Source organism: Bufo gargarizans, chromosome 2 (genome assembly GCF_014858855.1).
Source record: "Bufo gargarizans isolate SCDJY-AF-19 chromosome 2, ASM1485885v1, whole genome shotgun sequence".
NCBI classification, from domain to species: Eukaryota; Metazoa; Chordata; class Amphibia; order Anura; family Bufonidae; genus Bufo; species Bufo gargarizans.
This window is the reverse complement of record NC_058081.1, coordinates 66,271,078-66,343,166: the sequence shown is the minus strand read 5'-3', so window position 1 is coordinate 66,343,166 and position 72,089 is coordinate 66,271,078. Positions and strand designations below refer to the sequence as shown.

At 47.4% G+C, this 72,089-nt stretch overlaps 1 protein-coding gene across 4 annotated transcripts; it reads left to right on the top strand.

The window, feature by feature from the left end:
* The first annotated feature begins 23,391 nt into the window (after positions 1-23,391).
* LOC122927346 (cAMP-dependent protein kinase catalytic subunit alpha) lies at positions 23,392-67,806 on the top strand. 4 transcript variants are annotated; one of them, XM_044279103.1, is made up of 11 exons: positions 23,392-23,547; positions 34,296-34,403; positions 49,851-49,912; positions 50,550-50,678; positions 53,314-53,412; positions 54,392-54,474; positions 54,571-54,697; positions 54,791-54,886; positions 58,940-59,062; positions 60,864-61,028; positions 65,442-67,806. In XM_044279103.1, the coding sequence occupies exons 2-11, from the start codon at positions 34,358-34,360 to the stop codon at positions 65,565-65,567; spliced, it is 1,056 nt and encodes a 351-aa protein (XP_044135038.1). In that variant the 5' UTR covers positions 23,392-23,547; positions 34,296-34,357; the 3' UTR covers positions 65,568-67,806. The 4 variants fall into 4 exon arrangements, with proteins under 4 accessions (XP_044135038.1, XP_044135039.1, XP_044135037.1 ...); XM_044279104.1 differs by having other exon boundaries at positions 23,407-23,566; XM_044279102.1 differs by lacking the exons at positions 23,392-23,547; positions 34,296-34,403 and adding an exon at positions 46,213-46,799.
* Positions 67,807-72,089: the final 4,283 nt, after the last annotated feature.

The following is a 72,089-nucleotide window of genomic DNA, read 5'->3' as shown; positions in this document are numbered from 1 at the left end:
ATCTAAGTTGTTTTATGTACGTTAAGCCACATTAGGCTCCCCAATAAACAAGCTTAATGTCACTCATTTGCCTTGTGGGTAGCCAAAATCCATGAAACTTCCAGGATAGGTTTGGGAAGCTGTAAACTTAGGTTGTGCAAAGTTTTAAGGCAGTTGATTGAGGTTTAGGCCACATTATGGTACATTAAGCTCTTCTTACATTAAGCTAAATGTTTTCAAAAAGGAATAAAATAGTTTAATGTGAATAACTTTTGGCATGTTTTATCAAATGACCCCAAATCTTCAGAATATGTTGGCATAGAGATATTTTAGCAGGATGAGAAGTTTGGGGGAAATTGGTTAACATCTGAGTTGTTTTTTTGTATGTTAAGCCACATCAAGCTCCCCAAAAACAAGGGGTATTCCCATCTTAGACAATGGAGGCATAGCGCTAGGATATGCCCCCATTGTCTGATAGGTGCTGGTCCCACCACTGAGACCTGCACCTATATCGAGAACGGAGCGGAGAGCGCTGTGGCTGGAGGACCCCAGATTACCCGAGGTCCATCCACCACCAAGCGCTAATCCCCGCCTCTCCCATAGAAGTGAATGGGAGCGTGCCGCGCATGCGCAGGTCCATGCTCCCATTCATATCTATGGGGCAGACTGCAATAGCTGAGCCAGCGCTCGGCTATTTTCGGCGGCCACATAGAAATGAATGGAGAGCTGCTGCGCATGCGCAGTGCACTCTCCTTCACTTTTGGGGCTCCGTTCTCGATATAGGTGCAGGTCCCAGCGGTGGGATCCGCACCTATAAGACAATGGGGGCATATCCTAGCGATATGCCCCATTGTCCGAGATGAGAAAACCCCTTTAATGTCACTCATTTGCCTTTTGGTTAACTGAAATCCATGAAACTTCCAGGATAGGTTTAGGAAGCTGGGATCTTAGGTTATGCAACGTTTCAAGGCAATTGATTGCTGAACCCGGACATACCCATAATTTCACCCAGGCAGCCCCCCTGACTTGAGCATCGAGGCAGTTTATGCTCATCTATGGCAACCAATCACAGCTCAGCTTTCATTTTGCAGGAGCAGAATATGAAATGAAAGCTGTGTTGTGATTGGTTGCGATAGGTGACAAAGACAGTTTTCCTATTAGACAGTTTTGTAAATCTCCCTACCATTATTGAGGTCGGGACGTCACCTGTTTGAGGCAGAATCATTTTCGTGGACATGATGGGCCAGTAGACCAGCATTCAATGCTAGAGGAATGCTATATACAAGCCAACATATCCTGGGGGTACAACAAAAATCCACCACATAAAAACCAGTGGCAGATCAGTAGGCTAACCTGCCAAACGCTGCCAAAAACATGCACAAAAATGCTAGCTATTCTAGCCCTTACCAATTGACTTCAATGGAGAAGGCAGCTAAAATCTGCTTCAAAGAAGTAACATCCATTTGTGAAGCGGATTGCAAATCAGTGGCGGGGGGGGGGGGGACGCCACCATGTGCACATTGACATCAAAAGGCAGCAGTTGTCGTTTTAATCGCAGATTGCGCCACGGAAAACATCCATTTTCCATAACAGAATCTGCCACCCTTAAGCCTTGCCCCACCTGGACCACCCAAGTTATCCCCATAGACATCACACTTTCTGGTACATTTGCACATTGGCCAGGATTGGAGATAACTCTGATCCCTGTGATTTAAAGGGTAACTGTCATATTTTTTTATTTTATTTGCTAGTTTATTAGAGCTAGGCATGTATACCTGAGTTAGTCTGTCAATGATTGTCAAAAGATCTGTAATTACCTTATAATAACAGCTTTCATTAATGTCTCCTGTCCCTTTCCACTGCTCCCTTAAAAGACCATTGCTAGGGCTTGTCTGTCTTCCTTTTAGTATAAACAGAAGACAGAGGGGCGGTCCTTCACACTGCATGCCTGTCTTAGGCTTCAGAGTGAGGAGGCGTGTCTGTTAGTAATCCAATCTAATTGGCTGGCAGGAAGCTGCTGGCTACAGCAAGTGTGCATGGAAAGTGAGGGAAAGCAGTTTTGGCCTCAGAGAAGGGGCAGAGGAGCCATCTTGAGAAGGTCCTCATATTGTAAATGTTTAAACAGTCGTAACTAAGGGAAAAACTCAAGAAAAACAGTGGTATGTGAAGAAACTAAAGATTGCTTTATGCATAATGCTGCTGCAGCAGTAACAGATGCTAAACTAGATTTTTTTATGAAAATATGACGGTTACCCTTTAAGCCGCCTGATGCCAATGTTGACCGAATGAAACTAAACAAAACGTGAAAGAAAAGAGTGTTTTAACCTCCTCCCGTCACACTCACGCCGAAAGGCGTCAGTGCGGCAGCACTCTCAGGTCTCGATGACTCCTGAGACCCGAGATTTCGCGTGAACGCGCATGCACGCGCGTTCACAGCGGCGCGCAGCTGACAAGTTGAACTACAGCCTGCTAGCGATGATCATTTGCTGGCAGGCTGTAGATGTTAAAAAAAATTGCATTAGAAAGGTATATTAGACTGCTGTTTTGATAACAGCGTCTGATATACCTGCTACCTGGTCCTCTGGTGGTCCCTTTTGCTTGGATCGACCACCAGAGGACACAGGCAGCTCTGTAAGTAGCACCAAGCACCACACTACACCCCCCCTGTCACTTATTAACCCCTGATCACCCCATATAGACTCCCTGATCACCCCCTGTCATTCATCACCCCCCTGTAAGGCTCCATTCAGACGTCCGTATGTGTTTTGCGGATCCGCAAAACATGGACACCGGCAATGAGCTTTCCGCATTTTGTGGATCCGCACATTGCCAGAACTATATAGAAAATGCCTTTTCTTATCCGCAATTGCAGACAAGAATAGGACATGTTCTATATTTTTGCAGAACGGAAGTGCAGATCCGCAATTCCGGATCCGAGCGGGACAAAGTCTGTCCCCATAGAAATGAATGGGTCCGCAACTCCGTTCAGCAAAATGCAGAACAGAATTGCGGACGTGTGAATGGGGCCTAAGGGTCCCTTATCACCACCAGTTAGTTAGCTACTTGTTAGGTAGTTTAGCGCCCAGCCCACCGCAGTCACTGATTAGTCGCTGATTAGCGTCATCGCTGTCGCTAATCAGCACTAGTACTATATAGTATCTGTAAGTGATTAAGACTGATCGCATTCAGATCTATATAAGTACATTAGGGTCACCTTAGGCTCTACAAAATGCAGTGTTCGCCCGATCAGGCCTGATCTTGTGCGCACACTTGCGTTCAGTCCGCCCCACCGCAGTGACAGAATTATTATTTTTTCTGATCACTGCAAAAACACCGTAAAATCGCTGCGCCGCTATAAAGATCACTTTTGAGGGGCATGGCGAGTTCATAGAAGATTTTTTTTTTTGCCACAAGTTAGCGGAAATTATTATTTTTTGTTTGTTTTTTTTCTTCTTACAAAGTCTCATAAAATAAAATATTACATGAACTCACCATACCCCTCACGGAATCCAAATGCGTAAAAATGCCCTGTGAAATCCTAAAGGTATTACCTCTTGAAGCTCATCAAGAGAATGCCAAGAGTGTGCAAAGCAGTAATCAAAGCAAAAGGTGGCTACTTTGAAGAACCTAGAATATGACATATTTTCAGTTGTTTCACACTTTTTTGTTATGTATATAATTCCACATGTGCTAATTCATAGTTTTGATGCCTTCAGTGTGAATCTACAATTTTCATAGTCATGAAAATAAAGAAAACTCTTTGAATGAGAAGGTGTGTCCAAACTTTTGGTCTGTACTGTACATTTCCTTTTTTCGATCATGCTTTGTCTATTGGGTATATATGTATAAATAATTTTCTTGACTGCAGGCCTATTATGGTTCATGGCTTGTACATCACAATTTGTATATGTTCTTGTTTGAAAAAATGATATAGAGCACTGAATCATGTTTAGATACTAATTGGGTTGCCCTCATTGGCTTGCTGATTGATAGGTATTTTCGGATTTATATGCCCGGTTCGTATGTTTGAACTAATAACATCCGCCCCTACCTCTGCATTCCATTGGATGGTATAGACGCGGCTTGGCGCCTTGGCGTGACATCGATGCCGAGGTGCGCTTCCGCTTTTTGGAACGCATCACGGCGTGACTTCCGTTTTGGGTGCCATCTTGCGCATGCGCACTTGCTTCACCAACACGCCGGTCTCCACCGGCGCCCGCATCTGCGATTGGACCATGCACCGGGGAGTTCCTAGGTAACATCCATTGGCGCCTCTCCTTGGTTCCCTCCCCATTATTACCTTACAGGTTTGACCACAGCCGTATTCAATTATAGAGCAATTATGATGATTATAAGAATTTTGAAACAGTAATGCAGATCCACATGGACCTCTGAGGAAGCTAGTCTGTGTACTAGCGATACGCGTGAGGGTGTTTCGCTCTCCTCACTTAAGGGTTCCAGATTTTTGATGTGCTACCACTGTGTTTTGCGATAAGTATATTATCTAGGACTTTGCAGATATTTCATTGGTATCCTGCTCCAGGATTGTCTATTTCATGGCCATGCTGGATGTAATTTTGCACATGTCTGCACCCTATTGTGGGGTCTGCTCCATGTATTAATGTTTTAATCAATATGCTTCAATAAATGATGTTTTACTTCTGGAGGTGCGGCTTAGTTCTGGTATTTCTTTGTTTAGTTCAGTTCCTAATGTGTAAGGTCTATTCATGCCTTAACCAGTTGCTCTGGTTTGTTAAACTAGCGTAATAGTCTGTAGTATTACTCACTATCGAAGCGGCGGACGTCAGTGTGACATCACTCACTCCGTCATGCTCCTCCCACTTCTATAATAAGGCTGGCGGAGCAGGAGCGTGAATGAGTGAGTGACGTTACTCTGCCTGCCCGCTGCTTTGATAGTAATACTACAGACTATTACGCTAGTTTAACAAACCAGAGCAACTGGTTAAGGCATGAATAGAGTTTACACATTACATATTAAGACTGCTGTGAGCGGGGCCCGCTGTAATGGGGTCACTATACACACAGGGAGATGAGAAGACACAGAGGGGACCAGCATAAGATGCTATACAGTGGAGGAAATAATTATTTGACCCCTCACTGATTTTGTAAGTTTGTCCAATGACAAAGAAATGAAAAGTCTCAGAACAGTATCATTTCAATGGTAGGTTTATTGTAACAGTGGCAGATAGCACATCAAAAGGAAAATCGAAAAAATAACTTTAAATAAAAGATAGCAACTGATTTGCATTTCATTGAGTGAAATAAGTATTTGAACCCTCTAACAAAAAAAGACTTAATACTTGGTGGAAAAACCCTTGTTTGCAAGCACAGAGGTCAAACGTTTCTTGTAATTGATGACCAAGTTTGCGCACATTTTAGGAGGAATGTTGGTCCACTCCTCTTTGCAGATCATCTCTAAATCCCTAAGGTTTCGAGGCTGTCTCTGTGCAACTCTGAGCTTGAGCTCCCTCCATAGGTTTTCGATTGGATTAAGGTCCGGAGACTGACTAGGCCACTCCATGACCTTAATGTGCTTCTTCTTGAGCCACTCCTTTGTTGCCTTTGCTGTATGTTTTGGGTCATTGTCGTGCTGGAACACCCATCCACGACCCATTTTCAGTTTCCTGGCAGAGGGAAGGAGGTTGTCGCTCAGGATTTCACGATACATGGCTCCGTCCATTTTCCCGTTTATGCGAATAAGTTGTCCTGTGCCCTTAGCAGAAAAACACCCCCAAAGCAAAATGTTTCCACCCCCATGCTTGACGGTGGGGACGGTGTTTTGGGGGTCATAGGCAGCATTTTTCTTCCTCCAAACACAGCGAGTTGAGTTAATGCCAAAGAGCTCTATTTTGGTCTCATCAGACCACAGCACCTTCTCCCAGTCACTCTCTGAATCATTCAGGTGTTCATTGGCAAACTTCAGACGGGCCTGCACATGTGCCTTCCTGAGCAGGGGGACCTTGCGAGCCCTGCAGGATTTTAATCCATTGCGGTGTAATGTGTTTCCAATGGTTTTCTTGGTGACTGTGGTCCCTGCTAATTTGAGGTCATTAACTAACTCCTCCCGTGTAGTTCTAGGATGCTTTTTCACCTTTCTCAGAACCATTGACACCCCACGAGGTGAGATCTTGCGTGGAGCCCCAGAGCGAGGTCGATTGATGGTCATTTTGTGCTCCTTCCATTTTCGAACAATCGCACCAACAGTTGTCACCTTCTCTCCCAGCTTCTTGCTAATGGTTTTGTAGCCCATTCCAGCCTTGTGCAGGTCTACAATTTTGTCTCTGACATCCTTGGACAGCTCTTTGGTCTTTCCCATGTTGGAGAGTTTGGAGTCTGCTTGATTGATTGATTCTGTGGACAGGTGTCTTTTATACAGGTGACTAGTTAAGACAGGTGTCCTTAATGAGGGTGACTAATTGAGTAGAAGTGTCTAACCACTCTGTGGGAGACAGAACTCTTAATGGTTGGTAGGGGTTCAAATACTTATTTCACTCAATGAAATGCAAATCAGTTGCTATCTTTTATTTAAAGTTATTTTTTCGATTTTCCTTTTGATGTGCTATCTGCCACTGTTACAATAAACCTACCATTGAAATGATACTGTTCTGAGACTTTTCATTTCTTTGTCATTGGACAAACTTACAAAATCAGTGAGGGGTCAAATAATTATTTCCGCCACTGTATATGTGTCATCCACAGATCCCCCCATAACAGTGTCATCCACAGATATCCCTTAGAAGTGTCTCATCCACAGATATCCCTTAGCAGTGTCTCATCCACAGATATCCCTTAGCAGTGTCTCATCCACAGATATCCCTTAGCAGTGTCTCATCCACAGATATCCCTTGGCAGTGTATCATCCACAGATGCCCCCATAACAGTGTGTCATCCATAGATCCCCCATAACAGTGTGTCATCCACAGATCCCCCATAACAAGCCTAAAGGTGTCCTCTATTTTTTTTTTTTTATGTTTTCCTCTCTCTTGTGTATACTTAATGGCTTATTTATCTATTTATTTTCTTGTCCTTCCATATTCCATCCTTCTTGTTACAGTCCGTCTCTCCCCTATTAATATCCCAACCTCCCTTTGTATATGAAAAAAATGTTGCACTTAACCTCTTACGGACACAGGGCTTACATGTACGCCTTGTGTATTTCCGATCACCGCCACGCGGTGACAATGCCGAGGGGGGTCCTGTGACCCCGCCGTACCGGCGATCACTGCAAACCGCAGGTCAATTGAGACCTGCGGTTTGCAGCGTTTCTGGGTCATTCGGGTCTCCGGTGACCCGGAATAGGAGGGTGATCGGTGGTGTAATATACACCACCAATCATCCTCCGTAGATCCTGTGAGGTGGCGGTAACGCCACCTCTTAGGATCGCCTATGATTGGCTTCTGCGTGAGCGAGGAGCCCCGTGTCAGCCCCTCTGCCTCCCACGCGATCCGCCACCATCCCTGGCCCCTGAGCCACCATAAAGTGCCACATAAATGGCACATAAACATTTACGGAGAGCTTTAGCTAGCAGGGAGAGTGGGAAAAAAAAGTAGTTTTTTTTTGTGTGCAGCACCCGGATCTGAGGGTGTCTGGGGTCCACAGCACCCTCAGCTGTGCGACCCCCGACCCCCCAGGGGTGCTGCAGCTTGCCCCCCCACACACACATTTTTTGGGGCGCAAGCACTTTTTTTTTTTGTAGCCATAAAAGAGCGTCCGGCCACTGTTAGCGCATCGCCCACCCCACTGTTGATCAGCTTGGTACCGCCATTTTTTTAAATTTAGTTTTATATTTTTTTTTTCTGTTAGGTTAGGGTAGGGTAGGGTATACATAAAAACACACCATCCCCCACACACACAGACACACACACACACACACACACACACACACACTCCCCTTTAGCGTTAGAAGATGGCCCGCCGGAGGTTCTCGGCCGAGGAGGCATAAGCCCAGCTGCTCTCCGACTCCAAGAGCCCCAGTGAGGACGAGGATGACCCCACTTTCCTGTTGTCATCCTCATTCTCCTCATCATCTAATGATGATGATGAGCCCCCAAGGCGGCGGAGATGCTGCCAGGCAGAGCCAGGAGCCACCCATGCCAGGGAACCTGTAGCCCACACTAGTATGAGCAGCCCTGGGGCTCGTACCAGTTTTCCGGCCCACCAGCCAAGTCCACCTGAGCCCCCTACCGGTGAACTTGCCTGGAGTACCCAAGAGGATTTTGAGCCTGTGATTCCTGACTTTGTTGGCCAACCAGGAATCCAGATTTTAGGAAACTAGACCTTGTTATGTACCTTGAGGGGTCTAGTTTCCTAAATGGTGTGCCATGTGGGGGTTTCTTGCTGTTCTGGCACCATGGGGGCTTCCTAAATGTGACATGCCCCCCAAAATACATTTCAGCAGAATTCTCTGTCCAAAATCCCAATGGTGCTCCTTCTCTTCTGAGCCGTGTAGTTCATCCGCAGATCACTCTACATCCACATATGAGGTATTTTCTGACTCGGGAGAAATTAGGCTACAAATTTTGTGGTGCTTTTTCTCCTTTTAACACTTGTAAAAATAAAATAAAAGGGTCTACAAGAACATGTTAGTGTAAAAAAAGGAGATTTTGAATTTTCTCCTCCACTTTGCAGCTATTCCTGTGAAACACTTAAAGGGTTAACAAACTTTCTGAATGTTATTTTGAATACTTTGAGGGCTGCAGTTTTCATAATGAGGTAATTTATGGGGGATTTCTAACATAAAGACCCTAAAATTTACTTCAAAAGGGAACTGGTCAGATTTTGAAAATTTCATGAAAAATTGGAAAATTGCTGCTCAACTTTGAAGCCCTCTAACGTCTTCAAAAAGTTAAAACATGTCAACTTTATGATGCCAACATAAAGTAGACATATTGAATATGCGGATCAATATAGAATTTATTTGGCATGTCCATTTTTCTTAGAAGCAGAGAGTTTAAAAGTTACAAAAATGCGAAAAAATTTAATGAAATTTTGGAATTTTTTACAAAGAAATGAGGTAAGTATCGGTGAAAATTTACCACTAACATAAAGTAGAATATGTCACGAAAAAACTATCTCGGAATCAGTATGATAGGTAAAAGCATCCCAGAGTTATTAATGCATAAAGTGACACTGGTCAGATTTGCAAAACATGGCCTGGTCCTTAAGGTGAAAATGAGCCCGGTCCTTTAGGGGTGAAAGTATAGGTGATCTGATAATGATGGTACTTTTCCGTTCACGCATGAACAACCTTAGGATCTTCGTGCTTTGATTTGCTCCGCTTTATTATGCTGACCTACACAGTCAGGTTTTGTCTAGTAGACCGAACATATTTGCACTGTTTTTGATATGCCAAAGATTACTCTCCACACATTCTTGTGATTGACATGTTTTATTTGGACGATAAGACATTTGTACTTGGCTTTTATATGGCCACTTGAATAAAGAATTTATTTAAAAAAATAAAGATCCCCCATAACAGTGTCATCCACAGATCCCTGATAACAGTGCGTCATCCACAGATCCCCCATAACAGTGCGTCATCCACAGAGCCCCCATAACAGTGCGTCATCCACAGATCCCCCATAACAGTGCGTCATCCACAGATCCCCATAACAGTGCGTCATCCACAGATCCCCCATAACAGTGCGTCATCCACAGAGCCCCCATAACAGTGCGTCATCCACAGATCCCCCATAACAGTGCGTCATCCACAGATCCCCATAACAGTGTGTCATCCACAGATCCCCCATAACAGTGCGTCATCCACAGATCCCCATAACAGTGTGTCATCCACAGATCCCCCATAACAGTGCGTCATCCACAGAGCCCCCATAACAGTGCGTCATCCACAGATCCCCCATAACAGTGCGTCATCCACAGATCCCCATAACAGTGCTTCATCCACAGATCCCCCATAACAGTGCGTCATCCACAGATCCCCCATAACACTGTCATCCACAGATCCCCCATAACAGTGCGTCATCCACAGATCCCCCATAACACTGTCATCCACAGATCCCCCATAACAGTGCGTCATCCACAGATCCCCTCCATAACAGTGCGTCATCCACAGATCCCTGATAACAGTGCGTCATCCACAGATCCCCCATAACAGTGCGTCATCCACAGATCCCCCATAACAGTGCGTCATCCACAGATCCCCCATAACACTGTCATCCACAGATCCCCCATAACAGTGCGTCATCCACAGATCCCCCATAACACTGTCATCCACAGATCCCCCATAACAGTGCGTCATCCACAGATCCCCTTCATAACAGTGCGTCATCCACAGATCCCCCATAACAGTGCGTCATCCACAGATCCCCCATAACACTGTCATCCACAGATCCCCCATAACACTGTCATCCACAGATCCCCCATAACAGTGCGTCATCCACAGATCCCCTCCATAACATTGTCATCCACAGATTCCCCATAATAGTGTCATCCACAGATCCCCCATAACAGTATGTCATCCACAGATCCCCCATAACAATGCGTCATCCACAGATCCCCTCCATAACATTGTCATCCACAGATCCCCCATAACAGCGTGTCACCCACAGATCCCCCATAACAGTGTGTCATCCACAGATCCCCCATAACAGTGCGTCATCCACAGATCCCCTCCATAACATTGTCATCCACAGATTCCCCATAATAGTCTCATCCACAGATCCCCCATAACAGTATGTCATCCACAGATCCCCCATAACAGTGCCTCATCCACAGATCCCCTCCATAACATTGTCATCCACAGATCCCCCATAACAGTATGTCATCCACAGATCCCCCATAACAGTGCCTCATCCACAGATCCCCTCCATAACATTGTCACCCACAGATCCCCCATAACAGTGCGTCATCCACAGATCCCCTCCATAACATTGTCACCCACAGATCCCCCATAACAGTGCGTCATCCACAGATCCCCTCCATAACTTTGTTATCCACAGATTCCCCATAATAGTGTCATCCACAGACCACCATTAGTTCAAAACCCACCAAAAGCACACCTTTTGGTTCAGAATATATTTTTTCTTATTTTCCTCCTCAAAAACCTAGGTGCGTCTTATAAAGAGAAAAATATGGTAATTCACAGCCGATGGTGAAAAGTGAAAATTGCAATTTTTGCACAGATATGACCCAATATGTGTTGCCCCTTATGCCAGGCTTCCTGGTTGTATAAACACCCTACATATGGCCCTAATCTTTTGCCTGGGCATACAACAGGGCTTAGGAGTAAAAGAGCTCCATGTGGATTTGGGCTGACAACTATAGAGGTTCTGGGGTAAAATAATAAATAAAACCCCAGAGAGGTCACCCCGTTTTCGAAATTCTGCTCGTCAAGGTATTAAGGGATGGAATGCGCATTTTGACATTACAGGTATTTTGCAGAAATGAATGCGTATCGGACCATGCAAAGTGAAAACGGCAAATTTTCCACATATATGACATTTCAACTTTATCCTGCTGGTCATATTACAGAGATACCAATTTTATATAGTATTTTTTTACTTTTAGCTACTCTCACACTAAGCATGTTTTTGTGTCTTTCTGAAAGCACTATTTATTTTTATTTTGTCTGGCAATGGTCCTCAGTAGGGGCTAGTTTTTTTGCAGGATGAATTGACGTTTTCATTGGTACCATTTTGGAGTACATAGTACTTTTTGATCGCTCGATATTACGCTTTTTGTGGGGCAAGATGACCAAAAAATGACTGTTCTAGCGCAGTTTTTATTTTTTTCATAGTGGTCTTCTGATGGGGTAAATAATGTGATATTTTTATTGATGTCACTGTTATGTGTAACCCCTGCGGTGAGAGCAGTGAGTAAGGCTGTTACATATGTACTGTATATACAGTATATATAGCTACTGAGAATTACACCCAGTATATAGGACAGCAGTAGTGTTGAGCAATTCCTCTTCACAGGATAAGAGCAGATACAGACACACATACATACATAGAGGCATATACATACATACATACATACATAGAGGCATATAGACACATACATACATAGAGGCATATACATACATACATACATACATACATAGACACACATACATACATACACACATACATACATAGAGGCATATACATACATACATACATACATACATACATAGAGGCATATACATACATACATACATACATAGACACACATACATACATACATACATACTGTACATACATACATAGAGGCATATAGACACATACATACATACATAGACACACATACATACATACATACATACATACATACATAGAGGCATATACATACATACATACATACATACATAGACACACATACATACATACATACATACATAGAGGCATATACACACATACATACATAGACACACACATACATACATAGAGGCATACACATACATACATACATACATACATAGACACACACATACATACATACATAGAGGCATACACACACATACATACATAGAAGCACACACACATATATACATAGAGGCATACACACACATACATACATACATAGAAACATACATACATACATAGAGGCATACATACATACATAGAAGCACACATACATATATAGACACACACATACATACATAGAGGCATATACACACACATACATACATAGAGGCATACACACACATACATACATAGAAACATACATACATACATAGAGGCATACATACATACATAGAAGCACACATACATACATAGACACACACATACATACATACATACATAGAGGCATATACACACATACATACATAGAGGCACACACACATACATACATAGAAGCACACACACATACATACATAGAGGCATACACACACACATAGACACACACATACATACATAGAGGCATACACACACATACATACATACATACATACATAGAGGCATATACACACATACATACATAGAGGTACACACACATACATACATACATAGAGGCATATACACACATACATACATAGAGGCATACACACACATACATAGAAGCACACACACATACATACATAGAGGCATACACACACATACATACATACATACATACATAGAAGCACACACACATACATACATAGAGGCATACACACATACATACATACATACATACATAGAAGCACACATACATACATAGACACATACATACATAAGGGCATACACACACATACATACATAGATGTACACACACATACATACATAGAAGCACACACACATACATACATAGAAGCACACACACATACATACATAGAAGCACATATACACACAAGCATACATACATACATACATACATAGAGGCATATACACACATACATGGATAGAAGCACACATACATACATACATACATACATAGAAGCACACATACATACATACATACATAGAGGCATAGACACATAGAAGCACACACACATACATACATAGAGGCACACATACATACATACATAGAAGCACACACACATACATACATACATACATACATAGAGGCATAGACACATAGAAGCACACACACATACATACATAGAGGCACACATACATACATACATAGAAGCACACACACATACATACATACATACATACATAGAGGCATACACATACATACATAGAGGCACACATACATACATAGAGGCACACATACATACATAGAGGCACACACACATACATAGAGGCACACACACATACATAGAGGCACACACACATACATAGAGGCACACACACATACATACATAGAGGCACAGACACATACACACATACATAGAGGCACACACACATACATAGAGGCACACATACATACATACATAGAGGCATACACACACATACATACATACATAGAGGCATATACACACATACATACATAGAGGTACACACACATACATACATACATAGAGGCATATACACACATACATACATAGAGGCATACACACACATACATAGAAGCACACACACATACATACATACATAGAGGCATACACACACATACATACATACATACATACATAGAAGCACACACACATACATACATAGAGGCATACACACACATACATACATAGAAGCACACATACATACATAGACACATACATACATAAGGGCATACACACACATACATAGATGTACACATACATACATAGAAGCACACACACATACATACATAGAAGCACATATACACACAAGCATACATACATACATACATAGAGGCATATACACACATACATGGATAGAAGCACACATACATACATACATACATACATACATACATAGAAGCACACACACATACATACATACATACATACATAGAGGCATAGACACATAGAAGCACCCACACATACATACATAGAGGCACACATACATACATACATAGAAGCACACACACATACATACATACATACATAGAGGCATACACATACATACATAGAGGCACACATACATACATAGAGGCACACACACATACATAGAGGCACACACACATACATACATAGAGGCACAGACACATACACACATACATAGAGGCGCACACATACATACATAGAGGCACACACCACACATACATACATACATACATACATAGAGGCATACACACAAACATACATAGAGGCACACACACATACATACATACATAGAGGCACACACACATACATACATACATACATAGAGACACACATACATACATAGAGGCACACATACATACATAGAGGCACACACACATACTTACATAGAGACACACACACATACATACATACAGGCACACACACATACATACATAGAGGCACACATACATACATACATACATACATAGAGGCACACACACACATACATACATACATAGAGGCATACATACATAGAGGCATACATACATAGAGGCACACATACATACATACATACATACATACAGGCACACACACATACATACATAGAGGCACACACATACATACATACATAGAGGCACACACACATACATACATAGAGGCACACACATACATACATACATACATACATAGAGGCACACACACATACATACATAGAGGCACACACACATACATACATAGAGGCACACACACATACATACATAGAGACACACACATACAGTACAGACCAAAAGTTTGGACACACCTTCTCATTCAAAGAGTTTTCTTTATTTTCATGACTATGAAAATTGTAGATTCACACTGAAGGCATCAAAACTATGAATTAACACATGTGGAATTATATACATAACAAACAAGTGTGAAACAACTGAAAATATGTCATATTCTAGGTTCTTCAAAGTAGCCACCTTCTGCTTTAATTACTGCTTTGCACACTCTTGGCATTCTCTTAATGAGCTTCAAGAGGTAGTCACCTGAAATGGTCTTCCAACAGTCTTGAAGGAGTTCCCAAAGATGCTTAGCACTTGTTGGCCCTTTTGCCTTCACTCTGCGGTCCAGCTCACCCCAAACCATCTCGATTGGGTTCAGGTCCGGTGACTGTGGAGGCCAGGTCATCTGGTGGCGCACCCCATCACTCTCCTTCATGGTCAAATATCCCTTACACAGCCTGGAGGGGTGTTTGGGGTCATTGTCCTGTTGAAAAATAAATGATGGTTCAACTAAACGCAAACCGGATGGAATAGCATGCCGCTGCAAGATGCTGTGGTAGCCATGCTGGTTCAGTATGCCTTCAATTTTGAATAAATCCCCAACAGTGTCACCAGCAAAGCACCCCCACACCATCACACCTCCTCCTCCATGCTTCACGGTGGGAACCAGGCATGTAGAGTCCATCCGTTCACCTTTTCTGCGTCGCACAAAGACACGGTGGTTGGAACCAAAGATCTCAAATTTGGACTCATCAGACCCAAGCACAGATTTCCACTGGTCTAATGTCCATTCCTTGTGTTCTTTAGAACCTTCATGAAGGCCTGATTCACACAGTCTCCTCTTAACAGTTGTTCTAGAGATGTGTCTGCTGCTAGAACTCTGTGTGGCATTGACCTGGTCTCTAATCTGAGCTGCTGTTAACCTGCAATTTCTGAGGCTGGTGACTCGGATGAACTTATCCTCAGCAGCAGAGGTGGCTCTTGGTCTTCCTTTCCTGGGGCGGTCCGCATGTGAGCCAGTTTCTTTGTAGCGCTTGATGGTTTTTGTGACTGCACTTGGGGACACTTTCAAAGTTTTCCCAATTTTTCAGACTGACTGACCTTCATTTCTTAAAGTAATGATGGCCACTTGTTTTTCTTTACTTAGCTGCTTTTTTCTTGCCATAATATAAATTGTAACAGTCTATTCAGTAGGACTATCAGCTGTGTATCCACCTGACTTCTCCACAACGCAACTGATGGTCCCAACCCCATTTATAAGGCAAGAAATCCCACTTATTAAACCTGACAGGGCACACCTGTGAAGTGAAAACCATTTCAGGTGACTACCTCTTGACGCTCATCAAGAGAATGCCAAGAGTGTGCAAAGCAGTAATCAAAGCAAAAGGTGGCTACTTTGAAGAACCTAGAATATGACATATTTTCAGTTGTTTCACACTTTTTTGTTATGTATATAATTCCACATGTGTTAATTCATAGTTTTGATGCCTTCAGTGTGAATCTACAATTTTCATAGTCGTGAAAATAAAGAAAACTCTTTGAATGAGAAGGTGTGTCCAAACTTTTGGTCTGTACTGTATATACATACATAGAGGCACACACACATACATAGAGGCACACACACACATATACATACATAGAGGCACACACACACATACATACACAGTACATACATAGAGGTGCACACACACATACATACATAGAGGCACACACACATACATACATACATAGAGGCACGCACACATACATACATAGAGGCACACACACACATATACATACATAGAGGCACACACACACATACATACATACATAGAGGCACACACACATACATACATAGAGGCACGCACACATACATACATAGAGGCACACACACACATACATACATAGAGGCACACACACACATTTGTACGCTTACAGACTGGTGTGGCTGCTTCTCCATGCTCTCCTCCCTTGAGTCTTTTAGGTCTCTCAGACATACCTGTGTGCAGGAGTGCAGGGCTGAAGGCTAATTCCCTGCAGTCCTAGCAGAGCACCGCCTGAGGCCACCACCTTACATTGCCTCATCAGTGGTGCGCCTCTGGGTTTGGTAGGCACAGCAAGAACCCTGTGAGTCCCAGTGAACTGAGCTGAGAGAAGAGGAACAAGGGTGCATTCACCCCTTTCTGCCCACCATACCCTCCACATATGTTACTGGAGATGCCACTTTTCAATTGAAGACTATGAAGAATGCAGCGGCCAGGAATCAGCAAACAGGAGTTCAGAAGATACCCCATTGCTCTGTAATATCGAACTCCAGCAGACAGCTCCATGTCTTTTATTCAGCCTGGATGAGAAATGGGCAGGAAACACATCTCCATTGCATGCACATATGTGCAGAGGCGGTTGAAAAATGAATTAAGGTTTTGTGATCCTGGTAGAGTATCCACGGTAGGTAGAGCATAAAGGGGCACAGGAGCATGCAGGCCGTAACTTCACCATTTGTTGCTTTGGTTCTCCTCTTTGGCCATTCTGGTATTTTTTGGAGCTGATTTTGAGGCGGAAATGCAGTGGACTACTGGTGACATGGGCCATAGGATCCCTTTAAGATGTGATACATGTAATTTTTTGTGACACCAGTTGCATTTCAGTAACAAGGGACTGGGTCCCCCTAAGTAGATGGTAATGGTGAAACCCAGTGTAGGGATGCCAGAGTGGTGCAAGGGTTGCCTAAAATGTCTGTTTAGGTGTTGTGGCCTGCACGTGTCACGGTGCTCCTACCTGGATATCCTGGAAACGGCGTTGTAGTCTGAAGCAGTGCAAATAGGGTTGTGGATGAAGTGGGTGAAATGAATTTAGTCCAGACTTGTATTGAAGTAGTTAACAGCTTTACTTGGCATAAACTCTCATCAGGGAACAATCTTCCAACTTTATCTTGGTTACCAGCAAGCTTTGGCATGAAGTTCTGGCAGGCAAACACTCTCAGCTCTGCTACATCTGTACTTCTTCAGCTCTGCTATGTTGGCTGGATTAAATATGAACTTTTCCTTTTGCTGCTTTCTGCTGCAACTTCTCTCTAGCTTTATCTTGATCTGTATCTTGTCCAGGGAACTTTTCCTCCTGGCTTCTGAGGCCTGTAGAATGGGCCTCTATGCCCAGCAGAGCAGACAGTGCTCTGCTGGCTGGAACACAGCCTTCCCCTTACAGGGAGTAAGCTAGACTGACTTTTGCAGGGCTCGTCCAGCAGGGACGAGGACCTGCTGCTTCCCCATACAGGGGCTACTCTGAACTAACTCTAACTTGCTGGACTCCTCCATCTCTAGATGGATAGGAGGCTCCATTCTAGGAAAACTAGCTCTGCCATAATTGCCGCCATCTGCTGGTAAACCAGGTACATTGCACTTTAACCATTACAAAATCATAACTGCAGTTACACATTGAGTAGGACCTAGGAATAAATATACATGACGATACAGGGTGCACCATTAAAGATAGTGATGGGGGCAGAAAGAGTGGTAATGCCCCCTAGTGGGGCGTTACAGAAATGATCAGAAAAAATCAGCGGCAAAAAAACTCTGTGTCAACTGGTCCTTAGGCCTCGGTCACACTTCAGTGTTTAGTCAGTGATTTCCATCAGTGATTTGTGAGCCAAAACCAGGTGCAACTCTAAACACAGAACAGGAGCAGATCTTTCCCTTCTACCTCATGTCTGTAGAGGCTCCACTTCTGGTTTTGGCTCACAAATCACTGATGGAAATCACTGACCAAACACTGAAGTGTGAACGAGGCCTTAGAGTTAGATGCTACAGAAACGTCTCTGTGTGTCAGATACTCATGAGATGTAGGCAGCTCCGTCCCACCATCCATTGACTACATTTTCCCTGTGTGCAGCAACGGGGAGAAGCTGTCAATTAGCGGTGGGAGAACAGGAGGGCCTGCAGCTCTGGCATTGCACTTGCACAAAAAGTACCTAGTAATCAGAGGTAACAGGCACTGCTGAAACCACTGGGGTAGATATATTGTTACTTTCTTAAACACAGGCAGCTTAAAGGGATTTTCCGAGAGATTTTTCATTACGGGAATGACCTATCCTCTAGATAGGTCATCAGTATTTGATCGGTGGGGGTCGTACCCCCAGGACGCCTGCTGATCAGCTGTTTGAGAAAGCACCAGCGCTCACGGTAGCGCCACAGCCTTCTCTCAGCTCACCAAGCACTGCGCTCCATAGGCAGTAGCCCGCTGCAGCCAATTACTGGCAGTACGATAGTGGCGGTCTATCTGTGAGGTGGGCATTGCTCTTTTATGTTTGGACAGCACCCTCACCTTTAATAATTTGTAGATGCTGTTCAGAAGCTCTCTCAATACCTCTTTGCAGCAGCTGAGATGTGTATGAAGAGGTTCTGCAGCAGCTGAGGTGTGTATTAGAAGGCTCTGCAGCAGCTGAGGTGTGTATCAGGAGGTTCTGCAGCAGCTGAGGTGTGTATCAGGAGGTTCTGCAGCAGCTGAGGCGTGTAGGAGGTTCTGCAGCAGCTGAGGCGTGTATTAGGTCTGCAGCAGCTGAGGTGTGTATTAGGAGGTTCTGCAGCAGCTGAGGTGTGTATTACGAGGTTCTGCAGCAGCTGAGGTGTGTATGAAGAGAGGTTCTGCAGCAGCTGAGGTGTGTATTAGAAGGTTCTGCAGCAGCTGAGGTGTGTATTATGAGGTTCTGCAGCAGCTGAGGTGTGCATCATGAGGTTCTGCAGCAGCTGAGGTGTTTATTATGATGTTCTGCAGCAGCTGAGGTGTGTATTAGGAGGTTCTTTGGCAGCTGAGGTGTGTATCATGAGGTTCTGCAGCAGCTGAGATGTGTATCATGAGGTTCTGCAGCAGCTGAGGTGTGTATCATGAGGTTCTGCAGCAGCTGAGATGTGTATCATGAGGTTCTGCAGCAGCTGAGATGTGTATCATGAGGTTCTGTGGCACCTGAGGTGTGTATTACAATGTTTTGCAGCAGCTGAGGTGTGTATTATGATGTTCTGCAGCAGCTGAGGTGTGTATTAGGAGGTTCTGCAGCAGCTGAGGTGTGTATCAGGAGGTTCTGCAGCAGCTGAGGTGTGTATTAGGAGGTTCTGCAGCAGCTGAGGTGTGTATCATGAGGTTCTGCAGCAGCTGAGATGTGTATCATGAGGTTCTGCAGCAGCTGAGGTGTGTATCATGAGGTTATGCAGCAGCTGAGATGTGTATCATGAGGTTCTTTGGCAGCTGGGGTGTGTATTACAATGTTCTGCAGCAGCTGAGGTGTGTATTATGAGGTTCTGCAGCAGCTGAGGTGTTTATTATGAGGTTCTGCAGCAGCTGAGGTGTGTATTAGGAGGTTTTGCAGCAGCTGAGGTGTGTATCATGAGGTTCTGCAGCAGCTGAGGTGTGTATCATGAGGTTCTGCAGCAGCTGAGATGTGTATCATAAGGTTCTGCAGCAGCTGAGGTGTGTATCATGAGGTTCTGCAGCAGCTGAGGTGTGTATCATGAGGTTCTGCAGCAGCTGAGATGTGTATCATGAGGTTCTGCAGCAGCTGAGGTGTGTATCATGAGGTTCTGTGGCACCTGAGGTGTGTATCATGAGGTTCTGCAGCAGCTGGGGTGTGTATTACAATGTTTTGCAGCAGCTGAGGTGTTTATTATGATGTTTTGCAGCAGCTGAGGTGTGTATTAGGAGGTTCTGCAGTAGCTGAGGTGTGTATAAGGAGGTTCTGCAGCAGCTGAGGTATGTATCATGAGGTTCTGCAGCAGCTGAGGTGTGTATCATGAGGTTCTGCGGCAGCTGAGGTGTGTATCATGAGGTTCTGCCGCAGCTGAGGTGTTTATTGAGGTTCTGCAGCAGCTGAAGTGTGTATCATGAGGTTCTGCAGCAGCTGAGATGTGTATCATGAGGTTCTGCGGCAGCTGAGGTGTGTATCATGAGGTTCTGCAGCAGCTGAGGTGTGTATCGTGAGGTTCTGCAGCAGCTGAGATGTGTATCATGAGGTTCTGCAGCAGCTGAGGTGTGTATCATGAGGTTCTGCAGCAGCTGAGATGTGTATCATGAGGTTCTGCAGCAGCTGAGGTGTGTATCATGAGGTTTTGCAGCAGCTGAGGTGTGTATCATGAGGTTCTGCGGCACCTGAGGTGTGTATCATGAGGTTCTGCAGCAGCTGAGGTGTGTATCATGAGGTTTTGCAGCAGCTGAGGTGTGTATCATGAGGTTCTGCAGCAGCTGAGATGTGTATCATGAGGTTCTGCAGCAGCTGAGGTGTGTATTATGATGTTCTGCAGCAGCTGAGGTGTGTATCATGAGGTTCTGCAGCAGCTGAGGTGTGTATCATGAGGTTCTGCAGCAGCTGAGGTGTTTATTATGAGGTTCTGCAGCAGCTGAGGTGTTTATTATGAGGTTCTGCAGCAGCTGAGGTGTGTATTAGGAGGTTCTGCAGCAGCTGAGATGTGTATCATGAGGTTCTGCAGCAGCTGAGGTGTTTGAGGTTCTGCAGCAGCTGAGGTGTTTATTATGATGTTCTGCAGCAGCTGAGGTGTTTATTGAGGTTCTGCAGCAGCTCTGGTGTATATCATTAGGTTCTGCAGCAGCTGAGGTGTGTATCATGAGGTTCTGCAGCAGCTGAGGTGTGTATCATGAGGTTCTGCAGCAGCTGAGGTGTGTATTAAGAGGTTCTGCAGCAGCTGAGGTGTGTATTAGGAGGTTCTGCAGCAGCTGAGGTGTGTATCATGAGGTTCTGCAGCAGCTGAGGTGTTTGAGGTTCTGCAGCAGCTGAGGTGTGCATCATGAGGTTCTGCAGCAGCTGAGGTATGTATCATGAGGTTCTGCAGCAGCTGAGGTGTTTATTGAGGTTCTGCAGCAGCTGAGGTGTGTATCATGAGGTTCTGCGGCAGCTGAGGTGTGTATTATGAGGTTCTGCAGCAGCTGAGGTGTTTATTATGAGGTTCTGCAGCAGCTGAGGTGTTTATTATGAGGTTCTGCGGCACCTGAGGTGTGTATCATGAGGTTCTGCAGCAGCTGAGGTGTGTATTACAATGTTCTGCAGCAGCTGAGATGTGTATCATGAGGTTCTGCAGCAGCTGAGGTGTGTATCATGAGGTTCTGCAGCAGCTGAGGTGTGTGTCATGAGGTTCTGCAGCAGCTGAGGTGTGTATCATGAGGTTCTGCAGCAGCTGAGGTGTTTATTGAGGTTCTGCAGCAGCTGAGGTGTGTATCATGAGGTTCTGCGGCAGCTGAGGTGTGTATTATGAGGTTCTGCAGCAGCTGAGGTGTTTATTATGAGGTTCTGCGGCACCTGAGGTGTGTATCATGAGGTTCTGCAGCAGCTGAGGTGTGTATTACAATGTTCTGCAGCAGCTGAGATGTGTATCATGAGGTTCTGCAGCAGCTGAGGTGTGTATCATGAGGTTCTGCAGCAGCTGAGGTGTGTATCATGAGGTTCTGCAGCAGCTGAGGTGTAAAGTAACAGGTTTTCCCAGACCTTCCTCAGCCCGGTCGCTGCTCTCAGTGCCCGGTGCCCTCCGCACACTGCACATATAGCTCTGCGCTCCTGCAGTGTAGTCCAGTGAACGGCACCGCCGCTGCCATATGTACCATACGGTACGGAACTAGGTCGCTCCGCTCAGTGCTGTTGTGGAACTACAAGTCCCAGCGTCCACACCTGATGCCTCTTTTGTGACGCATATTGTGTGTGACACCACAACCATACGTGACCAACATTTATCACAAGGGGGTCGGTGATGATCCCAAAAAACGGAACACTCTCACGTTGTTATGATCCTGCCATTATTACATCACAATACAAACGTGTCATCGCTTCGGCACTCCTGCTTCTGTGAAACTACAACTCCCAGCATGCACACTTGCTCAGCTGTTCTTGTAACTCCTATAGAAGTGAACGAAGCATTGTGGGAAATGTCGTTTCAGAACAATGGGAACGCCTGAGGCAGCTGATCCCTGAGTTACAGGGTTAAACAAGAATGTCTCCTTTAAAAGGCGGGGAATAACCGTGCTATAAATAGACCGCTGACGTCCGCCACAGCTAAGCCCAATCAATGACACATCCGAATACCCCGCCCTCTCCCCTGTCACTCTCTCGCGCTCTCAGCCATTGACGATTTACGGGAGGCGGAGCTTTATGATTCCCACGCCCTCTCATTGGTTTCTACGCGGCGTGACGTCACGTTCGCCGTCTCCTGGGTGACAAGGGAGGAGGAGGAGGGACAGTGGGCCGGAAAGAGGTGTCAACAGTGGAGGGAAAGAAGTCCTTGCTGGTTGGGTGATTCTGCTGAGACCTGGGCGGGACCCTGGCGGCTATTGGCTGACGTCTGTTGAATGACGCCAAGTGGAGGCGTGGCCAGCAGGTGAGCGGGGGTTCCTAGAGGTATCGCAGAGGAGGAGGAAAGAGGCTCCGCGGCCTGCGGGTCCTAGAGGTGACGGTGGAGTCTGCATACGGGCTCCGGACGTGTCAGCGCCCCAGGGAGAGACCGCGAGGTGCGGACGGTTAATTACGGTAAAGATAGGGGGAGGGAAGGCCTGGGTGCTACGTCCTAGCGGGGAGAGAGGCGGGAGGGGGATTTGGCTTCTAATGGGGCCTGAGTTGTGCGGCCTGACAGCGAGGGCTGGCTGACAGCCGGGGGCGGGCGGGTCGGGCCTGTCCTCCATCACCGATCGCTCTGGGCTGTGTGTATTATCGGGGATCGGCCCTTGCTGCCCCCCGTCCATTCTCCCAGGTGATGGCCTCTGCCTGCAGTCATCTCCCATCCTCCTCTCCTCCAGTGACCAGATACATGGTAGGGGTCTCTGGAAACCGCCATATAACTGTCCTAGATGAGGCTGCCCCATATAAGTGGCCCTTGTGCCATGGGAGGCACGGCGTGTGTGTATGGCATTTGTATGATGGTACTGTGTGTATGACGGTCCAGTATGTCAATGACTGTATGGTGTGCGTACAATGGTACGGCGCGCGTATGGCGTGTATGTGACGGTACGGCGCGCGTATGGCGTGTATGTGACGGTACGGCGCGCGTATGGCGTGTATGTGACGGTACGGCGCGCGTATGGCGTGTATGTGACGGTACGGCGCGCGTATGGCGTGTATGTGACGGTACGGCGCGCGTATGGCGTGTATGTGACGGTACGGCGCGCGTATGGCGTGTATGTGACGGTACGGCGCGCGTATGGCGTGTATGTGACGGTACGGCGTGTGTATGGCGTGTATGTGACGGTATGGCGTGTATGTGACGGTATGGCGTGTATGTGACGGTATGGCGTGTGTATGGCGTGTTTGTGACGGTACGGCGCGTGTTTGTGACGGTACGGCGCATGTTTGTGACGGTACGGCGCGTGTTTGTGACGGTACGGCGCGTGTATGTGACGGTACGGCGCGTGTATGGCGTGTATGTGACGGTACAGCGTGTATGTGACGGTACAGCGTGTATGTGACGGTACGGCGTGTATGTGATGGGTACTGGCGTGTATGTGACGGCGCGTGTATGGCGTGTATGTGACGGCGCGTGTATGGCGTGTATGTGACGGCGCGTGTATGGCGTGTATGTGACGGCGCCTGTATGGCGTGTATGTGACGGCGCCTGTATGGCGTGTATGTGACGGCGCCTGTATGGCGTGTATGTGACGGCGCCTGTATGGCGTGTATGTGACGGCGCCTGTATGGCGTGTATGTGACGGCGCGTATGTGACGGTATGGCGCGTATGTGACGGTACGGCACGGGTACGGCGCGCACATGGCGTGTGTATGGCGTGTATGTGACGGTACGGCGCGTGTATGGCGGTAAGGCATGTGTACGATGGTACGGTTTGTGTAGTGTGTGTGTGTGTATGGCAGTCCGGTGTGTTAATGGTGTGTGTATGACGGTACAGTGTGTGTAGTTTGTGTATGACGGAACGTTGTGCGGATGACGGTAAGACATGTGTATTATGTGTGTATATGGTGTACGTATGAGTCCGGGGTGTGTGTGTGTGTGTGACGACAGCAGCGCCTGATGCCTCATATAACACACCCGCGTCGCCCTCCGGATTTGGTAGGTTTCGATCATGGCGTCCATCATGCTGCTGAAAAAAAAATGACGCTATTTTTGCCGACAGATGTGACAGAGGCTTCTAACGAAACCTCAGATGTAGAAGTGACAAGTATTGAGCGAACTTCTGTTTTAAGATCAGCGTCTAAAGTTCGGGTTCGGGTTATCGAAGAATTGCGTTATGGATTTTAAATACCGTTATGGTCCGTGGTAGCCGAATCCATATCGGGTTTCTTTGATAACCCAAACTTTAGACGCCGAACTTAAAACACAAGAAGTGTCCCCAGTCTAAGGCCTCATGCACACGGCCGTTGTCTTGGTCCGCATCCGAGCCGCAGTTTTGGCAGCTCGGATGCGGACCCATTCACTTCAATGTGTGCTGTCCGTATCCGTGGCTCCGTTCTGTGGACCGCAAAAAAATATAGCCTGTCCTGTCCTATTGTTGTCTGCACTTTGCGGACAAGAATAGGCAATTATATTAAAGGCTGTCCGTGCTGTTCCGCAAATTGCGGAACGCACACAGACGCCATCCGTGTTTTGCGGATCTGCAAAACACAACGGTCGTGTGCATATAGCCTAACCCTGTAGTACATAACATATCACAGTACTGCAGAGCTGTATTCATAATACTGCCACTTGTCCTTGGAAATGACGGCACTTTGTAGAATGTGTATCACTGGGCAGAACTCTGAAGTTTTTTGTGAATACAGCTCCGGGGGTTAAAGGGATTGTCCTATGAATCCAACGAGGGTCTGCTGTCCGGAGTGCCACCCTTTCATGCCCTGAACGCTCTCCAGCCCCGCCCCTCTATCAGTCTCCTGATTGGATTTCTGAGGGGAACTAAACAGGAAAGGGATCGCCCCTTACGGCACGGTGACCGCAGTGGGGGGGGGGGGGGGGGTCAGATGGCGGCAGCATTCCGAATTTATCGCCGATTTCACCATATGCATTGCAAAGGACGAAATCTACAAAAGGATAGGCTCTCCGATCTGTCATCCACAACCCTCGTCCGTTCCGCGGCGGGTGGATGAGATTTCCAGCAAAACGCTAAAGGAGGGCCAATGCTGTCTTGCGCTGCTTAAAGGGCTTGTCCAGTACTTTTATATTGATGGCCTATCCTCAGGCTATCTGATCGGCGGGGGTCCGACACCGATCGTCTGTTCTGCAGTAGCCCTGCACTGTCTGAGCGCTGATTGGAAAATGTCTGACTCGCAGGGACACAACCTCACCGCTAAAAGAACACCCTTTTGGCAATTCATTCTTTAACTTCTAGCAGGAATAATAGAGGAATTGCACAACACGGAGTGATAGGAATAGATGATGCAGAATTATTATTACATGGAGAATACAAGTAGTTAGTAAAACAGAGCTGTCAGTAGAGGGGAGACGCCCCACAAGACCATGGTGGCCAGCTACGAGCCTCCGCTGTCAGATGCCGTCCATGGCAGGGTCACTAGTTGTCGACCACCGTGTAGGTACGAGGCGCGGTCCTGACGATGGTGGAGGAAGGAGGTGACACGGTTTATTATGCAAACACAGATCATCCAAGAGGCTGTGACGACCGTCCTAGTTGGAGTGAGCGTCGTGTTGTCCTGTTTATGGTATAAATAAAGCTAATTGATAGGCGTGTTAGACATGCTGACACTTAGGATCCGATCCTGGGGGCAGCCGGGACCTAGAAGGATCAGCAGGACCTCCGGACCAAGCTGCTGCACAACTCTTTGCGATCTCTTCATTTAACTTTATTTATACTGCTCAAAGTGAACACCCCAGGCAGAAGTGATACTGCATTGTGCCTGGTGCAGAGCTTGAGGAGGCGGGGCATGACACATAGATTTAAAGAGCACCAGTGAGAGAGAGCTTTTGTTATGCCCCGCCTCTTTAGGCCCTGCACTAAGGATCACACACTAGATCAGTTTTGCCCGGAGCGTTCCTCTAAGACGTTGTCCTGCTGCCATTGGAACCACACTTAGAGCTGATTTGGGATGTGGGGGTCCTGGTCCCTAAGACTATTTGAGTAGGGGGATCCAACAGTGGGAACTGATGGAGGCTTCTCTGTTCAGGAATCCCATGGTGGCGGACCTGGCCAAGGGCAACCACTGCAGAGCAAACATCTGGCTGATCACCGCCGGGCCGACTTGTTCCAAAAAGGCTGAGCTTGACGAGACCTTTTTCTTAAAGGGAACCTATCAGCAGGATCAACTGTATAAAATGAGACATACTACCTGGTAGGGTTGTTTCTGCTGATTAAAATGATGCCAATTTTGTGAAAATCGTTTGTGGACTTCCCTCCCAAAAAATAAATGTATTCTTTATGCTAAATGAGAGATTCACTGGACCAAGGGGAGTGGCCAGCAGAGGGGATAGATCCCGCCCCTCAGTGTACCAAAGCCCTTAGTTACATACAGAATAAAAGTCTTATTTTCTTGGGAACGCCACAACTGATTTTCACAAGACCGGTCTCATTGTAATCGGCAGAATCAACCCCACTAGACAGTGTGTCTGGTTTAATAAGGTTGAAACTGCTGACAGATGCTCTTTAAATTAACTATAGCAGAAGGCCCCAAACGCCTCTAGTAGCCATCAGATTTTGACACTTGTGCTATACAGTATAGTGTTTATTTATCAGGGTAGTGCCCCTTTAAGGGTGGATGATGGTTTTGGCTCTGGTAACAGGAGCAGGGTGCACATGTGTGGCAGCGCCTGATATGACTGCTCCAGTCTGGGGACTGCTGATAAAGATATGTGCCCGGTCTCATACCACGTCCTAGAGATGTTCGCAGCTTGAGGGGTTGTCAGAGCTACTTCGTTATCTTCTGTAGATGTCTATGAAGCTCCTATTGTCTGGAATTGGATTCTAGAGTGGTCGAGCCAGACCGCCCATCCCCAAGGTGTATATTCTTGAGGTTCGGGAATTTCTTATCCCATGAGGTGGGTAGCCTCTGCGACTATAAAAGCTCTTATTGCCGGCCTGTAAGAAGAAGTAGTGTGAATAATCTGGAATTCTGGACAGCGAATACTCTGGATTGAATTATAGCCTCGTGAGAACCTGATTAGAAGATCCAAAAGTCAAATCCAATAAATATAAAATGTGGCAGCGCTGCTAGTTGTGAGAGTAGGCACGTGGAGAGTGCAAGGACAAGGAGCTTCACCATGATGTGTATTACACTGGGTGGTGCCGGCGCTTACACTGGACTGGGGTCTGGGCGGTGCCGGCGCTTACACTGGACTGGGCGGTGCCGGCGCTTACACTGGACTGGGGGTCGTGAGAGTAGGCACGTGGAGAGCGCAAGGACAAGGAGCTTCACCATGATGTGTATTACACTGGGTGGTGCCGGCGCTTACACTGGACTGGGGTCTGGGCGGTGCCGGCGCCGGCATTTACACTGGACTTGAGTCTGGGCGGTGCCGGCGCTTACAATGGACTGGGGGTCTGGGCGGTGCCGGCGCTTACACTGGACTGGTGTCTGGGCGGTGCCGGCGCTTACACTGGACTGGTGTCTGGGCAGTGCCGGCATTATTTACACTGGACTGGTGTCTGGGCAGTGCCGGCATTATTTACACTGGACTGGTGTCTGGGCAGTGCCGGCATTATTACACTGGACTGGTGTCTGGGCGGTGCCGGCATTATTTACACTGGACTGGGGTCTGGGCGGTGCCGGCGCTTACACTGGACTGGGGTCTGGGCGGTGCCGGCGCTTACACTGGACTGGTGTCTGGGCAGTGCCGGCATTATTTACACTGGACTGGTGTCTGGGCGGTGCCGGCATTATTTACACTGGACTGGTGTCTGGGCGGTGCCGGCATTATTTACACTGGACTGGTGTCTGGGCGGTGCCGGCATTATTTACACTGGACTGGTGTCTGGGCGGTGCCGGCATTATTTACACTGGACTGGTGTCTGGGCGGTGCCGGCATTATTTACACTGGACTGGTGTCTGGGCGGTGCCGGCATTATTTACACTGGACTGGGGTCTGGGCGTGCCGGCATATTTACACTGGACTGGTCTGGGGTGCCGGCATTATTTACACTGGACTGGGTCTGGGCGGTGCCGGCATTATTTACACTGGACTGGTGTCTGGGCGGTGCCGGCATTATTTACACTGGACTGGTGTCTGGGCGGTGCCGGCATTATTTACACTGGACTGGTGTCTGGGCGGTGCCGGCATTATTTACACTGGACTGGTGTCTGGGCGGTGCCGGCATTAGTTACACTGGACTGGTGTCTGGGCGGTGCCGGCAGTATTTACACTGGACTGGTGTCTGGGCGGTGCCGGCATTATTTACACTGGACTGGTGTCTGGGCGGTGCCGGCATTATTTACACTGGACTGGTGTCTGGGCGGTGCCGGGCATTATTTACACTGGACTGGGGTCTGGGCGGTGCCGGCAGTATTTACACTGGACTGGGGGTCTGGGCGGTGCCGGCAGTATTTACACTGGACTGGGGGTCTGGGCGGTGCCGGCAGTATTTACACTGGACTGGGGTCTGGGCGGTGCCGGCAGTATTTACACTGGACTGGGGTCTGGGGCTGTGCCGGCAGTATTTACACTGGACTGGGGTCCTGGGCGGTGCCGGCAGTATTTACACTGGACTGGGGTCTGGGCGGTGCCGGCAGTATTTACACTGGACTGGGGGTCTGGGCGGTGCCGGCAGTATTTACACTGGACTGGGGTCTGGGCGGTGCCGGCAGTATTTACACTGGACTGGGGGTCTGGGCGGTGCCGGCAGTATTTACACTGGACTGGGGGTCTGGGCGGTGCCGGCAGTATTTACACTGGACTGGGGGTCTGGGCGGTGCCGGCAGTATTTACACTGGACTGGGGGTCTGGGCGGTGCCGGCAGTATTACACTGGACTGGGGTCTGGGCAGTGCCGGCAGTATTACACTGGACTGGGGGTCTGGGCGGTGCCGGCAGTAATTACACTGGACTGGGGGGTCTGGGCGGTGCCGGCAGTATTACACTGGACTGGGGGTCTGGGCGGTGCCGGCAGTAATTACACTGGACTGGGGGTCTGGGCGGTGCCGGCAGTATTACACTGGACTGGGGGTCTGGGCGGTGCCGGCAGTATTACACTGGACTGGGGGTCTGGGCGGTGCCGGCAGTAATTACACTGGACTGGGGGTCTGGGCGGTGCCGGCAGTAATTACACTGGACTGGGGGTCTGGGCGGTGCCGGCAGTAATTTACACTGGACTGGGGGTCTGGGCGGTGCCGGCAGTAATTACACTGGACTGGGGGTCTGGGCGGTGCCGGCAGTAATTACACTGGACTGGGGGTCTGGGCGGTGCCGGCAGTAATTACACTGGACTGGGGGTCTGGGCGGTGCCGGCAGTATTACACTGGACTGGGGGTCTGGGCGGTGCCGGCAGTAATTACACTGGACTGGGGGTCTGGGCGGTGCCGGCAGTAATTACACTGGACTGGGGGTCTGGGCGGTGCCGGCAGTAATTACACTGGACTGGGGGTCTGGGCGGTGCCGGCAGTAATTACACTGGACTGGGGGTCTGGGCGGTGCCGGCAGTAATTACACTGGACTGGGGGTCTGGGCGGTGCCGGCAGTAATTACACTGGACTGGGGGTCTGGGCGGTGCCGGCAGTAATTACACTGGACTGGGGGTCTGGGCGGTGCCGGCAGTAATTACACTGGACTGGGGGTCTGGGCGGTGCCGGCAGTAATTACACTGGACTGGGGGTCTGGGCGGTGCCGGCAGTAATTACACTGGACTGGGGGTCTGGGCGGTGCCGGCAGTAATTACACTGGACTGGGGGTCTGGGCGGTGCCGGCAGTAATTACACTGGACTGGGGGTCTGGGCGGTGCCGGCAGTAATTACACTGGACTGGGGGTCTGGGCGGTGCCGGCAGTAATTACACTGGACTGGGGGTCTGGGCGGTGCCGGCAGTAATTACACTGGACTGGGGGTCTGGGCGGTGCCGGCAGTAATTACACTGGACTGGGGGTCTGGGCGGTGCCGGCAGTATTACACTGGACTGGGGGTCTGGGCGGTGCCGGCAGTAATTACACTGGACTGGGGGTCTGGGCGGTGCCGGCAGTAATTACACTGGACTGGGGGTCTGGGCGGTGCCGGCAGTAATTACACTGGACTGGGGGTCTGGGCGGTGCCGGCAGTAATTACACTGGACTGGGGGTCTGGCGGTGCCGGCAGTAATTACACTGGACTGGGGTCTGGGCGGATTGGACTGGGGGTCTGGCGGTGCCGGCAGTAATTACACTGGACTGGGGGTCTGGGCGGTGCCGGCAGTAATTACACTGGACTGGGGGTTCTGGGCGGTGCCGGCAGTAATTACACTGGACTGGGGGTCTGGGCGGTGCCGGCAGTAATTACACTGGACTGGGGGTCTGGGCGGTGCCGGCAGTAATTACACTGGACTGGGGGTCTGGGCGGTGCCGGCAGTAATTACACTGGACTGGGGGTCTGGGCGGTGCCGGCAGTAATTACACTGGACTGGGGTCTGGGCGGTGCCGGCAGTAATTACACTGGACTGGGGGTCTGGGCGGTGCCGGCAGTAATTACACTGGACTGGGGGTCTGGGCGGTGCGGCAGTAATTACACTGGACTGGGGGTCTGGGCGGTGCCGGCAGTAATTACACTGGACTGGGGGTCTGGGCGGTGCCGGCAGTAATTACACTGGACTGGGGGTCTGGGCGGTGCCGGCAGTAATTACACTGGACTGGGGGTCTGGGCGGTGCCGGCAGTAATTACACTGGACTGGGGGTCTGGGCGGTGCCGGCAGTAATTACACTGGACTGGGGGTCTGGGCGGTGCCGGCAGTAATTACACTGGACTGGGGGTCTGGGCGGTGCCGGCAGTAATTACACTGGACTGGGGGTCTGGGCGGTGCCGGCAGTAATTACACTGGACTGGGGGTCTGGGCGGTGCCGGCAGTAATTACACTGGACTGGGGGTCTGGGCGGTGCCGGCAGTAATTACACTGGACTGGGGGTCTGGGCGGTGCCGGCAGTAATTACACTGGACTGGGGGTCTGGGCGGTGCCGGCAGTAATTACACTGGACTGGGGTCTGGGCGGTGCCGGCAGTAATTACACTGGACTGGGGGTCTGGGCGGTGCCGGCAGTAATTACACTGGACTGGGGGTCTGGGCGGTGCCGGCAGTAATTACACTGGACTGGGGGTCTGGGGCGGTGCCGGCAGTAATTACACTGGACTGGGGGTCTGGGCGGTGCCGGCAGTAATTACACTGGACTGGGGGTCTGGGCGGTGCCGGCAGTAATTACACTGGACTGGGGGTCTGGGCGGTGCCGGCAGTAATTACACTGGACTGGGGGTCTGGGCGGTGCCGGCAGTAATTACACTGGACTGGGGGTCTGGGCGGTGCCGGCAGTAATTACACTGGACTGGGGGTCTGGGCGGTGCCGGCAGTAATTACACTGGACTGGGGGTCTGGGCGGTGCCGGCAGTAATTACACTGGACTGGGGGTCTGGGCGGTGCCGGCAGTAATTACACTGGACTGGGGGTCTGGGCGGTGCCGGCAGTAATTACACTGGACTGGGGGTCTGGGCGGTGCCGGCAGTAATTACACTGGACTGGGGGTCTGGGCGGTGCCGGCAGTAATTACACTGGACTGGGGGTCTGGGCGGTGCCGGCAGTAATTACACTGGACTGGGGGTCTGGGCGGTGCCGGCAGTAATTACACTGGACTGGGGGTCTGGGCGGTGCCGGCAGTAATTACACTGGACTGGGGGTCTGGGCGGTGCCGGCAGTAATTACACTGGACTGGGGTCTGGGCGGTGCCGGCAGTAATTACACTGGACTGGGGGTCTGGGCGGTGCCGGCAGTAATTACACTGGACTGGGGGTCTGGGCGGTGCCGGCAGTAATTACACTGGACTGGGGGTCTGGGCGGTGCCGGCAGGTAATTACACTGGACTGGGGGTCTGGGCGGTGCCGGCAGTAATTACACTGGACTGGGGGTCTGGGCGGTGCCGGCAGTAATTACACTGGACTGGGGGTCTGGGCGGTGCCGGCAGTAATTACACTGGACTGGGGGTCTGGGCGGTGCCGGCAGTAATTACACTGGACTGGGGGTCTGGGCGGTGCCGGCAGTAATTACACTGGACTGGGGGTCTGGGCGGTGCCGGCAGTAATTACACTGGACTGGGGGTCTGGGCGGTGCCGGCAGTAATTACACTGGACTGGGGGTCTGGGCGGTGCCGGCAGTAATTACACTGGACTGGGGGTCTGGGCGGTGCCGGCAGTAATTACACTGGACTGGGGGTCTGGGCGGTGCCGGCAGTAATTACACTGGACTGGGGGTCTGGGCGGTGCCGGCAGTATTTACACTGGACTGGGGTCTGGGCGGTGCCGGCAGTATTTACACTGGACTGGGGTCTGTTACTAGGAGTGCTGTAGCTTATGGCATATAGTTACACATGGAAGTCAACGTTAACCCAGTATGCAGTAAGCTCCCTCTAGTGGTGACTACAGGCAACTAGAATTATATATATTTTTTTTTTTAAAGTATGTTGGCTTCAGACAAAAAAAAAAATCACTTGGACACCTTTTGGTTCATAATTCTGCCAATTTTAGGAGTCAAATTTTCTTTTTGGCCTGCATTTATGACTGTTAGTCCCCCTCCGTAAGACACGTGGATGCCATAGTGGGGACCACTACTCCATTACTCAGAGAACAGGTTCTACGCTGAAGGATTCGTCTTGACCACGTTACTTGGTTCCCTATGCATTTGAATGATGCCAGGTAATTCTACATTGCAGGGGTAACGGACGTAAACCTGTACAGATGTCTGAAGGGACAGCGGTCACTGGTGTTGTCATTTACATGCGGGGTGCCAGTAAAGCTCTGGGCATCAGAGTCTGGTCTCTGCAGGTGCTCTGGAGTCGCAGCGTCATTGAGGGGTGTAAAGGGGTCCTCTGGAACTTTAACCAATCCTTAGCATAGGTTAGAAATGTTTGACTGTTGGGGACCCATAGGCACCGCCACCAGTATAGACCATTCATTGTGTTTATTGATTAAGTCTAATAGGTTGGCACCGCACTGATCACCCAAAGAATAGGACCTCAGTCCCAGAGGACCCCTTGGAGTGCCGTGCATGTGTCCCCTGCGAGGGTATTGATACGCTACCAGCCCCTTTGTGAATACATGTCGATGCGGAAAGAGCCATCTTGTTTTCTCCATTAATGACCGTGCACTTTGTCTTTCTAGGTCCTACAAATATAGGTGGGGGGCGCCTGTCCTGATCCTAGAGGTCCTGCCCGCCCCCCACCATGGGCAACGCCGCTACGGCCAAGAAAGGTGGCGAGATTGAAAGTGGTGAGTACACCTTACATCTTTTAAGACCCAGCTGTTGCCTAGAAACGTCTGCTGTAGTTCTGCGGAAATGGCGTCCGTAGGTGTTTCCATCTGACCTTCTTAAGTGAACTTGTGTTGGTGGAAGGCGGTTTTGTGTGAAATCAAAGATCAGACTGTCTGTCTGGTACCCAGCTGTAGACCAAGCCCTCCATCGATGTATGGATCCACATGTTAAATAGTAATGATGACCTCAGGATAGATCATCATTATCCCATCGACTGGGTCTAGCGATTGATATACGGGGGTCCCAGGAGTCGGACCCCAACCGATCTGATATTGATGACCTATCCTCAGGATTTCCAGGATATGGCCCATGAGACCATTAGGTTGATCCATATACTAAGAACAGAAATGAATGTGCTTGTTACCAGTAGACCATCTCCTGCTTTCAAGGCCATCCTCGGTGTAACCTTGTCTATGTTTGGCCATGTTGACTGTACGTTTGGCTAATAATGTCTGTTTTTGGCCACGTGTGACTGTTTTACAGATGACACCAACTGGTGGAGAGGTACAGGGTTTTTTTTACACTTGTTTCGTGATCAGGTGCCTTTAAAGGGGGTTTTCCAGGATTTCCATATTGATGGCCTATTCTCAGGATCGGTCATCAATATGAGATTGGTGGGTGTCCGACTCCGGGCACCCTGGACCTCTGGTGAGCAACAACGCCCTATTGACTTGAATGGGACTGGGCTACGCCTAGGCCACGTGACTGATGAACGTGATGTCACTGACCTAGGAAGAGAGCACTACGGCCTCTGCATACATGGGATCAGTAGGGTGGCCATCAATAATAAATTCTTGGAAAGCCCCTTTAATCGGTCCCATACCACTACTTGCATGATGGTCAGACCAGGTGAGTTTTGTGCCGATCTTTCATTCCCCCCCCCCCATCCATTAAAAAGTCCAAACCATTGGATTTTTTTCCTTAGTTCTAACATGGCCAATGCTAATTTACTGAGAGTTCCTCACCATTGGGTTTTACTTCAAGGGGTTGTCCTAGAATGAAAACGTATTACCTGTCCACAGACTCGGGGCTCATGCACATGGCCCTTGCCATTTTTGCCGTCCGCAAACTGCAGATCCACAAAACACGGATACCGGCCGTGGACGTTCCGCATTTTGTTGAATGTTACATCCTGGCCTCTGTTAGAACTGTCTGTTCTTGTCCCTAAAACGGACAAGAATAGGACATGTTCTAATTTTTTTTTCTGCAGGGCCGTGGAACGGACGTGTGGAAGCGGACAGCAGGCGGTGTACTGTCCGCATCTTTTGCAGCCCCATTGAAACTAATGGATCCGCATCCGATCCACAAAAATGTCAAAGCCACGGCCGTGTGCATGAGCCCTCAGGTATAAGCTCTAGGTTAGTGGGAGTCTGCCTGTTGGGAGTGCCGAAAACAGCCGCGTGCAACGGTCAACTAATCCTGCAGTACCATAGACTTAATTGGAGCATTAGTGCGCATGCGCGACTGCCGCTACTTGTCAATGGGAAACATGGGACACCTGTTCTCATGATCATGGCGGTCCCAGCAATCAGAGACCCGCCAGTCGGACACCAGACGTTCTGGGCTCGCCACCACTATCAAACCTACAGCAACCAATCAGAAGGTAGTTTAATTTCCAGGGTAGATTAGGAAATAAAAGCCGAGCTCCGATTGGTTGCGATTTTCTTTTCTGACCACAGCATGTCCTGAGCTCCCGTGCAAAAGGACGGTGTCTGGTGCACCTTGTGTGCGATGTCCCCACGAGGAGGGTCCAGTTTTAGTATGTGCGGGTGGCACTTACTGCGCCCTCGCTGCCTGCCATTCACGTTCCTTTGCGTGGGAGTTGGGGGAGCTGCCCATCTTGAGCGGTTAAGGTTCCATGCCAGCCATCGGGTCTGGGGAGTAATTGAGAGCGGCAGGCAGGATTTATGGTTAGGGTGCCGGAATGTAATGGGTTAAAAGCGGGGCCACTCAATGTAAGGTCCAGACGTTTAAAGGTGAAGGGGAGGAAAATAAAACAGCCAGGTCCTGCGTCAGGAATGGGTTAATGGCGTTACGCAGCAGGTCACTTGTAATGAGCTTTTATCCCGGGTTAATCCCCTTTAGCGGTTATAAATAGCTAGCCCGTCCCCTCATAACAGGGTCAGCGGTGGGCTGTTGCGTCTCTTCCTGCCCCCCCCCCCTCTTCTTTCTCCCACCTCCTGTCCAGTGCTCTGCAGAGCGTTGCACCCAGTGCCAGCGGATGCTCCGTCTCTGTAGCTGATGCTCTCCTCCACCGCGGGCATCTTTCGGCGCTGGAAACTTGCCACGACGCTCGGCTGCTCGACCCCTGCCCTGGATCGAGAGAGCTGGGATCAATACGGTACTGCTCAAGCTTTAGGTGGAGGACCGGTCACTATGGGGGTCCTCTACAGCACAGGCCATGCTGAGGGGGTAGTATTGTGGCACATCCTTTAGTCTCTGGTCTTGAACAATGGGGTGGTCTCAGCCGTTACTAAGAAGGTCCATGGGTTGTAAGGATTATATGGGTCAGGATAGATCGTATATTTCAGAATGCAGGCCGACATTGCAGAGGACGCCCTGTGTGCCCTTCCTGCAGCCGAGCATGCAGGTGTTCTTCCGAGTGTGCGTGGGCTCTCAATAAGGAGGGGGATAAGCCACTTTAAGACGCCTGTAGCGGTGATGACTTGTGCCTCTGTCGGGCAGAATTGATGCACATTGGATGGTCGATCAGAGTTCTCTGACTCCATTTATGGTCGGGGATTCCTAGCTCTTTTTTTTTTCTGGGGGGGGGGGGGGGGGGAGATCAGCAGATTTCTGCACTCATAGCCAGACCCTGTAGTATATTATAATCAGACATTGTCTGACAACATAATGCCCTGACACCTAAAGTGCTGATGTCTTCTCCTCAGGATTGGACATCAGTATTAGATCGCTGGGGGTCTGGAGGAGCTGCCCCCCCCCCGCTGATCCGCTGTTTGAAGGGGCCAGGGAGGAGCTGCAGTTTCTTCATTGTATACCAAGCACAGCGCCATACATTGTATAGTGGCCATGCTTGGTATTGCAGCTCAGTCCCATTTACTTGATGGCTAACCTTGGCACAACTCCCAGCATGCTTCATTTATTTCTATAGAGTTCTGAGAGCAGCCAAGAAAGCGGGGCATCGTGGGAGTTGTAGTTTTACCACAGCTGGAGTGCCAAGGTTAGCCATCGCTGGCCTAGTGGCAGGGCCTCTTCATACAGTTGATGGGCAGGGGCACTGGGAGTTGGACCCCCAACAATCGGATATGATGACCTGTCCTGAGGATAGGTCGTTAACATTTAAGTCTCGGCGGGGGGCATTCCTGTTAACTTGGCAACTCCATGAGAGGGCAGATGGGCATCTGCCAGGCTCCTGGTGCCATGTATCTCCTCCAGTGGTTAAAGGTTAGGTCATCAGCATCTGATCGGTGGGGCTCGGACACCTTGGACCCCCGGCGATCGGCTGTTTGAGAAGGCAGCGACACTGACAGCAGCACAGCGGCCTTCTCTCTGATTTTTCTAGGTCAGTAACGACACGTCCATCGGTCAGATGGCCTAGGAGCTGCTCATCGCCATTCAAGTGAATGGCGCTGAGCTGCGATACCAAACTCGGCCACTATACAATGTACGGCGCTGTGCTCGGTGAGCAGGGAGAAGGCAGCAGCGCTCACAGCCTTCTCAAACTGCTGATCAGTGGGGGCCCCAGGTGTCGGACCCCACACCAATCAGATATTGATGACCTATCCAGAGGAATCTTGGAAAACCCTATGTCCGATCCTTGTCCTTAGCCTCCCCCTAACATCTGGTGACTGGAGGGTCCCTTACAATGGTTGATACTGGCCTCTCTTCCTCCTTGTCTAGGGCCCACGTACTTGTGCATTTCTGGGGTGATCACTTTTAATTTGCAGCGTGTGACTGGCCATGGACACTGTCATTGTCAGCCAAGGTGTACCGTGTTTTTGGCCCATGCTTGTAATTCGTAAGTTTCATTTTTGGATCAGGCTCAGGCTACTTTCACACTAGCGTTCGGGCGGATCCGTTCTGAACGGATCCGCCCATAATAATGCAGACGGAGGCTCCGTTCAGAACGGATCCGTCTGCATTATATTGGCATATAAAAGCTAAGTGTGAAAATAGCCTGGGACGGATCCGTCCAGACTTTCAATGTAAAGTCAATGGGGGACGGATCCGCTTGAAGATTGAGCCACATTGTGGCATCTTCAAACGGATCCGTCCCCATTGACTTACATTGTAAGTCTGGACGGATCCGCACGCCTCCGCACGGCCAGGCGGACACCCGAACGCTGCAAGCAGCGTTCAGCTGTCCGCCTGTCCGTGCGGAGGCGAGCGGAGCGGAGGCTGAACGCCGCCAGACTGATGCAGTCTGAGCGGATCCGCCTCCATTCAGACTGCATCAGGGCTGGACGGCTGCGTTCGGGTCCGCTCGTGAGCTCCTTCAAACGGAGCTCACGAACGGAAACCCGAACGCTAGTGTGAAAGCAGCCTCACCTGGTGCCCCTGTGGGACACGTCCATAAAGCTGTTTGCTTGCGTCCTGGTGGCAGGTAGACAGACATACAAGACCTCTGTAAGATGCGGACCCAGCAGATGGTATGTGCAGAAGTCAGGGCGCCCTGCTTCTATCTACTGGTAGAGGGTCTGCCTGAGGGTGTAGGGCCCCTTGCAGGACTGAAGGCTGAGGACAACCTGTAGACGGCCCAGGTTCACCTCCGAGCGGGCACTGATAAATCTGAATGACGGGGTGTGTTTTTTTTTTTTAATTTTTTTTTATTATTACCCTGCCCCACCTACCTGGTGAATTCATTTTATAGAGGAAATTAATAGAATAAGGTGAGGTTTGTCCTGGGGGTGAAGGGGTTAAGCCATCCGGTTGGTGCCAGGGGCTCTGCGTGTCCCGTGTGCGGCTCCGTCACTAGAGTCTGAGGAATGTCAAGGATTTTCCGTGTAATGTAAACTTCCCAATAATCCCAGGAATAGGGGGCAGCGGCTGCAAGACACATTGTACTTGTAGATGGCGTGCCCCCCCCCCCCTGCAACAATGGGTTTTAGGGAATCGGGGGGGCTGGATATATATTCTGTATGTGGTTGAGGTGCCTCATGTTCTCATGTCAGATCCCATATCTTTATGGGGTTGTTTGGAAAATCAGACAGCCCTCGGGATCAGCCCGTAATAAGGAACTGGCAAGTACTCACCTTGTACATGCCGCCACCGCGGTTCTCCCAGCTGGGCTCTATCAATTCGGCTGCCTCAGTGATGTCACATGGACAACACGTGATCACTGCAGCCAATCACTGGACTCTTTGGTGCACTGCTGAGGTCAGTGATTGGCTGCAGTGGTCACACGTTGTTGACGTGTCGTCACCTCTGCAGCCAAGCAGATAGAGCCTGGCTGGGAGAACTGGATCTGCCAGGTAAGTACTTGCCAGTTCTTTATTGCAGGCTGATCCTCAGAGTTGTCCCGTTTTCTTCCTGAAACTAGACAACCCCTTCAAGGCTGTGACCCAGTTGCCACTTAAAGGGGTTGTCCTGTCCGTATATTGGTCCCCGCTGTTCTGAGGCAGGATCGGCGTTCTCTCATTACAGCGTGGTGTTGGCCACAAGCAATGGCGCGGTCACAGCTTCTGTGCGTCGCGGGGAATTTATACTCATTTTAGTAAATACTTGATTCCCTATGAAATAACCATTCCGGAGCGTTTCTATCCAGTTTGCAGTTGGTGTCGCATCCGCATTTTTTTGCAGACCCGTTGACTTCGATGGGTCTGTGGTCTGCCCTTTGCAGACAGCGTCTCTCTTTTTGTAAAACGGACACGCGGAGGCTAAAAACCCACAGATCATCCGTGTGCTTTTAACATCCGTGTGCCCACAAGGTGTGGACAACAGACCCATTAAAAACAATGGGTCCATAAATAACGTGCAGACGGCACACTGTCTGCATCCGTATTTTTGGGATCCACGATTTGTGGACTGCAAAATGGATACAGTCATGAACGTGGGACCTCAGGCTGTTCCTCTGCTAATCTTCCTGGAAATGTACGGCTAGATGGAAAACAAGGTGTTCTCATTCCCCTTGTCGAGGGCCGTGTCCCTATTCCTACACAGCACTGATTGGACAATGTCATACATTTCCAGGGGGAGTAACAGGGGGACACAATGCAGATCTACAGAATTATTTCATGGCGAGTACAGGCATTTACTAAAACGGACGAGGATCACAGGAAAAGAGGCAGGATTGGAAGCGACAAGACATCACCTATGCTGTGCGCTGTATGGCTTCTTTCTGCTGTGCTGGGCGGCCGGATTTCTGTGATCCTGGGCAAGGGTGGCAGGCGGGCAGTGTGGGCATGTCGTAATCTGCAGGATAATACGAGGAACGAAATAGAGGAAGGCACAGGGCTGTTTGTGTGTACACAGTGCCTGACCTCTGCGCGGTAGATTACAGTTAACGCCAGCTATAAATCAAGCAGTCTCCCTCTGACAGCGCGCTGCTCGCCGGTAAGGTTGGAAATTTCCACAGGTAAGAGCTCCTCTAGGTGGCGCTGTGGTACCGGTGCAATACACTCAGTTCTGTACAATGTGCACATTGTAAGGGGTTCTCCCACCTCAGGCAATGACATTTATCATGAAGAAGAAAGTCCATACAAGACACTTACTAATGTATTGTGATCATGCATTACAGTGGCAGTGGTCGTACCTGCTGATGTCCAGGGTTACGACCACCGCCAGAGCAGATACGAGGTGGCATGGGCTGCGCATGGGTGCCTCTGTGCGCTCCCACAGTCCCAACCACCACAGAGGCCCGCGCTTTTACCTATAGTGTGCAAGCATGACCACCACTGCTGGATTGCAGGGTGGTCGTAACCATCGAAACAAACAGTGTATTATGTAATGGGAAAATGAATCCAGCCAGCAAAGGAAGCAATATGGAGAATCACAATACATTAGTAAGTGCCTTGTATTCACTTTCTCTACATGATAAATGCCACTTGGTGAAGTCAGACGACCCCTTTAATCCAGAAAAGCCCTTGGACATCCCAATAACATAATGAAGGAGGCCCTTTAACCCCACTTTCCCCATGTCATGCTTACTGGAGTCCAAGAAGCTGATATTTGAGGTCCCATCTGGCCTCCGAGGAGGGACCCCTACCTATCTGACCTATCCTAGAGATATACCATCAGTGTCCTAGATGGGCTAACCCCTCTAAGGGGACTGTTTTAGTCCCTTTTAATTTATGTTCACTTTAAGTTGGGGCCCGCAGCACAGCAAGGATTGATGGGAGTTGTAGTTTCACAACAGCTGGTGTGCGGCAGGTTGCAGAGCGCTTCATTACAGGGTGATCGCCCATAGGTGGCAGCGGAGGGCTGTATTACTGATTTACACAATGATAGACTTCCGAAAAGAAATTCCCCTCCTAGGGTACCGCCACACGGGACTGCTCCGCCGTGGAGTTCATGGGGTAAATGCGGCAGGTTTCACCCTCGGAACAGTAAAGCTTGAAATCCGCAGCATAAATTGATATGCGGAGGATGTTACGTACACGCTGCAAGTCATGTGCGAAGTCCACATAGGGAATTTTCTGCAGCATGTGGATGAGATATTTATTTTTATTTTTTTGTATTTTAATGTATTTTTTATTTCCTGATACTGTACCACACTGGGTTTTCTGCACGCAATTTACATGGAAAATCCCCAACATATCCGCAAAGAATGGCCGTAACCACAGGGTTCACAGGAGATGTAAAATGTAGATTTTTCTGCAAACCCTCAGCGACTCTCCATGGGTTACGCGTGGATTTCACCCTTTGCAGCGCAGCCTAAAACGGACATATTGTAAATTAAAACCCGTACATTCTGTGGATGAGATTCAGTGAAATCCCATCAACTTGCTGCTTCTGTGAAAAGCTGTGGGATTTTTCACATTACTGAAAATCCACAGCATTTCCGCCACGTGTGGACTTCATGAAAAGATGCAGGCTTAGGGCCCATTCACACGTCCGTATGTGTTTTGCGGACCCACAAATTGCGGATCTGCAAAACACGGACACCGGCAATGTGTGTTTCGCATTTTGCGGAACCGCACATCGTCGGCACTTTCATAGAAAATGCATTTTCTTGTCCGCAATTGCGGACAAGAATAGGATATGTTCTATTTTTGTGCGGCTCTGGAAATGCCGATGCAGACAGCAGATTCCGGCCCCATTGAAATTAAATTGGTCCTCACCTGTTCCGCAAAATGGCAGAACGGATGCGGACCCGTTTTGCGGACGTGTGACAATGGACCCTTAGAGATGACAGTACAGGTAAGTAAACGGATCCATCATGCAGATCTTGTGCGCTCAAATCTTGTCACTGGTGGTGACTAAAGGGGTTGCCCCATCTGGTGTTTCCGCGGGATAGCCAGCAAGTATCCGGTAGGGGTTGGTGCCACCTCTGGGAACTGCTCGTATGTCATGAATGGGGCCCCGTCTCAGTGAATGGTGAGGTGGCGGAGCATGTGTGGTTCTCTCCATTCCCTCTGTGGGGCTTCCGAAAGCACTTATGTGGCTATAAGTGGAAGAGAATGACATTTCCCATGGCGCAAGAGTCACGGCCCCACGTCGGACATTGTCCGATACCCTTTCAGGCTGTATAGCTCAGTTACATCTATAAATGACAACCCTGAAAGTGAATCGGGGAACCAGAAGAAACAAACTCTGGACCACCAGGAAAGGTCCAATGTGACCCCTTCTTACACTACTAATTTGCCCAAGAGGGGCTCCCAGTGCACCTTAAGACAACATCCTCACCTTACGATTTCCTTCTGGCTGGATGTAAAGGAACGCTTACTTATCTAGTGACTCTGAGCAAGTGTGAAGCAGAGGCGTGCCTGGAGTCAAAGTGAAAACCTGCCATAGCCCTTTGTTCTGCATAAGCTAAAGGCAAAGGCTACGCGGTGACTTTGGTCACGTGACGCCAAGGACGCAAGGTCGCGTTGCCAGTCGTGATTGTCAACGTGCGCAAGTTCTTACAGGATCGCAACGTGTCAGTGGTGAAAGATCCAAAACTCTTGGATTTTTGCTTGCAGATCGAGCACGCCCAGTGCTTCTTCAATCAAAGCCGATGAGACGGACCAAGGGGGTGGAGTACAGCCCCGTTCTGCAGATAGATGTCCATTGTGGGAAAACTCCTTAAAGGGAGTCTGTCCGCTCCGAAACACTCCCCAAACTACGGTCAGGGGTGTATAGTGTATGTGACGCTGAGGCTGATTATGTAATTTTTATCTTCGTACTCTCTTAGATTCTGACGCCGCGCTCCATCAAACCAGCAGTAAAATGCATTGAGAGGAGTCCGGTGCCCACACACATAATGGAGAGGACTCAAAGAGGAGTCCCGTCATGCATCTTACTGCTGGTTTATGGGAGCAGAGCATTGGAATGCAAATGATTGTGAAGCCCATAATCCGCCTCAGCATTGCTTACATTGTAGTTTGGAGGGCGTTTTGGAGCTGACTGTTTCCTTTTAAATGTACCATAATGTAACTACGTCATGGGTTGCCCATGCATTAAAGGGGTATTGCTGTAATTTCAAGTTATCCCTTATCCACAGGCAGGGATGGCTAACATCCGGCACTCCAGCTGTGCTGAAACTACGACTCCCAGCATGCTCCATTCATTTGTATGAAGCTCTGACAATAGCCAAGCAAGTATGCATCTTGGGAGTTGTAGTTTTACCACAGCTGGAGTGCCGGAGGTTAGCCATCGCAGGGATAGGGGATAACTATATTAGATTGTGGGGGTCCCATCAATTATGAGGAGGTGGCCCGGTTCCCTTCAGGGACTCCCAAAACAAACTGCCATTGGTTGGTCATAGCCACTGCTCAGTTATCTATGGTAGTCCCATAGGATCCTCAACAATCTAATAGGTACCCCATATCCTGCCCCCTATAGGGGATAACTTGAAATTACCAAAATACTCCTTTTAAGACAATGTGGCATTGAGTGATGGCATGGGAGCCAACGATGATTGACAGCTGAGCACCTTCTATAATGGCCAGGATCAGAGAAACCTCTATTCTAGGCCGTTTAACCCTTTAGCTTCTCCAGTCAATAGTGGGGCACTGCTGTAATCAAAATCTCACCCAGAATTGATATGAACATATTATTTATACCCGGCGGGTGCATGGCATAAAACAAAAAGGGAAAGGAAAAATAAAAACTATGGATTTGCCTTTTTTTTCCATGAAAAACAAATTATAAAACTTACTCGAGATTTTGTGTGACCCAAAACTGTAGCAATAAAAACTACAACCCATCCACCGTTAAACAGGCCCCCCTAAATTAAAAAGTTCAGTCTTGTAGAATGCAGCGAGAAAAAAATACTCTGCCCCAGTACAGGGCGGTAGTGATAAAACTCCTCCTTGACCTGCAGGAAAGTGGTCATACCTGTTGTGTATCCAAAGGACACCTCCCGTGTGTCCTCCATATAAATGATGGGTTATGGTTATATGATGTGTACGTGCTTGTTCACTTGTGCAAAGACAGGGCCATTGTGACATTGAGAAGGTCATCAGAAGGTCCCATGTCAGCCCGTCGTCCCCTCCAATTTGACCTGGGGGTCATATCTGGAGACCGTGCCATGTGTTCTATATAGAAGGTGCGGTACCTGAGCTGTATACCACCTGAAGTGGGCAAACATAGCGGGGTAATAAAACATGATGACATAAGCTGCGGCAGATATGAATTCATCCCCCAACCTGTGCATGGCAGCGCCAGAGTCTACTCACCTTTTGGAAAGAACAGTGTCGTTGGAGAACCCAAGCCTCAACGATGCCACACGACCGCCGACCAAGAAGCCATAGACCACTGCTGTCTAATCCAGTGTAGTCATTATGTGAATACACTGAGGTCCTCACATGCGTGTCTGTGTGTAGAACATGTAGTACCAGGCGGTACAGGGAGATAAGAAAGCAGACACCTGGCAGGGAGACAGCTGGCGGACCCTGGTCAATCCAAATACTCAGCTCAAGTGCACTTTCTTCATCTGATTTCTTATATTTTTTTCCTCGGTCACTGATTTGTGCAGCTCTTCAGCTGTTGCAGGACTACAACTCCAAGCATACCCTGAGAGGCGCCTGATGTTGTAGTTTCACAATTGTCACCAGCTGGAGGCTTAGCTTTGCTTCTACATCCATCTCCCCTTCTCTTGCGACCATGCCTAAGACTTCTGCTGTCACACCTCACTTCCTATACATACATCTGGCTCCATTGGACCCCAGAGTCCTGTGCTTTTCTATCTGCATATGATGGAGATTCTGCTGGTTCCTCTCCCTTGACCGATTTGGACCTCCATCTACTGTGTGATGCCACCCTTCTTTACTTTCCTGGCAAGCACTCTTCTTTCTGCAAGTATGGTCCTTCCCTCCTTCATAACCAAGACTGACCATTCCTCTTCTTCTCGCTTCCTCTATTCATGGTGATTATTATTTATTTTTTTATCCTGACAATCCCTGACCTTTTGTCTTCTTCTTCATCTTTGACCAGCTCTTTCCCCCTCCAGTCTCCATACCTCTGTCCAGTCGTTGGCCACTCACCTTCTCTCTGTCTTCATTCACCTCTTTGCTTCTTCAAGTTGTCTCTCCCTCCTCTCTCTCTCTCTTTCCCAGGTCCTTCTCCTCTGCCCATTCTCCTCCCCTTTGTTTTTATCAGGACTGCCCCTCCACCCCCTGTCAACAGGAGAGACCTGCAGCCAGCTGATAAGAGGGCAAGCACTCTCTCGCTCTCTTTGCCTGGCACTCTGGTAGCACACTCTCTGAGCGGCAGTGGGTCTGTCTCTCCCCGTCCTGCCTTGTCTCCTCCTTAGTGCATTGCTCCTATATCGCTCACTTTGCCCTGCAGCTTCTTCATTGAAGTGCCCTCCCTCCCTACCTCTCCCGAATTCTTGACATGATCTCTCTCTCTTCGTTCTCTCTTACTTGCTGTCCTTTTCTTCATTAACTTACTTTAAATTCCTTCCACCATGTCTGCCCACCACATCCCTCTCTTTAGACCCCTCTCCACCATCCTTCCCCAGCTCCCCGTTTTCTAACAAGTCTTCTTGCTCTACTGCTTTACCTGAGAACCCGTCTCCCCGTCTGTCTACCTTTTCCTCCCTCTCGTCTGGATGTCGGGGCACCTGTACTAGTCCTCGCTTGAGTTGTGGCCCACCAAGATGTCGGCTTTGCAGAAGTTGGAGAGCTTTGCCTCGCGGGTCTTCAGCCGTGGACCCCGCAGTCCAGCTTCGGGGAGGGATCCGGCGCCCCCCAGCGGTCCTCAGCCTCCCAGCCTGCCTAGCAACGTACTGAGCTGGGATCGGGAGAGTGAGTTTTCGCGATTCTCTGCGGGGTAGGGAGCCACCATTGACCGTGCAGTGCGCTTCTTGTAGAGTTTTGGAGCTTACTTCTTGTTTTTTATTTTATTTGCATAATGCTCTGCAATGCTCTGTCTGGAGTGCTAGGCTCTAATGTTCTGCTTCTGGCAGCATGATACAGTTTTAATCACTTGTGACAGTCTGCGGAGTGCTTGGTGCACGCTTGTGTCATGCAATGTATATTGTCCTAGCATGCCTGCAGCTCAAGTACGCAATGCTCTGCATGCCGCTGTTATCTCACCCTCTTAATGTTTGGTTAAAATAACTTTTTCCGCTTGTGCAATGCTCTGCAATCTGCTGTCACACACTGCTCTGCGATGCTCTGTAGCTTAATCTTTCATTGCAGCTTCCTGTATTGCTCCACTAGGGTCTGTGACCAGTGTCGTGGTGTCACCCTTCGCAGCGAGTGCTGCACACTGGAGTAGTGCAAACGGGAATGCCTTCATGTTACCTCGTAATACCCACTCACGCCCTGACCCTGGACGGGCACAGCTGCCTTAACCGGTTTGCCTGTGTCGCTGCAAGGTGTGGCTCCAGCCTGTATGGATGGCTCTAAGGTTATGTAATGCAGTTGCTTAATATAGCGTTACCATCTTGCTGCTAGTATGAACAGGGCCCGGGTTGTCAGAGCTGCATGCCCCATGTTGGCACGCTCAATGAAGTTTGTATCACTGCAGGGGTTAAGTGGCTACAAAGCCAGCGTCACCTTGTAGGACCTTGTGGAAGGAATTTATAGAAGGTTCTTATCTCCAGGTACAAGGAGCCCAGGCTCTTTTAGCTTATGCCAGGGGCGGACATGTTTCTGGAGCCAAATAGACCCTTCCGGTAGCGCCTCAGATTTGATGAAGTGGTTGGCAGTATGACTTCCATAGACATCAGCAGATGGCAACCCAGAAAAGTTAGGTGAACGTCAATTTTGAAGAGGGTGTGTAGAGACTTAGGCTATAGACTGCAATAGAAATAATCCTCCAAAGCTCCAGAATCTAGAGGAAGGCTCAGCGCCATTTACTAAGGAACAGTGCAGAGGAACTGGGCAAAGCTGTAGGATGCTTAAAAGGGTGGTCTCACCACGAGAGACACATGGGCAGAAGACTGTTAGTCAGAATGGAGAGTCACCATAGCTGGTCCATCCATGGCTTTCATTTGAATGGCTGACGTGTAATACTACATTTCGCCTGCAGAGGTCGCTGGGCAGTCTCCTAACTGTCCTGAAAATGCTCAGTCGGGCCTTGGCATAAATTGAGGACCCAAACATATTACTGTACGGGTGTTCCTCTAATTCTTCACTCTTCAGCCTATACATCCTGGGGACCCACACAGAGCCTAGAAGAACAGAACTGTATAGCTATAACCAAAGATATTGGTGCGGGTCCCATATCTGGGACCTCTACCTATGTAGAGTGTGGATCCTTTGACCCTCCTGGTGAGTTGACCACCACATCCAGGCGGAGAATCGATGGAGAGATGGTTGAACATTCATTTCTATGAGCGTTACAAAATCAGGCATGGCTCCCCTTCCCCCTTCTGGAATCAGCGGCGGGACACCAGACCGGCGATCACCCATTTTTCACGTAGGCACGGGTTCCAGAAGCGAGACCCACATCTGTCAGACGTTCATGGTATATCCTGTGGATGTCCAATATGGGCCTCTCTCTTATTTGGCTTGATTCAGTCCTAGAGACCATTAGTCCTGATGGTGATTTTGGAAGTGTTGATGAACGCTCCAGTCAGAAGCCATACTATTCCCCATGATGGACTCTCAGATATTGATCAGATCGGGGATGTCACACTATATTCACATTTCGGAATGTCTATGCGCTGAACCTCCGGTGATTTCTCCGGCATCCCCCTCACTGAGTTCAGGTATGATGTTGTGCAGATGAAGATGTCTCGTTTGCGGGTGCCATGTTTTTCTTGTACATCTTCTGTCAGGCTGTGGACATCTTTGCACAATCTGCTTACACTTATCTTCTTTCAGGCCTCTCACAGTGGGTTCTGCACAATGTGAATGTATTGGTTGCCTAGCAACGACACAACTTCCTGCCCGGGTGTCTTTAATAGTGTATGTTACCATGTGTAATGAAGTGGGCACAGGATGTGCAGTATATTTTCTACTGCCATGCTGTACATCTCCAGGAGCTGTGTGTGCAGGGAAGCCGTACTAGACCGGTGCTGCGGCCCAGACATTCTCTGTGTCGGCGAGATCATAGTGATGGCCCATCCTAGAAATATAACTTGGGGATACCTCGTTAGGGTATGGGTACACACGGCATAAATGCTGTGGATGCCAACTTATGCTGCTGCAAAGCAGTGGGAGACCGAACATGATTCTGGCAGCGATGCCACCATAACAACCAGCGTATTATTTTTTGCAATAGACTTAGTCATACCTGCTGTGGATGTTCTGTTGCATGTGGCCATATCCTTAAAGGGGTCGTCTAGGAGTATAATTTTTTATTTTATTTTTTGTGTGTGTAAAAACAACGCCACTTTTGCCCATGGACTGTGTTGGGCTTTCCCCTTATGACTTGTAGCTATAGATTTCATGGACGCTTTTGGTCAGGTTTGATCAGACAGCTGCCCGCAGCTTGCTAATGGATGAGTTTCCCCTGGTGCTCATGTAGTTGGATGTTGTCACCTGCAGAGGGAGCTAGTGCTGCTGTCCAGGGAGAGGAGGGTCCCCTGCGAGGGGTCAGGCATAGAGATATTTTTCTTTGCCGAGGCCAAAGTCCCTATAACAGTGCCTGTCCTCTCTGGGGGAAAAAAACAACAACGAGGAATAGTCCGGGAGATCTGTGGTCAGAGGAGCGAGCGGCTGGTGCAGCATGTGGGCGGCCAGGAGGGTGTAGGGGTAGTAGTAGGTGTATGGCCGGGATCTGCCTACCGGTAGGGGCTGATCATGGCAGGTAGGACGTTAACCCTGTGAGTGTCAGGACCACCGTGTATGCGACTGTGCCCTCAATGCCCTGACTTTCTCTAATCTATATTTATCTTCTTGCAGTGAAAGAATTCCTGGCCAAAGCGAAAGAAGACTTCCTGAAGAAATGGGAAAACCCAGCGCAGGTAGCGGAGCGTTCATTGTACAGAATCCGGCTGGCGGTGCATTGTGAAGGGAGCAGCGGGCACAGCAGGGCTAAACAGAGCAGGCCATGGCTTACATGGTGGCACCGGTAACGGACAGTGTGGATAAGATGGATACATCGGCTGTATACTATGGTGCCCTTGGTGTAATCTAGTGACACCAGCAAAGTGGCATTCGTAATGTGGAGGCACTAGCAGGGTGCAGTGTGGATGGCATGGAGCAGGCAGGCTTAGGTTTGGTCAAAGCAATGGTATAACGAATGTGATGGCAAGGTACAGCTTTGGTAGGGTGCCGCTACAGCATGGGTATAATGGTGCTGGTAGGGAACAGGACGGGTTACAGTGTGGTGCTACTTGGAGAACCTGGTGGGTATTACCGTGGTACTAACAGGGAACCAGATAGGTATTGTAGTGGTTCTTAGCAAGGAACAGGATGAGCATTGGGTTGGTCCTGGCAGGAAACAGGATGAGTATTGTGCGGGTGCTTAGCAGGGGTACTGTGGTAGGTATAGTGTTGCTTAACAAGTGTAGTCTGTACTGTAGTATGGTTGCTATCAGCAGTGAGGATGGTTGGTGTAGTAGTGCTCTGCAGCCTCCTCACCTCTGCTCTACTCCACAGAACACTGCTCACCTGGACCAGTTTGAGCGCATTAAGACTCTGGGCACTGGCTCGTTTGGTCGCGTGATGCTCGTCAGACACAAGGAGAACGGCCATCACTATGCCATGAAGATACTGGATAAGCAGAAGGTCAGTACAGTGTGCCAGTATCTGACACTTTGGGAGACCTTTATTAAGACCGGCGTTTTAGACACCGGACTTAATAAATCCCTGCGCTGGCGGTGGATCCACCAAAGTTATGAAGAGGCGCCGGCTCCACTTCTAAATGTAAGACAGCTTCCTGCTGGCCCGACCCCTTCTCCGCCAATGCCACGCCCACTTTTTCAGACCTGCCGTGAGCGGGGAGAAGTCGCAGTTTGCACGGCAAATGATCTTTGCGCCGCAATCTGCGCCAGAAATATGCCTAATTTAGGTGTATTTCTGTTTTATAAATTAAACCCCCCCCCCCCCCCCCTCCTTTTGCTCACGGTGCCCCCTTCTCGGTAGAGGCTGACATGCTGCGGGTCATGTGCTTTCTGCTTTGTGGCTATCCTGCCATCTTCATGCTCTGGCCATACAGGGATTGATTGTATCTGCTGATATCTTCCAGCGGAGGATTGGATTTTTACATAGGTTTTCCAATGTCATCCTTAAAGGGGGTATTCCCACAGGATATGCCATGAATGTCTGATAGGTGTGGTTCCCACCTCTGTGTCAAGAATGGGGCCCTGTCTCATGGCCGCTTGAATGGAGAGATGACCACATAACTGCCTTTTTCTCCATTCAGGTCTATGGGATTTCCAAAAATAGCTGAGTGAGCATGGTCTGCCATTTTCAGAACGCGTATAAAAGTTAAAGGGTTATTCTCATCTCAGACATTGATGGCATATCGCTAGAATGTGCTGTCTGTGTCAGGTACAGGTCCCGCCATCTCCAGAATGGGGCACACTGTGCTAGGGCGGCCATCCTCTATTCACCACTGTGGGGGTTCTGAATGTAGGCAAGTGCTGGCTTGGCTACTGCCGGCATTCCTATAGCGGTGAATGGAGAGGTAACCGTGCAGTTCGCTGTAGGCTCTCCGTTCCTCGCTATTGGACTTCCGAAAGTAGCAGAGCACGCTCGCCCAGCTATTTTTAGAACTCCCATAGCGGTAAGTGGAGAGCATACCGCACATGCGCAGTTTGTTCCCCTTCACCTTGAGGGAGCCCCGTTCAGAGATGACACCTAGCGATATGTTATCAATGTCTGCGATGGGCCAACCCCTTTTATGGAGAGATCTGCACCTGCTCCACAACACGGCGCCGCAAGATGAAGCCCCATTCTTGAGACACGACCGGGTCCCAGAGTCCAGACATTTATCGATATGCCTGTGTCATGAATACCTGTGTCATGCATTGCCCCCTACGGGCCATAAATCATGAAATAAGTCTCCCCTAACGAGGGGGTCGCAATTCACCCTTTTACTACCCATTTAAATTAATGAAATGAGTGGAGCCCCATTCATTTTATTACAGAGATTAGGACACATTTGTGGTCCCCCCCCCCCCCCCACCTTCTCATGATTGGGATGGGGGGGTCTAAAAAATAAAAACAACCATTAAGGAACGATCGTTGGGTATTGAGATTTCATGCCCATTCATAGAGGGCGTCCATAAATGCCCGTGCTTCCAGCCCATTGGGGTTACTGCCCTGCACCGGCTCCACTAGCACTACAAGGGTGGAAAAAATGCGTATAGCAGCACAACGAAAAATTAAAGTCTTATCTTGTGGTGGTGCCAGCCGTGTTGGGAGCCAGTCAGAAGTTCCCCCTTGGATGCGTCATATAGAAGAAACCGCAGCACTCTCCTGTCTTCAATTCAGTGGAATTTATTTCACCAGCAAAAAAAACTACAAGGGTGGAGACGTGGCAGGACATTTCCTTCCAACAGTTGTGTATGAGTAGAATTTTCATCACATCCAACAGGATGAAACCAGTAAGTTACATAATATAACGTCCGTGGGTACGCGGGTTCTGCTCATGCAATGGCAGAAATAAACTGCCCAGGAGATGGCGCCATATTTCAATAAAAAATTCTCATTACTGCACTTGTCGCCCACGGGATAGGGAATAAAAATGTATGATCGCTTGGGCGTCCAAATGAACACTACAACATGGGTCCACCTTCTGTATGGTGGGAGTCCCAGTGGTTGGTCCTATGCATAGGTGATACATACTGTTTGTACGCCATTCCTTTTATTACCAGATACCTGGTGTACCTTTTTAAGGGCACTTTTTGGCGCTTCACTGCAGACAAGTGGAAAGTGGTGAGGAAAGTTTCCTGCTGCAGCAGTGGGGTAACAGAGAGCACCCTCCACCGATCAAAGCACTTAAATGCCACAGTAAACATTGACTGCAACACCAAAGGGGGTTAAATGGTCAGGACTGGAGGTATCTCGCTGGCTGTATAATACGGCCAGGACCCACAAGTGATGCCATGGGCACCACCCCCTGTGCTCGTACCATTACTATAACGTACTAGTAAGTCTGTCAGCAAGGAACGTTGGGTCTCCATGATGTACATGTACATAGTGGTTCTTGTGGAGCTGGGATTGTGAAGTTGCTAGGTGAGCTATTGGGACCTACAAGCCGTTCTCCTCCCCCACTGCCAGGAGCATAGTGTGACTTTGTGATGTATTAGGGGTACTCTTACATTGTTCCTGAGGGTGCAGTACTCATTATTACCAAGCTGTACAGCAGTGCCTGCCTCCTGTCATAAATCATAACGCTCTGCTTTTTTCCTGTCAGGTGGTGAAGTTGAAGCAGATTGAGCACACGCTGAACGAGAAGCGCATCCTACAGGCTGTTAACTTCCCTTTTCTTGTGCGCTTGGAGTATTCATTTAAGGTGATTGTTGTGACCTCATCATTTGACATTTTTAACTCCATAATCCTCTGTCAAGGTCCCGCAACTCTACTATGCACGAACTGTGGGGGTTTTCTGCCTCCGTGTCCTCCCTGGTCTCGTCCTTGCTCCTCTCTGTCCCCCTTTGTCTCTTCCTTGTTCTTTTGTGTCCCCCCTCTTCTTTTCTTTGCTTCTCTGTGTTCTCGTCGTATCTTCCTTACTTATGTGCCCTCCTCGTCTCTTCCTTGCTCCTCTGTGTCCCCCCTCATCTCTTCCATACTGCATGCTCCTATTCCATACTGCATATACCTTGCTCCTCTCTGTCCTCCCTCGCCTCTTCCTTGCTGCTCCTCTCTGTCCTCCCTCGCCTCTTCCTTGCTGCTCCACTCTGTCCTCCCCCGTCTCTTCCTTGCTGCTCCTCTGTCCCCCCTCGTCCCTTCCTTGCTGCTCCTCTCTGTTCTCCCTCGTCTCTTCCTTGCTGCTCCTCTGTCCCCCCTCGTCCCTTCCTTGCTGCTCCTCTCTGTTCTCCCTCGTCTCTTCCTTGCTGCTCCTCTCTGTTCTCCCTCGTCTCTTCCTTGCTGCTCCTCTGTCCTCCCTCGTCTCTTCCTTGCTGCTCCACTCTGTCCTCCCTCGTCTCTTCCTTGCTGCTCCACTCTGTCCTCCCCGTCTCTTCCTTGCTGCTCCTCTGTCCCCCCTCGTCCCTTCCTTGCTGCTCCTCTCTGTTCTCCCTCGTCTCTTCCTTGCTGCTCCTCTTTGTTCTCCCTCGTCTCTTCCTTGCTGCTACTCTGTCCTCCCTCGTCTCTTCCTTGCTGCTCCTCTGTCCCCCCTCGTCTCTTCCTTGCTGCTCCACTCTGTCCTGCCCCGTCTCTGTTGCCACCTTATAACCAATCTACACTATTATCCTTTGCCTCTATCTAATGCTATGTTTGTGGGTACAATTATTTTGGTGCCACCTTTTAACCTCTTGCGCTTCTCTTCTCAGGACAACACTAATCTGTACATGGTGATGGAGTATGTAGCAGGGGGTGAGATGTTCTCTCACCTGCGTAGGATCGGCCGCTTCAGGTAGTGTGTGTGGATCTTGCTGCATGGGGTCACTTATTTTCCTTCTGTTGCGCTCAGTAATTTCTGAACGTTTTTTTGTTTGTTTTTGTCTTGCAGTGAACCTCACGCCCGCTTCTACGCGTCCCAGATTGTATTAACCTTTGAATACCTGCACTCCCTTGATCTTATATACAGAGACCTGAAACCAGAGAATCTGCTTATAGACCAGCAAGGCTACATACAGGTACCGTATGCCATACTGCGTATACCTTGTGTCATCAGCGGGAATAAGGTGGTTCTTGAAGCTGAAAACGGCGTCCTGATCTTTTTCTCCTAGGTGACAGATTTTGGCTTTGCCAAAAGAGTAAAGGGAAGAACTTGGACTCTGTGTGGGACCCCAGAGTACCTGGCCCCTGAAATAATCCTTAGCAAGGTGAGTAGAAAATTCCAGCACATGGTTTTTATTCTATGCATAATTCGCCTTCCTTCTGCTTAGAAGTACAAGTGTTCCTGAATCCCGTAGACCAGGAGTAGGCAGCTTTCAGCACTCCAGCTGTTGTGAAACTACAACTCCCAGCATGTATGCTTGCTCTGCTCCTCTCTGAACTCGCACAGAAATGAATGGAGCTTGTTGGGAATTGTAGTTTCACAACAGATGGAGTGCTGAAGGTTGCTGACCCCAGCCAAAGACTATGAACATCTGCGAGGTCTGCAAGGATATTTCTGAAAGTGCCTGCAGATCGCGCCGGAACAGGAAGCCTGTTGTCAGCAACAGTCACACACCCCATAGATAAGGCAGAGATGTCTATTTAACGTCCCTTCCTTCCCCATCACTGTATGTACAGTGCTTGACAAGTACTGAATTATACAGAATCGGGGGAGCCTCAGTGCCGCTTCCTGCTGTGCTCCTAACTATCCCAGATCAGCTCTGCAGTGCTGGTCAGTGTAATGTCTGCCCCCACAGAAATAAGCAATGACATTTAATGTTAAATGCCCCCAAAGGTCTTGTATAACCTTAATAGTGGGAAAAAATTGTAAAATAAAAATACAAGCCCTGCCCGTGGTATTTATATAAACTATATATCCCCTATATCAAAATGACTGTCACAGAATGGGAGCATAATTTAATTTTTTTTTATTTTAGGTGCACTTTGTACTGTTTAAAGAAAAAACTGAGTAATGTTAAAAATCATTCCTCCCTTCCTTTTATTAACCCCTTCAGGACCTTGCCATTTTTCACCTTTAATGAGGATCTTTCATGGGTCCAGACATTATAAAATAAGTAGCATATTATGTAAGGCATATAGCGCTTACTATTTTTCCTGGGTGCCGCTCCGTTCGCCTGCTGTGCCCCTGTTAAATTCTCCCGCCTGGTATGCTACTTAATAGCATCGGTACAGGGAGGAGGAGACACAAGGGTTTCTAAATAGGCGTCTCCTTCTCCCTGTCTGTAGCGCGGTGCAATCACAAAGGAGAGCATCGCAGCCTGGGAGAAGGTTCTTTTTTTTTTTTTTTTTTTTTTTTTTTCTTTTCCTCCCTGGCTTTGACGCTCACCTTTGTGATTGGACCGCGCTCTATATTACACTTTTTGTAAGGTAAGCTGTTTTGGCACCATTTTTATTTTTAGTTTTTTTTTTACAATGTTCATCTGACAGGTTCTATAGATCATGTGGTATTTTTATAGAGCAGGTTGTTACGGACATGACAATACTAAATATGACAACTTTTTGGGGTTGTCTGTTTCAGTTTTACATAATAAAGCATTTTTTAAAAAATTATTTTTTAGTGTCTCCATATTATGAAAGCCATTTTTTTTTTTTTTATTTGGGGGGGGGGCTGTCTTATGTAGGGTCTCTTTTTTTTTTTTTTTTTTTTTTTTTTTTTTGCGGTATGAGGTGATTGGTACTATTTTGGCGGCCATACGCCTTTTTGATTGCTTGGTGTTGCACTTTTTGTGATGTAAGGTGACAAAAAAAAATGGTTGTTTTAGCACAGTTTTTATTTTTTTTTTTACGGCGTTCAGGTGAGGGGGTGGATAAAGTAACGTTTTTATAGAGCCAGTCGTTACAGATGTGGCAATACCCAATGTCTTTTTATTTTATTTATTTTTTACAATTTTATGTTTTATTTGGGGAATTTTTATTTATTTTTTACTTGAAACTTTTTTTTTTTTATTATTAAAAAAAAATATATATGTATTCTCCGCAAACTTTCTGCATGTCTCGGCCTCGGCTTTGACCGTGGCATACAAGGGGTTAATACGCTATGCAGCAGGGACCCGGCTGTCAGTGACTGCCGGGTCCGGGCTGCTGATCGGGCAGGCGCAGTTCCTGCACCCGCCCAATTAGCCAGCTGTACATGTCGCAGGTCCTTAAGTCACGTCAAGCTGTGATGTACATATACGGCAAGGGTCCTTAAGGGGTTAAAGGGATTGTTCCATCTCGCCATTTTATTGGGACAACCCCTTTAATACATCTTCTCATGTATAAAAGAAATAAAACACTAAAAACTGAAATAAAAATGGCATAAAATAAAACCCCATGTATCACCGGAAAAAAAAAAGGGGGGGTTATCCAGGAATTTGATATTGACGGCCTATGATCAGGATAGGTCATCAGTATCAGATCAGCGGTGTCTGAATCCCAGGACCCCCACAGATCAGCTGTGCGGCCCTCCGCAGCTCACCAAGCACAGCGCCGTACGGACGATATTGGCCGTGCTTGGTATGGCACTTGAACGTGACTGAGCTGCGTCTAGGCCACAAGACTGATGTGCGATGACATCACTGACCTAGAAACCTGACCTCATGGAGAGCCAAGGCCTCTTCGAACAGCTCATCATCATCTTACTTCCTGGATCCCCGCCCATCTGATATTGATGACCTGTCCTGAGGAAACGCCATCAATCAAATTCCCAGAAATTCCCTTTAAATAACCAAATAGTAAAAAAAAGTATGGATTTTGAAGCAGGAACAAAAAAAGTCAGCGCAAGATGCTCCAGTCTTGAACTGGTTAACGCTTGCCCATTAGGATAACCTTTTGCTTGAAGGAATTGTATGGGATTAGAGACAAAAAGCCTGCGTTTTCTTTTTCCACAAATGGCGCCATTCTTTCCCACGGTTTGTATCTGGAATTGCAGCTCAGAGGATGGTTCAGTTTGTAAGGGAAAAAAAAGCCGACCCTTGTTTGAGCCCGTTCACACTGCCAGATAGTGTGTGTGTGTGTGTGTGTGTGTGTGTGTGTAAATGCGAGATGATATCGCATACTTTGTACATTTAGGTGATGCAATCATCATAGCGCATGGGGACGAATGATTGTTAAAACTGTCGTTCGACCCTTATATTGGCAGCAGCTTTTTTTTGCCTACGTAGAAGAACTGATCAGATGACAGACTAGCATTTGATCACTTGTTGGCGGATTTCTGGGCATTTTTACACAGGGCAATAATCGGTAAGAAGCGTTTACCACTTTTTGTATGCATGAGTTCCAAAAAGGAGCAAAGTTAAAGGGCTGTCCAGCAGGGGGCGATCATTATCCAGGCAGGAGACTGTACGGCGTCGTCTTACCTTTCTTCAAGTGCTGCTGCAATAATTCCTTTTTTTTTTTTTTTTAAAGGGAAACTAGGTCACTCATCTTCTATTTTATTTATTTTTTTCCTGCATTTTGGATTTTATTCCCTATCCATTTTTTATTATGTATTTTATTCATTTATATAGCGCCATCATATTCGTCAGCGCTGTCCCTTTGGGCCTGACAATCTCAATTTCATATAAGCCTATCGTGTTCAGAGGGCGGGAGAAAATAGCCGTTCAAGGAGGAAGCTCGCGAGAACATTGAGAGATTATTCAAAGTCCATGCAGATGTTGTCCATGGCTGGATTCGAATTCAGGGCTGCAAGGTTGACAATATGTTCATTCGTTGGCTTGTTTGTGCGCTTATATTTTTATCCGTCGATATCGTGATCCCTGTCCTCTCGGATTTGGGGTGACCCATAACCGTGTTGATATCTGTGGTCTATTTTGGTGGATTAAGTGATGGACATGATGAAGGACGGTCTCCTCAGATCGTTCTTCAAGGAACCAACTAGTTCTGGGGTTCTTAGTCTTTACAGAGGGCAACGAGGACTTCTCATGAATAAGCAGCTGCAGTGTCTCAAGAGGTACCATGCAGCTTCATAAACCAAAATTATACAGAAGCTAAGCTTAGAATTATAAGGGGTGAAACTGAAATAATATCTTTATGGTCTGAATGTTTAAAATGAGTTACTCAATTTTTTATAATTATTTATTTTTATTTTTTTGTATAAAAAGAAAAAAAAAAAAAAGTCCATGACCGCCTGCTTATACTTTGTATGCAGCTGACTGCATCCAGTACCTTGTGTGTACTGCCCTCTAGTGGTCGTCAGGGTGGTGGTGCCTTTGCCTGGAAAATGAGAGAATGCTGTGCTAGCACACCATACAATAATTTTTCTCTTCCATGTTTCCTAGGGGTACAATAAAGCCGTGGACTGGTGGGCTCTTGGGGTCCTGATTTATGAAATGGCCGCCGGTTATCCTCCATTCTTTGCTGACCAGCCCATTCAGATCTATGAAAAGATTGTATCTGGGAAGGTGAGTGTCCAGGGTCATCTTTTCATGGTAATTTTTTATTTATTTATTTTGCTCCTTTTCCCACCTAACTACTTAGGCGTGACAGATTGTGGTATCGGGACATATCAGGTTGTCAGAGGTCCATCCTACCTCGTCGGGGAGCGGGGCCTCCAGCTTTACCATGCAGTTTCTGAACTTGTACCAGATCTGTGTGTTGTAGCCGATGAGGGATCTGAGGGGGTTGGTAAGAAACCTGGTGGTTTTGTTTACAAGCAGCTGATTGGTTGTCTGTAATGCAGCTGCTGATTGGTGCATCAGGTCATGCTGGGATTTCTTGCTTTGCATGAGACGGACAGCTGCTTCTTTCAGTGTTTGGGCGGAGAGCTGTTCACATGACTGCTGAGTGAGTGAAATTTGTGGGCGGAGAGTAGTTCCCATAGACATTTTGGGATAATGTCTGGTGTTTTCAAAGCATTGTTTTCTAAGGGGGGGGTGGGGATTTAAAGAGGTAATCCCTTGACAAACCCTTATTGCCTACCTACAGCATAAGGGGTAAGTGTCTGATCAGTGGGAGTCCAGCTGCTGGGGCCCCTGTTAGTCACGAGAACAAGGGCCCCATTTGAATGAACTGTTAGTTCGTTCAATTCTATGGGGCTGCTGGAGATGGCCAAGCGCTTGTACTCTGCTGTCCCTGGCAGTCCCATATAGTTAAATGGAGCAACACAAACATGAATGACCGCCGTTCTATTAAAACAACGGCGTACAGGGCACCATTCTCGTAATTTGCAGGAGCCACAGTGGTCGGAACCACACTGATTGGACAATTATCCCCTACCTGTGGATAGAGGAAAACTTGGATCTTTGAGAGTAGTAGTTTTGCGGGGTGAAGCAGTGGCACTCCTGGTAGCAGGAAATGTGTCTGAGATGACCTTTAGGCTTTTGGGCCTAAGGAAGATGTAGGGTCTCGCCAATAAAGTATCTCCTGTTGGCAGAGTATAGGTTATTCACCAGTAGTCATAGTCACATGGTTGATAAGGTTTACAAAACCATAAATATATCAACTTCAACCTATAATCCCACTATTATGTCAGATAAACCCCTGTGAGGCCCATACTAGAGGGGGAAAAATTCCTGCTAGTGCAGTGCCCACAGTCTGAAATAAGTTTTTACATTCAGGCAATACATCCAGGCCCCTCTTGAACTCTTTTAGTGAGTCCACCGTCACCACCTCCTCAGGCAGAGAGTTCCATAGTCTCACTGCTCTTATGCTAGAGAATCCCGTCTATAATGATGAAGACACCTTCTTTCCTCACGACCTAGAGGGATGTCCCCTTATGTTTACAGGCCTCAGTGAAAACCACCTACTGTCTTACCTACCTTGGTCACCCTCCTGTAGTTCAGCTATGTCCTTCTTTTACACAGGTGGCCAGTACTGCACACCATGTGTGGTCTGACTAGTGATTTGTATAGAGCAGGGATGGCCAACCTGCGGCTCTCCAGCTGCTGTAAAACTACAACTCCCACCATGCCCTGCTGTAGGCTGATAGCTGAAGGCAGTCTGGGGATGCTGGGAGTTGTAGTTTTGCAACAGCTAGAGAGCCTCAGGTTGGCCACCCCTGGTATAGAGGCAGAACTACTTTATGTTCTTCACCTGGTTGTGATCGACGATCGCATAGTACGATAATGTATTCCAGCTACCAAAGTGTCAAACAGTGACAAGCGCAAATAACACAGCAGCTTCATTTTTTTCTGTTTTCTGTAGCTTTTGTAGATATATATTTTATTTAAACCTTCTAACTCTTTGCTGACCTCACGTTCACAGGTCCGTTTCCCCTCACACTTCAGTTCTGATCTGAAGGATCTTCTAAGAAACCTCTTGCAGGTTGACCTTACTAAGAGATTTGGAAACCTTAAGAACGGCGTGACAGACATCAAGGGTCATAAATGGTTCAGCACCACAGATTGGATCGCAGTCTATCAGAAGAAGGTACTGACCGTCATCATAAATGGTTTATAGGTCCATGTAATCATGTAGCACATTCCAAAATCAGAAGCGCAATGGAAGCCGGGTAAAGAAAGGCCTCCGCTACTGAAAACTTAAATGGGTTTTTCACTGCTTTGTATTCCTGCAGGATTCCTTATCGCCTTTTTGTCGTCGTGTTGGTTTGCCTGCTGGTTTACACATTGGCATGATGATGTCACATGGGTAGGCCAATCACAGCCTGCTTGGTGAGGTCATTGTGAATTTAAACATGTCATTGTAGTAGGCTGTGATTGGATGTCCCACCCTGTGCCTGGGGTACATCAGCTCATACAGAACTTCAGGTGAATGAGAATGAACTGCAGTATCAGGTGCAGCCGCATATACGAAAAAGCTTACGTGTCTGGCACAACTGTGGGGAAGGGATCAGACCCCCACTGATCGCTTTGATGGCCATAGGTCAATAATGTAAGATCCTGAAGAACCCTTTTAAAGCTACTCTTCGGTTCCCCACTATAATTTGACATTGTAGCTTCCTTAGGGTATTACATACCTATATTTTCTGCATCTCCAATGCCTTTCTTTTTTTCGGGCCTCTGTTGTGCCAAGTATTATGGCCGATGGAGCACTCGGACTACCATGGTGTGCAGCAGGGCATGACGCTGATGACGTCAGTGCTGTGCTCAGCCTGAAGAGCACAGAAGTAAACCTGAAGATTGTAAATGTGCTTCACGTACACTGTGCGCATTCAGGGGATACCAGGATATTTAAAGAGTGGGCGGTGAGAAACACAATCTTTTGAGGAGTCTCGCTATCCACTTTGCTCTTACCTGCCCCGTTCCATCCACCATCTTTGCTCCATGCAGCAATCTTTTGAGGGGCTACTGCAAGTAAAAAACAAAGGGCAGAGATTTTTTATAGCTGTACACACCATCCCTTCTCTCTGTTTTGGACCCAGATCCTGGAGGGTCACCTTAACTGGATCTAGGGTTGGACGATATAAAAAATATTCAGACGATAATGATATAAAAAAAATGTATTGCGATAAATACCCGTTTAAAAGAAAAAAATACAAGGAGACGTTATACTGTATGGGGGGCAGCCACAAGGAGACGTAATACTGTATGGGGGGCAGCCACAAGGAGACGTTATACTGTATGGGGGGGCAGCCACAAGGAGACGTTATACTGTATGGGGGGGCAGCCACAAGGAGACGTTATACTGTATGGGGGGCAGCCACAAGGAGACGTTATACTGTATGGGGGGGGCAGCCACAAGGAGACGTTATACTGTATGGGGGGGCAGCCACAAGGAGACGTTATACTGTATGGGGGGGCAGCCACAAGGAGACGTTATACTGTATGGGGGGGGCAGCCACAAGGAGACGTTATACTGTATGGGGGGGCAGCCACAAGGAGACGTTATACTGTATGGGGGGGCAGCCACAAGGAGACGTTATACTGTATGGGGGGGCAGCCACAAGGAGACGTTATACTGTATGGGGGGGGCAGCCACAAGGAGACGTTATACTGTATGGGGGGGCAGCCACAAGGAGACGTTATACTGTATGGGGGGGCAGCCACAAGGAGACGTTATACTGTATGGGGGGGGCAGCCACAAGGAGACGTTATACTGTATGGGGGGGGCAGCCACAAGGAGACGTTATACTGTATGGGGGGGGCAGCCACAGGAGACGTTATACTGTATGGGGGGGCAGCCACAAGGAGACGTTATACTGTATGGGGGGGCAGCCACAAGGAGACGTTATACTGTATGGGGGGGCAGCCACAAGGAGACGTTATACTGTATGGGGGGCAGCCACAAGGAGACGTTATACTGTATGGGGGGGCAGCCACAAGGAGACGTTATACTGTATGGGGGGGCAGCCACAAGGAGACGTTATACTGTATGGGGGGGCAGCCACAAGGAGACGTTATACTGTATGGGGGGGCAGCCACAAGGAGACGTTATACTGTATGGGGGGGCAGCCACAAGGAGACGTTATACTGTATGGGGGGGCAGCCACAAGGAGACGTTATACTGTATGGGGGGGCAGCCACAAGGAGACGTTATACTGTATGGGGGGGCAGCCACAAGGAGACGTTATACTGTATGGGGGGGCAGCCACAAGGAGACGTTATACTGTATGGGGGGGCAGCCACAAGGAGACGTTATACTGTATGGGGGGGCAGCCACAAGGAGACGTTATACTGTATGGGGGGGCAGCCACAAGGAGACGTTATACTGTATGGGGGGGCAGCCACAAGGAGACGTTATACTGTATGGGGGGCAGCCACAAGGAGACGTTATACTGTATGGGGGGGCAGCCACAAGGAGACGTTATACTGTATGGGGGGGCAGCCACAAGGAGACGTTATACTGTATGGGGGGGCAGCCACAAGGAGACGTTATACTGTATGGGGGGGCAGCCACAAGGAGACGTTATACTGTATGGGGGGGCAGCCACAAGGAGACGTTATACTGTATGGGGGGGCAGCCACAAGGAGACGTTATACTGTATGGGGGGGCAGCCACAAGGAGACGTTATACTGTATGGGGGGGGCAGCCACAAGGAGACGTTATACTGTATGGGGGGCAGCCACAAGGAGACGTTATACTGTATGGGGGGCAGCCACAAGGAGACGTTATACTGTATGGGGGGGCAGCCACAAGGAGACATTGTCAGTGCTCCAGACAAAAAAAAATAATTACCAGGACCCACTGGCTCCTAAACTAAAAAATTTAGGAGCCAAATTTCATTTTTTAGTCGCCAAATTTAAAATGCATATAACTTTAAAAAAAAGGACTTTGAGAAGATGAGACGCAGGTCACAGTCGTGAGCCAGCACTACGTATAGGAGAAAACCACATAGCTCTCACATCCAGGGACATCTTCTGGGGGACAAGGTGACTAAAAATGGCGAATTGCGTGGTTTAGAGTTTATTTTTCTGTTACGGCCTTCACCGAGCGGAAATATTTTATAATATTTTAATAGCTCACACTTTTTGGGACGTGGCGTTATGTAATATGTTTATTCTTTATTGTTTGTAAATTTTATATGTAAAACTGGGAAGGGGGCCATTTAAAGGGAACCTGTCACCGGGATTTTGGGTATAGAGCTGAGGACATGGGTTGCTAGATGGCCACTAGCACATCCGCAATACCCAGTCCCCATAGCTCTGTGTGCTTTTATTGTGTAAAAAAAGCGATTTAATACATTTGCAAATTAACCTGAGATGAGTCCTGTACGTGAGAAGAGTCAGGGACAGGACTCATCTCAGGTTAATTTGCATATGTATTAAATCGCTTTTTTTACACAATAAAAGCACACAGAGCTATGGGGACTGGGTATTGCGGATGTGCTAGCGGCCATCTAGCAACCCATGTCCTCAGCTCTATACACAAAATCCCAGTGACAGGTTCCCTTTAAACTTTTAGTCTGAGCCCCAGCAGTGTAATCTGCCACTGCCACCAATGGAGGGGATGGGACCCTGTTGCCACCATATAACAATGCAGAGCTCAGAGCCAGGGAGAAAAAAAAACTCCCTCGCTCAGAGCTCTGATTGGACAGCGCTGCTGTCATGGAGACGGAGAGACACTGGCATCTCCTCCTCCTTGCTCTGAATGTTGAAAATACCGGGGGCCACAGCGGGTGAACGGAGCGGCGCCCAGGACTAATAGTAAGTGCACTTAGATCCCTGGGCGCCGCTCTATGCAGCCTGCTACTAAGTTCATATTCTTTGGACCTATGAAAGGTCCTCTTTAACTCCTTTATACAATTGTCTGCAGCGGTATCACAGACCCGGCCTCAATAACAGGGCATCCGATCTGTGGCACCTGAGGGGTTAATTGCCGCGTATCGCATGCCCTGTTATTGAGGCAGGGTGCCGGGTCTGTGATACCGCTGCCTATACTTATGGTTTACATTCATTGGTGGCGCAGTGGCGACAGCTCCTCCCCTCCTCCTCCCTGCTATCTCCCCATTAGTGGTAGAGGCGGCCGCGTCACAGTGGAGAGGGAGGGACTCCTTCCTTCTCCACTGTGCTACTGAAGAGAACTTAGGCTGCGCGGGATCGCGGAGGTACAGTCGCAAATGGCGACAAGACTAAAAAGTCTTGTCGCCATCTGCAAATTTTAAGGCGCATTGGCGACCGTTTTGGTCGCCATCTAGAGCCCTGAACGAGGGCAGCCGCGGACTCTGTTTTTAAAGGCGAGGACGTCACGAAATATACAGCGGTATTTAGGAAACTGCGATATCACCATATCGCCATTTTTTTTTTCATACTGCGGTATATCGTGATACCGGTATATCGCCCAACCCTAACTGGATCTACCCAAACATCCCTTGAATGTTGTATATTTTAATATGTGAATGTGAGACCTCATTCTTCACTGAACTGATTCTTCTTTGTGTCTCAGGTGGAGGCTCCCTTCATACCGAAGTGCAAAGGCCCAGGTGACACCAGTAATTTCGATGATTACGAAGAGGAGGAAATCAGAGTCTCCATTACAGATAAGTGCGCCAAAGAATTCTCTGAGTTCTGAAGAGCGCGTTGAGAGGAGGAACCATTACCCAAGACCTCCTGAGATCAAGCGAGACCGATGGAGAGAACGCCGTTGACTGGCACACAAACTTCTCCTTCCCTTTCACACTTCCCACCTCTCTAGCTTTTATTAGTGGTGCAGAATCGACTTGGCGGCCATCTTATTTTATCCTGGATCTGGTGGTGCTGGTTTCGATTGGTCCTGGAGATTCTCCCCAGTCTCTGTCATCCCCACTTCCCTCACACTTTTGCTTCTCTCCTTGACAGATCAGAGGGGCCAAGAAAGTTATTTAAATGTGACTGGTTCCTCTAGGGTGGAGTCAGAACCTTAGGGGCATGGCCTGTATCCTTCAGGATGTGGCCTATGTTATTTTTTTTTTTGTTTGTTTTTTGTTTTGTTTATTATTTTTTTTTAACTATTTTCATCCGAAGAGCTTGGCTACTGGTTTTTAATCCTTTAGTTTACATAGTGTATAAATATTGAACTGTTTTAATCTGAATTCTCTTCCCTGCCAATCACTGTCCTGTTACCCGGCTTTCCTTGTTCTAGAATGACTTTTAAACTGAAGTGCCAGTTTTTACCCCTTCCCTTACCTCACACTACCGTTTAGTTCACATACCCACGTTTTTGCCTCTGGTTAACCCTCTTTTCTCGCTAGTATCATTGGGGGACACACCCTCTTATCCCATCATTGAAGCCATAACCTTCTTCTGGTAGGTAGGTAGGTCCAATCATATCTTTATTGGCTGCCTCCTGTCTACTTTAATCTAGTGTGGAAGGAGTGGTGGTGGTTATAGGTGATGAACTTCTCACTCGCTTTGCTGGTCCAGATAAATTTATTATTATTATTATTTTTTTTTATGCAGCTGGCCGTTACTGTGTGTTTGTTTGGGGGACTTTGGTTTATCTACATTATACAGAGAGAACTTGCTTCCTACTTGCCACGACAGTGGACCGAAGGCAATAAGGCCCTATGGTTGTCGTTAGCATGAGCCACCTGGTTGTCATTTGTTTTGGTGACCTGCTTACAGTTGACACAGGTATTGAGAGATTTTAGGCTATTACTCTTTGAAATTCACACGCCATCAACTTTTATTAGGCTACTTTAGTCTGTTGACACGGAGCCTAGACAACATGGCCTTCGAGGGCCCAGATAATACAAGGGTGCTTCAACTATACACTAGGTCTAAGCATTGTTGTCAGCTACTCTCTGCTATGAGTGTTAGGCCAAGAGTTGAGTCTGAATGTGCTCCGTCCTGTTACATACCTTACATGGTTCTTGATTTTGTTATTAAGGAGACCGCCTTGGTGACGGTCCCGCCAATCCATCACACACTAGCGGTACAGTCTTAGATGTTACCCACAATAATGTAGTGGACATAGTTACATGTTTGCCATGCGTAGGTCACCTTTTAGTGAGAAAATCACAGTGTATGTATTTATTTTTTATCTTATCTATGGACTTTTTGTCCCGGAGCGTTCATACAGGACGCTATATCCTTCATGAACCTGACTGCTTGTTCCTCAGCTCTCTCCTTCCAAATCAACGTCTGAAGGGGTTGTACAAGAATAGAAAAACGTGTCTGCTTTCGTCCAGAAACAGCACCACCCTTGTTCATGAGTTGTGTCCGGTATTGCACTCGACAAAAGCTGAGCTGCAATACCAGACACATAGCCCATGGATGCAGGTGGTGTGGTTTATGGTGGAAAGCAGCCATGTTTTTCTAATCTCTTACAACCTCTTTAAATAAGCTCAGAGACTTAAGGAGAAAGGGTTCAGTTTTGGATTTGGGGACCCTGCAGCTAGAAACCGACTTAAAGACTCCCGTCTACAAGAGTATTCTATAATCAAATGCCAAATCTTGACATGTTCAATGGATCATCTCTGGTTCTCCTCATGCCCAGTAGACTAGGGATTTGGGTCAGTAGTTGGCACCAAAGTTTGAGGCACAACTATTATTATTTTTTATTCTCCAGCATGAAGTTGGTTGAGACCTGAATGTTCGGCCGCTCCTTTTTCAACCTGTTACATTATGGTAAATGAATGGGGGTTTGGCTTGGGAGCAGTCATTGATGTTGAGGGAAGTGGGATAATTTGGGGGCAGATCTGTGAATTTCTATTGCGTTTTCACTTAAATAAATTCTATATATATATAAATATATATATACACACACACATTCACTTCTTACATGTGTTATACTGTAAACATTTGAGACAAAATTACCAATAAAGTTTTGTTTAAAAAAAAAAAATGCTCATTTTTATTGTCCATTTTTCTTGCAGTCCCTGGTCCTATTTCGGTTAATGCAATGGTATCCAATATTATTTTCCTGTATTTTAACTCAGGCTAGAAAGTTGGCTTTTAGATTAAATATAAAAAAAATATTAAGACATTTGTGGGTGAGTACAATGGTAGAAGATATATGTATTTGTTTTCAGTCCTGAAATTCTCTTCACAGGTCAAAGAAAAATCACCTTTTGCAAAAACATTGCTTTTCATGGGTTTGACCACAAATGGGAGCCCTGATTGGCGTGTGTTTGGTTAAAGTAGATTTTGCAAATGTGTAGTCAGAACACCATCGATCTGATACTGAGGATAGGCCATCAATATCAAATTCCCGGAAAACCGCTTCAACCTTTTTAAAAGTCAAAACATTTTCCTTTTTTTAAAAATAAGAGAATGGTGTAACTAGCAAATTTCTAAATCATTTCATTTAATAACCCCTTAAGGATTCAGCCCTATTTCACCTTAAGGACCAGGCCATTTTTGGACCAGTGTCACTTTAAGTGCTGTTAACTTTAAAACACTTTGACTTATCCAGGCCATTCTGAGATTTTTTATTTTTTTTTTGTCATATAGTGTACTTCATGACACTGGTAAAATGAAGTAAAAAAAAAAAAAATCATTTTTATTTATAAATAAAATGCCAAATTTACCAGAAAAATATTTTTTCGGAAATTTTCAAAAACCCAACTTTTAGGGACCAGTTCAGGTCTGAAGTCACTTTGCGAGGCTTACATAATAGAAACCACCCAAAAATTACCCCATTCTATAAACTACACCCCTCAAGGTATTCAAAACTGATTTTACAAACTTTGTCAACCCTTTAGGTGTTCCACAAGAGTTAATGGCAAATGGTGTTAAAATTTCAGAATTTAGATTTATTTTTTTCTCGAAGTACATTTTTTCCAGTAACAAAGCAATGGTTAACAGCCAAACAAAATGCTATATTTATTGCCCCGATTCTGTAGTTTTCAGAAACACCCCATATGTGGCCGTAAACTACTGTACAGGCACACAGTAGGGCGTAGAGGGAAAGGAATGCCATATGGTTTTTGGAAGGCAGATTTTGCTGGACTGTTTTTTTTGACACCATGTCCCATTTTGAAGCCCCCCTGATGCACCCCCTAGAGTAGAAACTCCAAAAAAGTTACCCCATTTTAGAAACTACAGGATAGGGTGGCAGTTTTGTTGGTACTAGTGTAGGGTACATATGATTTTTGGTTGCTCTATATTACACTTTTTGTGAGGCAATATAACAAGAAATAGCTTTTTTGGCAGTTTTATTTTTTTTATTTACAACATTCATCTGACAAATTAGATCATGTGGTATTTTTATAGAGCAGGTTGTCATGGACGCGGCGATACCAAATATGTATACAATTTTTTTTATTTATGTAAGTTTTACACAACGATTTCATTTTTAAAGCAAAAAAAAAATCATGTTTTAGTGTTTCCATAGTCTAAGAGCCATAGTTTTTTCAGTTTTTGGGCGATTATCTTGGGTAGGGTATGATTTTTGCGTGATGAGATGACTGTTTGGTACTATTTTGGTGTACATGCAACCTTTTTGATCAATTTTATTACCTTTTTGGGGAAGTAAGGTGGGCAAAATTTCAATTTTCTCATTATTATTATTATTATTATTATTATTACATTTTTATTTATTTTTTTATGGCGTTCACCGTGCGGGGGAAGTAACATGACCGTTTTATAGATCAGGTCGTTTTTTTTTTTTTTTTTTTTTTTTTCCAAAAAAAATTTATTGGGAAAACTACAAAACGTTTACAATATAAAAGTTTTTACAATCTCTCAATTCTTAGTGACCCAAGTAATTATATATAAATATATTCCACTCGTCTTTTCATAACATTTAGAAAACCCTCCCCTCCCTCCCCCCCAATTTGTGGTGCGTCAAAGTAGGACCCCTATATATGAAACAGCTTAATCTCAGCTAACCAGACCTCCAACCACCCCATATCCTACTCCATTGGTATTCATTTTCCCTCCGTCTATATAAAATTTTCTCGTAGTTCTTTACCTTATCAATTAAATTTATCCATGTGTTTATGTCTGGAGTGGATCGGGCAAACCAGGTCCGGCTGATCAAAACTCTAGCCAACATCAATATTCTGCTCAGAAAAATCTTTTGATGCTTATGATTTTTTAGTTTGGAAAGATCATTAAGAACAAATACTTGTGGTTCAAAAGGAATTCGAATTTTTAGTTTACACATAATACAGTTATTGATACCATTCCAGTAATTTATAAGTTCTGGACAGGTCCATATCATATGGAGAAAGTCTGCTCCTGCAGTGTCACATTTGGGACAGTTGGACGTGTCTCTTAACCCGCATTTATTCATCCACAATGGAGTAATATATAATCTGTGGCAGATATAAAATTGTATTAGAACATGGTTAAAGTTCTGGGATAATAAAGATAAATTCCCAAAAATATTCTCCCACCCTTCTATTTGTAAATTCGGACAATCCACCTCCCACGATTTTTGTCCTGGTGAGTGTATATCACTAAACCGTACCTTAAGTAATAACTTATATATATTTGAAATTTTTATTCTAGAAAGTGTACCCCCTACCCAATCATTCAGAAAGGATAAATTATCTATATCCAACAGCCGCTTATCATCCAAACTAGATAATACAGAACGCAATTGGAAATACCTAAACCATGAAAGATTTTTTATATTATGTGTCATTTCTATATAGGGTTTAATTTCTCTATCTTTAACTACCTGTGAAATATATAAAATTTTATTCTTCTGCCAAAATGTGTCAGCTGCAATTTCATCCAGCCTTTGTAAATACAAATTATGCCAAAGAGGCGTAAATGTGAGTGAACCCTTAACCTTCAACCATGTCCTAGTTGTAGCCCACACCTTAAGGAGTAGTTTTATAGTCTCTCTATAGCCTTGCTCATAACTCTTCAATAGGCCAGATTCCAACAAGGTAAAAATATTATTGTGAGCGTGACTAGTTACCAACTTCCCCAGTAGTGCGCTATGCTCTGATTCATAGCATCTCAATAGCTGGGCTGCAATAAAGTACCCCTTAAAGTAGGGGAGATTTAAACCCCCGCACTCCACTGATTTATACAAGTATTCCAGCTTAATTCGAACTCGCTTTCTTCCCCATATTAAATCATTAATTAGTCTTTCCATAAGTTTAAAATGTTTGTCTTGTATCCAAATAGGTGTATTCCTGAGCACATAAAGAAATTGTGGTAATATCACCATTTTAACTAGTGAAACTCGATCAGCTCTAGATAGGGGAAGTTTCAGCCAGATTCCTATTTTAGCTCTAATCTTTACCATTATGGGAATCAAATTAAGTTCTACAAAATTTTCGACCCGAGGCGATATAGTCAAACCCAAATATTGAAAAGTATCAACAATATCCAACTGTGTAACAGGAACCTCTTTCTGTGGCAGGGGGTCTATTGGGAGCAGACTGGTCTTGGCCCAGTTTATAAGAAGACCAGACACCTCACCAAATACTTTAACCATTTGAATAATCCTAGGGAGAGTAGTTTCCGTATGATCTATAAAAAACAGAACATCATCTGCATATAATGAGATGCGGTCTTGTGTTCCTAGCGTACCAAATCCTTTGACCAGGTCGTAGATCAGGTCGTTAAACTGATGTAAGGGCACACGGCAGGGCGCAGAAGGAAAGGACTGCCGCATGGTTTTTGGAAGGCAGATTTTGCTTGACTGGTTTTAAGACATCATGTCCCATTTGAAGCCCCCCTGATGCACCCTTACAGTAGAAACTCCAAAAAGTGACCCTATTTTTGGAAACTAGGGGATAAGGTGACAGTTTTATTGGTACTATTTTGGGGTACATATGATTTTTAATCGCTCTATATTAAATTTTTTGTGAGTCTAGGTAACCCAAAAAGTTTTGGCACTGTTTTTATCTTTTATTTTTTACAATGTTCATCTGACAGGTTAGATCATGCGCTATTTTTATAGAGCAGGTTGTTATGGACGCGGTGATATCAAATATTTCTACTTTCTTTGTTTCATTTTTACATAATTAAAGCATTTTTGGAAAAACATTTTTTTATTTTTCTGCCAATTGTCTTGTGCAGGTGCTCATTTTCTGCAGGAAGAGTTGACGTTTCTATTGGTACCATTTTTTGGGTACATATGATTTTTTGATCATTCATTATTACACTTTGAGGCAAGGTGACCAAAAGAATTGGTTGTTTTGGCACA

Bases quoted from the DNA above. Each gene is read 5' to 3' on its own strand.
- LOC122927346 (XM_044279102.1), top strand. From the start codon at position 46,652: ATGTCGGCTTTGCAGAAGTTGGAGAGCTTTGCCTCGCGGGTCTTCAGC. The intron at 46,800-49,850 runs GTGAGTTTTCGC...ATCTTCTTGCAG, and splicing joins ACTGAGCTGGGATCGGGAGA to TGAAAGAATTCCTGGCCAAA. The intron at 49,913-50,549 runs GTAGCGGAGCGT...TCTACTCCACAG, and splicing joins AATGGGAAAACCCAGCGCAG to AACACTGCTCACCTGGACCA.